We start from the raw sequence: 72089 nt of genomic DNA, 5'->3' as shown, positions 1-72089 counted from the left end.
TATGAATGAAATATTTTTGTTCTGTTATTATAAGTCAATATATTTCAAGATTCCATGTTTCAAGTCTTTTAAAAAGTGACTTAAAAAAAATACGTTTTAATTGCTCTATTTTTCTGTATATGTACTTACAAGCTTACATGTATGTATACAATTAATTTACTACTCTCTGCACTGCTCTTAGACTTGCTTCAGTGTTCTAGGCATTATATTGCCATTCATCTACAAAACTCAAGCCAAGGTCTACAAAGAGAAGACATGAAATCTTAGCGAGTTGGGTAATTGATCTGGCAACCATGTGAAAAATGCTACTATATTTAGTTGATATTTTTTGTAAAAATACTTGGCCAAGAACAGGAAACAAGTATAAACGTAAGTCCTGGTTTAAAGAGCTTACAGTTTAAAGCCCTTCAGAAAATTACTTATATACATATGAAAAATCTAACGAACATTAAAGTTATGCATTATGAAATCCAAGGAATCATTGTTTTCTAACACAGGATTAGTATTAATGTATGATATTGGCAGCATATGTTTGACAGGCTGTCTGGAACATGTGCTGTTACTCCAGGGTTTCTTTAATAATTGGCTTCAAAGACATATTTTGGTATTTGAAAGAGAGGACAGTTCTTTATTCTGAAAGTGCCAGCAGTAGAACTTAAATATCTACCAGATCAGGTGTACACAGTCTTAGATAGTGAAAAGACAGATAAATTATAAAAGCAATAGTGCAGACCTTAAAAACAGGCTGGAGAAATGAACAACTGCAAAGTTCATTACCTGCTAATCCTGCAGAATTCACATTTCATTAAAGAGGGGATCATTTCAGGCATTGAGGCAGAGCACTGAATTTATAAGCCTCTAAGATGTTTCTAATTTCCCTATCAAATACAGGAATGCTGCAAAAGGGTAGGCAGCTCATGTGAAATGAAATGCCTCTTTAAACAAAAATATTATCATAACCAATTAGCAATTGCTAATTTAGTGGTAAATACTGTGCCAAATACAGCATTTGACTGGAAGAGGGTGTCTTTGCACAGCAACATGACAGTTTTATAAATTCTCTACTACAGGAAATACTTTTGCATGTTGAATTGTTAACACTGCATTGCATTCACAAGGTTATACAAAACCTGCCAGACATTACTCAGAACAAATGAGAGCCAAAGAACAGCCAGCTTTCGAATTCATATTGCTAATAGAATTGTACTGGGGAAATGGCTGTTGAAGCAGAAAGCTAGGGATGTATTTATTATTTCTATTATTATTTATATTACAACAGTATGTAGGCATTCTAGACAAATTTAGGCCTCCTTAGGCACATTGCAGACACAGGAAGAGATATTGTCTTAGGTTAAATCAAAACAAGATAGACAAGATGAGGAAAAGAGAGATGCATTGACTTACTTCTGGCCAGGCAACAAGTGAGTGATAGGAGGACAGGTCAGGTCCATTCCCCTTGTGTTCCCTGACCTTCACCTGCTCCTGCTTTGGCTGCTTGCCCAGCTGGCCTGAACTAAAACAGTAACAGTAGCATCAAACACCCATTTTTTGAAAGTGCCCAAGATGGTCTAAGACACCCAAGAAGACAATTTTGGATGGATCTGACACTTGTCCTCTTCCCTTGTACTGCAGACAATGACATTCCCTTCTTGGGTCCACTGCTCCTGTTAGGTCTATAAGACAGGATACTTAAGAGGCATGTAGCTTAAATTGTCATTTATTATTTTATTGTTAAAAGCAAAAATATAAGCTGAACGTTGGAAGTTATGTGCTTAGCTAGTTTGTATGCATGTTTGCCCTTGTCCTGCCATTTTATCCCTTAAAGGTTTATGTATATTCTCTTCTTTGGGTGTATGTGAGTAACTCTGCAGCAGGGACAATGTCTCCCTACATATTTGTGTTGTTCTTGAGCACAGTGAAACTGCAGCCATTTGGCCTTTGCAATAATTGTAAAAATCAACATAAAAGTATAAGGAGAAAATATATAAACTATAGAAATGAGACAAAACCACTAGAACAATAGTCTAGTGCAAAACTTCATTATGGTAGAACAAATAAATATATGTTATCCAAACCCTTTCACTATCTCCTGTCCTTAGTGACAGCTTGGCAGGACAAAGATGGGATAGAGGCTCTGTGAGGACTTGAAAGAAGCCGTATGCTTCCATTCATTATTCCCTCCTTGCTCAAAGTCTCCAGATATATATTGTTTCATAAGGCACAGTATTTCTATTTGCTCTTGATACAAGCATTTGTTAACCTACAATGTTCTTCAGGACTGAAAACCACCCCAGACCATGCATTTCAAATGGGTTGGTAAACCAGATGTTCTGCGTTAACATCTGTCACAAGGGCTCATTGTGTGATTGATAAGAATCTGTTAATAATGTGACTTTTATTTTTGAATATTCAATTACAGTTTTTACCTGTTTAATTGCATCCCCACTATTTGTTTTTGGGACTACTCTGGCATACAGTGACAGCAGAGTCAGGACCATTAACCTTCATTACTAAACTGAGTAATGGAAACACTCAGCATTGTCCTGATATTGCCATTCAGCATCATATTGCCAAATGCCTATTTTCTCTGACATCTCTGCTCATAACTGCAGATACTGTAATTGCTATGAGACCTCTGCATTTTTTGGTGCTATTTTTAAATGACAATGTTGTGAAATAAATCTGTTTACTGACAGTTTCTCTAGTCTCATTAAAAACCTTTTCAGTATTCCTTGGGTTGTTGGAAAGCAACATAAATCTACAGGAGATGACATGTTGAGAGGGAAATGGGTGAGCGGTGTAACTGTAAATGCTTTACTAGCTTAGGTAAATGGGAATGACATAAGAAATCCCTCAGACAAAGCCTTTCTTTCTGAACATGTGGGCTACAAGACTTACCTCATTTTTGGTTTTGCCTTGCCAATGGTGCATCTATTTTTCTCATAGTGTATCTGAATAGAAACTGCTTTGAATGAAAGCTAGTTATAAAAAGGCAGTGCCAAATATCCCAAGTTTTGATGCAAGCATTCATGTGAGATGAGTTAAGCATACATTGTAGTCAGTTCACTGGGCATAGGACTGAACTGTTTGTACAGCACAGATTTTCTTAAGTTTGTATTTCTGCTTTGAAGTATCTTAAGCAGATTTAGTATTCAAGGAGCTAATGTTCAACTCTTTTTAAAAATGACTTGCCCTTAAAATGTTAACATTGAAATCCTGTGAGAGGTCCTGTTCAGGAATGAAGACTCCATCTTTCCTTTTTAGCAGGGAAATAAGCTCATTATGAAAATATATCTTATTTATTTTCTTATTCAAATATTATGTTATGCTGCTAAAAAGAAATTTCCATTATGTTATCAACTATTTTGATCAAGAGAAATCCTTGAGGACACTTCACAAAAAGTAGTACAATGGATTTTAGACAGATGGAAAATATAAAGTAGTTTTTTGAACCTAAAATTGGGTAACTGTGCTTGCTCTTCAATGTGGACTCATTACATGGATAGCTGCTGTAGTGAATGCATAAACAAATATCAAACACTGTGCAAATATCATACTGATTTATGCAGTAGAGGAATACCAATCAGCCTTTGGCAGTAACCACTACATCATCTCTGGATGACTAGAGTTTTAATTTGTTGGGTCCAAATCTTTCTCTCCTTGTCTCCTGACATGAGTGTTTCTACAACTTCTGCCTCCACATGCACAGCTGATGCTGCTCGCCAGCATGTTTCACATGTGTGATACCAGTAAGGATGTTCATGTTCTCTTGGCTACAATCCAGAGGCTGTATAAGATGGCTTTCCAGACATTTGTATTTTTATTGGCAGTTATTTGAAGTAAAAACATCTCCCATCTGAACTAGGATTTGTTGTTATTTTTCTTTCTGTTACCATAAGCCAGAATCTGGTGTTCTGTGTAGCTTTATACAGATGGAAGAATTCATTTTAATAGCCTACCTTAAAACTTAAGGAATAGAAGTTGTCCTGTTTAGGTTGGCTGTCTTACATTGAGTTACTGAAGTTTATCACTAATCTGCAATTAGTATATGGTTTTGAGAGTATAATTAAAGCATACATTCCACAATATGCTGCAGACCAGATAACTGATATGAAAGAACATAATCTCTTCAAATATTACTTTCCTGATGGGCGGGAAACAAGAATGAAGCAGAAGAATTTATTGGTTCATTGCTTTGCTGGAACATATTATTTTTTCGCAATAACACAGAGTAATAAAGTTTACATAGCTCTCTGGTATACTAGCCCTGAACAATTATATTACCTTTGGTATTCAGTTTACTTCTCTGTCATATTTCTGTCACGTCATCTTTGTGTGTAAGAAACAAACTGTAGAGGCTAGTAATCTTCTTTATTGTTAACTACTTACATTCTTCTTACATGCTGAGCAACTAGGCTTGCACTTTGTGTGATGGCAACAGTAGTTGTTGCTCATTACTGGAGCGGGAAAACCTCACTGTGGAGGAAGGCAAATTGAGACACTCTGGATTTCAGAGGTGCTCATATATAGGACAGAAAAATGTTTAAAATTTGTTAAAAGGATAGCTTCTGGAGCTGCTCAGTATAGCATGCAATTAAACCAAGCAGAACTTTGCTGCTTTTTTTGTGATTCTGTGGGATGATATGATCTTTTAAAGATGGCTCTCTCGCATTAGTGACTGACTGTTGGTATGTAGGCTATATGCAAGTTCATAGCCAGACAACCCACTGTGGTGCTGGGGGCAGACTTAATCACTATGCTTGACCATAGACCAGAACAACACAAGCATCAAAGAAGGGAGAGACAGAGGCAAGACCTAGAGGCTGGTGGGCAGCAGGCATCTTTTAACTCCTTTCACCATGGCCATGCTCCTGCCCAACCTCAAAGGAGGACAAGCCTTTCACAGTCATGTCTCTGCAGTGGTTATTGGCATAGCTAACATAAAGTGGGTATCTTTGTCATCAAAATATCATCCATAAAAGATAATCTTACCCAATTATGTTGAAATCATGAGAAGCCAGATAACTGGATCTGCCCCAATCCTTGAATGGCATGCTCCCAGTGACCCATCATTTTTGGGACCATCTTTCCCTTTAAGTCCTTCTGAAAATTGTGTCCAATGCTTTGATGGATGTGAATGGCTGACTAACACAAAGTGCAGTGCAGCACTCTAATCTCTGTTATTAATAAGCAGATAATAATTATATTCCATTAGTGAATTGGCAGGATATATTTAATTCCTTTTGCTTGAAGTGAAATACATTAGTAGCTCAGCAAAAAAATGGCCTTGACCATTTCCAAATAAGTAAATGAATTTTAGTGCTTCAGTCATAACCATGGAAAACTCTTAGTTGGAAGAATTAACAAGAATTGATTTATTACTGCCATTTTACATTGAAGGATGTCACTTAAAGTTACTTCAAGTGTGCTTAGACTCCTAGGATCATGTATATTAGGATCAGGAGCAACATGGGATGTAGGAGTATGACATACCCAGGACCTGACCATCGTTGCTATTTCATTCACAGGATCTATTTTAGCACTACTTCTGCTTTTTGTCTACAATATTTCAACTATTTCTGAAATTCAATCGTGTGATGAGGAATTTGCTTCTAATACTTATTTCAAATCTCTTCTATGGTATCGTATACTCATTGGTCTTTGAATTAATTTTCAGTTCAAATATCTCCTCTCACTGCTCTTTGTATATGAAAATTATCTAATCACTCTTAGTTTTCAATACAAGATTATTTTCTGTCACTAGGTACTTTCTAATGCTGTATTACGCGCTAAGCTCAAAGTTGAAATAGCACCCTTTCTTGCCTGTGCATTGACTGAGAAAGTAATCTATTACCTATAAGACTAAACTACATGTTTTCTGCTAATACAACAGCCTTTTTTTCCCAGTCTTTACCAGATTTCAATTTATTCAATGGTCATAATATTAAAAGTGTGTCAGTCCACATTCAAGTTACATTCTTTAGGCCTATATAACCCAGTATATAACCTCATCAAATGCTCTTTTCAAACCCTTTTTCACTGAGAGCTATTCTATCATCTTTCCCCTATTCTGTACTAGAGTTTTTCACATCTTGCTTTGGTAGTACTAGTTCTTCCACGTTATTACTCAGGTTTCCTGCATTAGTCCACAGCTTCATTGTTTACTTCTGACCTCACAGTGTTTCCTAAATCAATTAAATATAGCCAAACTGACCAATTTTTTCATCCACAGAAGTACTTTCTTTTTTTTTCCACCACTACCTTATTCTCTAGCATAGCCTTATTCCTGACTACAGCCTCATTCGCATTGTTTTTCACCTGTTACTTATTAATATTTATGGAGATAGCATATGTCTCCCCCAGTCACAACACATCTCTTGCAACCTAGATTGATGTTTTCCTTTACCTGTCTTTGTAGTCTTGGTTGCAGAAGGTCAGTGCTCCAGACAGCCAGGTGCAAACTTTCCCCTGAGAACTATGCTCCTTTTGCGAATGCTTCTCTAATTCCCCCTCCTAGGATGAATTTATCAGCTATCTGTTTGGTAGGGTCATATTCATGGCTTCAACCTTCTTCTCAAGGAGGAAGAGAAAGAAGTGAGCCATATCTTGCTGATTTTTAAACATCTGTATGGGCATTTCTATGGTGTGACCCATCTCACGGTAATGTGTGCATTAGGATGAGATTAGTCATGTTTGATAAGTGTCAGCTTCTCTCCTTGGACCCCAAAGGCAACCCAAAAGGCCAGGTCAGGAGTGGAGAACTGCTTTGTTTATCTTTGAGACTGTATCCTTACCACTAAATTGAAGATTCTCAGGCATGTTTCTGGGCACTGAACACATCTGGTGGGAGGCTACGCTTGCAATCTCTGTCAGCCTTGCAAAGGGGAGGCTGCTTGCAGAACTCCTCTTGGGAAAGGCCTTCTGCAGCCCTTGGAGCAGTCCAGCCCCCAAGCTGTGCCTGGGTGCCTGTTTGGAAGAGTCACATTTGGCTCAAGCCAAAAGCAGGCTGGAGACCACCCTAATGGCCTGGGAACAATTCTGTGCATTCTGTCCTGCATTAAAATTGGCTTCTTTAAAACTTCTTGAAGTGTCTCCCAAAGCCTCGTGTAATTGTTCTCCAATCTTTCTGGGGCAGTCTGATACTGTTGCAGCTGGGGAGATGTCATAGCATTTGGGTCTACCCAGGTTCACTCTTTTCAAGTGGAAAACTACTCAGTATTTGTGGTCTTTTCAGTCCTTTTTGTGGATTTTAAACTGTGCTTGGCAACTAAATGTAATTTAAAGAGAGGGAGGCTTCATACATTTCATGTAATTGCTTGGTATTCACCTGCCATCAGTCCTTGTGTGGCTGTGGTGGAAAGCGATTTGTTCAAAATTCAATATTGATTAAAAATGCTTGCATCAAAGACCTTAACTTCTTTCTCTACCCATTTAATTCTCCACTGTTTGTTTTTATACCCACTGTTCCTTTTGTGAATTTGACAGGAAAATATGGGAAAAATTTCCCTAAATTATTCTTTAGCAGAAATAAGCTATTATTGTTAAAAAAAAACCCACAAGAGTTTCAAGTGATTCCTAAATAGAGTCTCCTAAGTAGGATTTTGTTGTGGTTTTGTCCACATCTGGCCTGCATATGGCATTTTACTTATGATGTCACGTGGCAAAACAGTTCATTAATGCTTTCACAGCAGTCATCAGCACACCTTTACCTTTGGCTTTTTCTTGACTTTTTAAATCTGCCGGATTATGGACTTGCTTTCATTCTGAGATACAAGTTACAAGATATCAGGGCTCTTGTCTTAAAACATGCTTCAGTTTTTCAAAGGTGCAGATGGGGATCAAACTCCCAAATTGCAAGAGAGACCAGAACGTTACAGCCTCAAGGAAATGTCTACACAATTTGACATTGTTTGAAAATCCTGGCCTGTGCTTCACTCCATGAGTGAGCACCTCAGTGCCCAGGAAAACAAGTCAGTGTGCCTTATTTTCCCCATCCATGAGTGGACAGTATTGTCCACATACTTTTGCAAAGCATCTGGGGGATAAATACACTGTATATTTGGCATGTGTCATTATAGTAGAACTTGGATAGCCACCCATTTATATCTTTCCTTTGACTTCAGTGCACATTAGATCAAACCCAGGAGAATAAAAGCACAGATTTAGTTTTCAGTCATCTAAAATTTTGATTTCTAAATAATTGTATTTTTAACACACATGCAACGCCCAGAATGACTTTATGTCCCACAACAAAGGGCTCTTCCACTATATGAAAAATTACCAAACCCTTGTCCCAGTCCTCACACACAAAAGGTGGAACCCAGCTGCAGTCTCTAGGCACGTGCATTCCTGCTCCTGTAGCACATTTTCTGCTCCTTGCCAACTCTGCAGCCCAAAGTACAGCCCCTGTTCAGTCCCATCCTCCCAGTACAACACCTGCAAGAGAAAGGTCCCTGGCAAGGGCTCTGCAGGAGGGAGTCCTACTGGATGTAGATCTCCTTGGAGCTCAGGGGCTTCTGCTCTTCTTGGTGGCTGTAAGGACAAGGAAGAGACGACTGAAATGAGAGCTTTGTTTCCAACATGGGAGCCAGGTTTTGGGGCAGGTCTGTAGCCATGGGGTGGCCCCACTGATCCCCTGGGCAAGGGTCAGCTCCTGCTCTGCTGAGGCCACCTCGCCTCTGCAGGGCTATGCCCATGACACAAAACCTCACGTGATGCTTGAGAGATAATAAAATAAACGTCTTTATTTTTAATAGATGGACAAAACAGACCCAAAACCAGACAGTATTTTCCTGAATTGCATGGGCACTATAGAATACAATACAAATGAAGTTAAAACATATATATCTATATTATGCTTCCTATCTGCTTCGTTAGGTATAGTCTTAATATAACATTTCTGACACAGACAAAAATATACTTTTTTTCTTTAACAACAACCACAAATATTGCCCTGATTAATAGCAGACTTATAATAACTTACTGTCTAACTGCACATGGTACTTGATCAAATACGCTTGAAGGGCAGAAGGAAAAATGAATAACAGTTTTTTTTCCTATGATACTTACATTTGAAATCCTAAGTTGTTGTACTATATGAAAATAAAAGACTAAATCTTTTGCTTTACTTTATTTGATCCACTTAATGTTTACATTCAGTTCAGGTTCACAAAAGTATGTTTTATTTATAATACATACACCATCCCATATGGACAAATATAGATGAAATTGTAACTTTTTTTGACATCTTAGCTATGTTATTAACCTTGATTTTATGAACACATCTCATGCAAAGGAGGTAAAAAACCCTGTCAAATAAATGTTATTCACAAATGTTAAGAATATGAAAGTAAAATGTGTGATTGTGATATGAATATTTTATCTGGAAATCATAGGCTCAGAAACAATAACCTTAGTGTCTGAAAATGAGCTGTTTGCTTCACTGATTATAGATCCAATCTAGTGCACAGTATTACTGTCTACAAATTGCAAAAGTGGAGGAAGAGCATCTGATGATCAGATGATGAAAATAAAGTCTACTTCAAGAATAACATCCTGTTGGCATTTTGCTTGTGGAAGTAAGTTGATGGTATTTTGTTATCTTTTTTTTTTTTCCCCCCAGTCATCAATCAGAGATACGGCCTTTGGTTATATGACCAGCTCTGTATAAATTTAATGGTAGTATAGCTGAACTAAGGCAATAATCTTGTAAACAGATTTTACATGGGACTGTTTGGCTTGATTTTTGGCGTTGTCCTGTCCAATACTCAGCCCACCACCGCAACCACTGCAGCCATTGTTGGACTCAAGCAGACATGCACAGAGGCTTGGTACGTGGAAAGCAGAGTTACGGTTGCACAATGAACAGTCTTCAGTGCCACTTCTCTCCTTTGCATATAAAGCTTCCATGGTGTGCAACTTGTAAAAGTGTAATAACCTTACAGTCTCTGCAGAGAGGACTGGAAAACTTTGTTAGAACCATTTTCCTACAGAGAATGCATAGTTCCATCTAAACAGGAATACTCTGTGAAATCACAGTGATTTCACAAAAATATTTGATGGGATAAACAGTATAAAATATTCTGATAATGTTGAGAGCATCTGGCTTGAAATTTTTTTAACTAATGTATTTTAATTTTTCACCTAACTTTTTCATTTTGAGCATTTTAAAAGCCTTTATGTTTTTATGGCAACAAGAGAATACAAGGGAAAAGGAAAGATTTTTATTTTTCAATCAAAATTTCTTAAACAATTCCAGATTAATCCCTTTCTCCTTTCCTTCTCCTCCCAGTATTGGGAATTTTGAAATAAATAATATAGAAATGCTGCTGTATTCAAAGCATCTGGCCACTATGCAGCTTCTCATAGTGAAATTCTAGCAATTCCTAGACAAAACTGAAGCGAAAATTTTCAGAAGTCCTACAGGTGGCTGTAAAATGGGATCCCGTAACTTAGCTTGGAACTGCAGCGTAAGGTGTTGGTTATGTAAGCGGGCAAAACCGTGCCTTGATATTTTCTCATAAGAAAGGATTCAGGCTATTGGATTTGGGCCAGAACTGTATAACAATTCAGCAGTGGCTCTGTTCTCCCCTCTCTTTCTTCCATATCTCTTTCCTCTTCTCTTTTCCATGGATCATGAGGGAATGAATACCGCTGGGCTCGCATCCAGTTTGTGAGATCCTCGGCACTCTGAATTTCATTGGTGGCTCGTTCACTCACCCCACAGGAATTTTTAATTTCTTTGCTATATTGGCTTTTCTGGGTTTTTAGTGCAGATCCTGATTTTGATTCCCTTCACCCAGAGCACATTCAATATTTGTTAGCACAGTAGTATCGTAGTTCACAATGCATATTAAGAACTGAGATGCAGTGTTATTTTTAAACACAGTGTATGGAGAAAAAACCCAAACATCTCTAAAATTAATTTTCTCTATGTATAAAATAGATATATGCCGTTAGAACTCCACAAAAGGAGCAAAAACATATCTAAGGATTCAACCTTGTGAAAGTTTCTATCAACATTGAATGCTCAAGTTGATGGCTTCTTCCTTTAGCAGCAAAACCTATTCTTACATCTCCTACCCTCCAGTATAGCTCCTCATGCTGTGAATGTTAAAGAAGAAATTTCACCAGTGACCAGCAACAGGAGGATATCTGGATTTCAGTTGAAAGTTTTGTGTCACGCGTAGATATTAAAAAGAATTATTGGAGCATAACTCTTAATTGTACAGAAATCTAGCTATTAGATCTCCCACTGTGAAAGGCACGTACCAATGGGGACAGACACAATCGTCTCGGCCATGGGCAAATGGAAACAACATTGCGTGTTCCCTGCTGGCCAGGGCAAAGTCAGAAGAGGCCTCATCTCCCTGCTTAGGTTCTTCTGGCCAGCATTGCCATTCATGAGTGAAGTCTTGTCTGTGCCTGGCCACTGCTGGTGCTCTGCAGAGTCACCGTGACGACCCAGGAGTATGGCTGTTAATGACAGAGTGCAGCATGTAGTGGAAGACACTGCTGCGCCTTTCACTAAGCATGTGAGTTCAGCTTTCCTTTCATTTCCCCTCCAAGCTGCTGCTGCTTTTGGAGGTAGACCGTTACAGATTTGGAAAGCTGTCCAGCAAGCCTGTTTTTCCCATGGGAGATCCAATTTTTGAGAAAATGTGATTTTCCATGGAAAATCTACACTTTCCATAGTAATCCCAGCAAGACCAACCCAAAAGACTTTTTGATGTCTTTGAGAATGCTTTTGTTTTAAGTGAAAAATGGGAATTTTCCTCATGGAAAACCCTCTCGTCTGTTTTTTCAAGCCTTCTTGACTCTCCTTATTTTTCAGTATTTGTTCCATTGCTGCAGTTGCTTTGTGTGAGACTTCTTTGCTCAGTGTTCATTTTGATGTTAAGTCAAGATAAGGTTTCTTTTCTCAACGTTGAAAAGTTCTATTTAGAAGAGTTTATCATTTTTCACAATCTGAGTTTCAACTCCAATTATTGCTTTAAAAATTTTGTTATCCTCCATTGGTGACAGCCACTAACCACAGGAAAAAAAGAACACCTATAGTAACATACTTTGTCTAAGGTTGTCTTGCATTAGGTATAACATAATTTTAAACTGGTGACTTCATTTTAACTTTTTAAATTAGTATATGATGTTTAGCACTCCTATAAGGAATTTGTTACTATTTGTGCATTTTGCTGTCTTATACAAATAATAAAATACTAGATTTGTATTATTTGAATTTCTTTATGAGGAAAAAAATGATGAGATCAAAACCCCAGGGAAGTTATCTATCTGTCTTTGCTCAAGCAACTAGCTCTTTAGTAATAAATCACTTTTAGCTGTGACAATATATTTTCACTTAATGCCAATAAAATGTTGACTGATAGTATTTCAGAATGACTGTATTATAATCTCTTCATGTGATGTCCTAGCTAAATAACTGCTGCACTTTTCCTGCTACATATATTTTCAATTGTAAATACTTTTTAATTACACAGTATAGTCCTGGGTGGAAAGAATGGGATCTGAGTGTATCTTTTGGTAAACACTCTATGATCTAATCCAACATGTTAGATAATAACAGAAGAGAGTTCCTCCCATGGGATGCTCCTGCTCCTAGAAACAAATTAAAGAATTGTGCAGTGGCATTTTATTTCCAGTTCTTGCTTTTCTTCTGATAAAATTCCTCTTACTGTTCTTTGTAGAATATCCTGCTTCACATTGCTTTGCCTGTGGCTACCAGATTTTTTAATTATCTTCAGTGTTGGACAGCTCTGGACTCGAATCAACATAATTGAAGGCTTCCTTGTTTGTGAAAGTTGAGCTCAAAGTTAGACTGTGTCGTGGATTCACAGGTGCAAGTTCGTTTAATACAATATTGTCACTTTTTACAAGAGTTGCTTTGTCCATGTGTTCTCTACTGTACCTGGCAACAACAGCATCAAGAAAATCCAGCTTTGGTGGCAAAATCCCACTCTCAAATAAGTATTTGGCTAAGTAGGATACTATAATGTTAGTAAAGAAGGAGGTAAGCATAGCAAGTGTTTTAAATGGGAATCGCTGGATATAGATATTATTTTCATCTGGATAGCAGCCAGGATAGTAGATCAAGGGCTGAAGGTAGAGGTATGGTTCTCCTCCAGTTATTCTGAGAACAAGGCCAAATAAGTATCCTGCAATGGCACCGTAGGTGTTGGTTCCTTTAACAAATAACACACACAGGAGCTGGGGGAATATGATGATATAAACAAGGTCAGAGCTGAGGTACCACAGGCCATACACTGATGAAGCTAGCAGTGCCATTGCTGTTGCTGATGCTCCAAACAGAAAAACAGTAATTCTCATAACCCACACGATTTCCCTGTCTGAAGCCTGCAAAAAAAGGGCAGAGTTAGGTGTTTTTTTCATGGCAATATATGTATGCCTACATTTATGCACATAGTCAATATAAAATACTGCATTGTAAAAGGAAATTTTGCATGACATTTAATAATATTTACAAACAAACAAATCTCTGTCTCTATCTCCATCTCAAGCACAGAGAAAAAAAACCCCAAGAGTCATGGTTGCCATTCCCAAAGTTGTTAATCTTTGAGCATAAGGAAAAATTTGATAACATGTCAAAGAAGAAAACAACGGCAGTGTTACAAATAACTTTTAGGTATAAGCACAATATGGCTCAACCAGAAAAAACTGTCAGCATCAGAATTTCTTCTTTGTCATTTCCTAAGAAAAACTCTGACTCACTAGCTGATTCTGTTGTCAAATGATTTCATAATAAATCAATAATTCAGAAAGATGCCTCATTTTGTAAAGATTCAAGTAAAAATTATTGTTGCAACCATAATTAGGAGCTGTTTGGATAAACTGCAGTGTCATGAAAACTCCTGAAAGCTGCCTCCCATGAGCTAGCTTTTTCACCTCTGCTGTCAGTCACAACCATAAATATTTTTATGACTTTCAGTTTATTCAATATACTGTTAGGAATGAAATGCTATACTTTTTCTAGTCATAGACAGGAATGTGAAAGAGGTGTTTCATTATGAAATTACAGTCTATGCATTACCTAGTTAAGGTTTCCTCTAAAATTTTCTCTAAAAGTAAAAATGAAAATGTAATCTCACATTTTGTCGGAAGGAAAGCTGGTAAATGTTCCGAGCAAACATAGAGCTTGCTGATAAAATTGATGAGTCAGCTGATGACATCACAGCAGCAGAAACAGCGCCGAGGCCAAAGAACGAGATATAGACTGGGCAAAGGTATTGGAGCACAATCGGTAAAATCATATCTGCTTCTTTATTAGACATAGGGTCAGGGACACCATACCCAGTCTCATTCCAGGCTGCAATATGGACACCGGTATGTTATTAGTAACATTAGTAGTCATCAGCTACAGCATCTCTTGACTTCATGTGTAGTGAGCTATTCATATTGCCACATTTTCATTCACATTCAATGACCAAACTGTTACTAGGGCCAGACTGATGGCGCTTCAGAGAGGCAGTGTCCCACTGGTTTCTGTTAGGCAGATTTAATTCTGCTCAGCATTTTTCCTTATCTCTAAGCTAAGTCTGACCACACCCTCTGATTATCCAGTAGTAAGTTTAATATTAAAACTTTGCATTGCTCATAAATGTAATTTTCCTCAATAAAACAAGTCTGAGATCCATATTTGTTTGTGATGTATTTAATTATTCTCTTGGATTAGAGACTCAGAGCTTAAAGCCATGCGTTAAACATTTTGAACAGAACATTTCTAACAGTTTAGCTACATGGTCACTGTGATGGGGATCACTCTCACTATGACAAAGACCTTGACAAGGATATTTTGATTAAGATAATAAATTCCTGATAAGTCACAGAATCATTTAGAAACATTTAGGTTGGAAAAGACCTTTAAGATCATTGAGTCCAACCGTTAATACTGCCAAGTCCACCACTAAACCATGTCCCTAAGCACCTCATCTACACATCTTTTAAATACCTCCAGGGATGGTGACTCAACCACTTCCCTGGGCAGCCTGGTCCAGGGCTTGACAACCCTTTCAGTGAAGAAATATTTCCCAATATCCAATCTAAACCTCCCCTGGTGCAACTTGAGGCCATTTCCTCTTGTCCTATCACTTGTTACCTGGGAGAAGAGACCGACAGCCACCTCACTACAACGTCTTTTCCGGTAGTTGTAGAGAGCACTAAGGTCTCCCCTTAGCCTCCTTTTCTGCAGGCTAAACAACCCCAGTTCCCTCAGCCACTCCTCATTATTACTGTTAGAACCAAACAAAAGTACTAGAATCTAACTCAAATATTAAATAGAAATATTACATCTGTAGATACCTAGAATGTGCATAATGAGTTAATCTCAACCACTGGGGTAGGAGTAATTTCCCCTGGGAGAAATATTCTATAATATTATTTTTCAGTGTAGTCTTCTGTTGAAGAAGTCATGAGCTGCTTAATGATGTCACCTGGCTAGATTATATCTAACAGAAGCTTTGTAGGGTTTTCACATGTCTATTGTACTATTCATTTTGCATTTATTGCACTATTAATTTTTAATCACTTACCTGTGGATGCTCCAATTGCACCAATGAGAACTGCAGGAAGAGCCATCACAAGACAGCCAAAAGCAGCTAGAAATGACAGAACTTGAGCATATGTGGCAGAAGATGAGGAAAGAACTCGCTGGAAATACGCTTGCCATGGGATTCCTCCTAATGTCTGCAAACACAATGGGCAGCATCCTGTCATTGGGGGCTAACTGGATTTTTGTGCTATTGCCATATAGAGAGCAAATAGAATCATCACTTGAATGCTGAATGCTGTGTCGCCGCTCTTTCATTTATTTATTGAATATCAGTCAGTCAGTAATAGCTGTAACTTTCATTCTCACAAGTATGTCAAACCTTTGTAAATCCACCTAAATCCCATTCTTTTAGATAAGTTATTCCTTTATACAATTAGCAACACTTTGCACTTGCATAGTTTCTGTAATCCCCAGGTATTGTAAGCTCTATAAATACTTGATAAAGTCTTAGGAAAGGTTATAAAATACTATTGTCATGTCTCATATTTGAAGAATTTGGCCTCCAGTACCCTCCCCCTGGCAAAATTAGATTAGACACTGATAGGATTTTATCTTCCCTTATGAATGCATGTGGCCATCTAACCAAGGCAACATGTTCTGTATACACTGAACACAAGAATCTGAAAAATTATTCTCCCCCTGTCTTAAACAAACATGATACTAACAGAAATTAAAGACAAAGCAGTAAAAGAAAGTTTTATTTTATGATAGCAACCCTTCTCTTGTTTAAGGTATATAACAGTGAAGATCTTGATTGTACTTAAAATTATGTCTGCAAAATATCACACAAAGTGGTATTATCAAAGTCTAAAAACCCAAGTGCTAACAATTCTGTCCTGAGAGCAGGATTTGAATAGTTTCCACTAAGTAATTAAGTGCCTATGACTAAACAGCATGGAAAGAAAATAAAGCAAACTGCTCACTAAACATGCACAGTCCAGTTCTGCTCACTAAATGAGGCAGGAGGCATTTGGACCAAATAGTGTGTATACAGGTGTTTCATACATGTTTCATGCACACACAGGGACCAAATGAATGTTTCACAGGCAACTCTGATTTTGACTTGCTATTTATGACTGTTTTCCTTTTTAGCCTTAATAATGTTCCTTTAACAAAGCTTTCCAAGCATGTGTAAACTTCTTAAGCTATAGTGAAACAAACAAGATGAAAAGAAAATGTGTCACAATATGGCAACTTCAGAGCTTTCCTTTGTTTATCAGCAAAGATGAAACCTTCAGGCTTACCAGACAGAATACAGCCTCCTGAGCTAATGTCATGCTTTAGGTCTCTGAGAATCCCTAAAAAATTTAATCTGGATAAACAATATTTTAATAGCCCAATTATCAGAAAGCTCTGAAGATTTTTGGTTAAGATTATTAAAAAAAAACAGTGAAAGGAATCCCAAAGTACAACATGATTATAAAAACAGCATAGAGTTGCTCAGGGACAACGAGAATGGAAAATGTTAGCATGTGTTGCTAGATCTTTTAATGGAAAGTACTTAATAACCACCAATCCCATGTGTAATACATAGGTATTAAATAACGAAAGCCCTCAGTTCATTCTGGCGTGCATGCACTTATGAATCCATCCATCCATCCATCCATCCATCCATCCATCCATCCATCCATCCATCTCTGTAAAGCTTTTTTTACACCTATACCTAAGGCATATTTAAACATTTGTATAACATATTTATTGCCTTCTGCAATATATAAATTCCTCTGCCAACAATGACATCAGTTAAATACTAGCTGCACACTTTTAATTAATTTTAGCATAAGTCGACTCTTTCATACTGATGATATTTAAATTGCATTCCTGGCAATGTTTACTTTGACAGCTGTTCTACAATATTCTACTGATATTTCACTGAAATCATTCAGATGTGCAGAAATATTGAGCAGAAGTCAGGAGGGTAAAAGTTTTCAGTTTTCTGGAAACTCTTAACTAGACTCTATTATTTTCAGCTGTCACAGTAACACAGTGTGAGTCCTTAAATACTTCATTCCTTCGTACAAGCCATCACTTACCAGTAAAAGGAAATTGTCCAGCCATGTGTAAATGTCAAGTGAGTTGATAGATCCAAGCCAAGGTTCTTGGTGCACCTGGTGCACGGCCGTGAACCCAATGTCTGTCACTGCAGGATGGGACATTGCAAAGGGTACGCTGATCCACTGTAACCAAAGAGAAACACTTTGTACAGGTCTAAAGAAGGCACTCTAAAGCTGTGATTTCATTTCATTTCATTTCATCTTGCATGCTACAGATCTAATGCCAAATTGCTGAGCTGACTTGCAGGAAAGTCAGGTTATGTGCAGGTGGAATATCTCCGAAGTCTAGAGAGCTTGGTTTGTAACACTTGTTAAGAGATAGCTTACCTCTGCCCCGGAGAGTGTGAGTATGAGAAGAGAATTAATCAGTGTAAATCACAAAATCAACAGGAAAGACACATTTATACATCTTCATTTTATTTTCCCTAAACTTCACATATATTCTTTACACACTTTCCTGGATCACACTGTAGACACACATCTACATATAAACTTGCATGCAGTAGCATCATAATTTGCCAGTATACAGGCATGAGACATTGCAAACACACTGAAGACTTGGGAATTTGTTTGTAATTCAACACAAAACTATATCGTGACAAGAGAACCCCCATCTCTCTTGCTCCAGAACACCCAGTATCCCAGCATTACAGCACTTTTCTGCCTTGAAGGGCTCTTGACTATTTTCAGTTTGTTTTTGATCTAGGCCAAAAAATCAGTTGAGAAACCGTTCCCAGAGACAGTTTCTGCCAGAAGGTTCGTTTCCCTCACCAACTCACTTTTTGTGCGTTTACTTGCCAACACATTTTGCAGTGGTGTAACTCACTAACTTTCTATGAGGAAAACCTCAGCAGCTCCTACTGAGATGAGAAACAGGCTTTGTGCTATATGGAATAGACCATCACAACCATGGCATCCTTAAGGATTCAATGATGTCCAAAACCACGCAGATTACCACAATCCCACTGATCACATTTAAGTGTATGGGGTAACAGGAGCAAGGAGGGGAGAAATCAAACATCTTCCTCTACTTTGTTGAACAATTATTGCAATAATCTGTGAAGATTATTTTGCAGAGCCGCTTGTTATTCAGGCTGTTTATCACGTACCATAGTATTCTGTTCTCAGTCACATCTTAAACTTTGTCAATTTAAGCACTTGGGCAGAAAGATTCCCTTCTCACTGTCTGCTTGGGCTTTTCTGGGAAAGATTACCAAAAGTTTCAACTGCCTCCAAGATAATTTGAGGGAAAAATAAACATATTGTCAAAATTAATGGATGTTAATACTCTTCTTGTGGAGAAATTCACTGGGATCAGGTATGTCAAACGGATTTTTTTTTTCTTGTTTGTGAACCTCAATTCTCAAACATGTCTAAGTGATCAACTTCTGAAGAGCTGTAGTTTGCCCCTACTCCACTGAGATTTTCAGTATGGTAAATTTCTAGAGGTCCATCTGCAGCCTGCATGCCACAGCCCCGGATTTAACAGGTAATGTATTGCAAATGCATTATGAGCTTTTATAATCCATTCCAGTTCCTGACAGTAACCTAGATCTTTGTGGTCTCAAGGCCTACCTCTACATTAGTAAATAAAACAAATCAAGACACATTTCTCTGGCCCTGCAGTTCACTGACATGTCATTGTTTACATTCATACATCTAGACTCCTTTCTCTGCCAAAAAGGACTGACCTAAACTGTTCTTGGGAATTATCTGGGAAAATACTAGTTGGTGTGGGCCAAAATAGTGCCAGGACTGTGTCAGCAATTAAGCACTACAGATGATCCTGTATTTTCACCTTGGCACTGTTTAACTTGCTTAATATAGACATATTATAGACTCTTTGTTGAGCTTTTTCTACTGGGAGTAGAAAATTCACTGGTTTGAATGGAAAACAAATAAAATGAAGGCTCATGTAAGTGAAGCGGAAACTGGGACTTTATGCTGGGACTTGAAGCTTAAGGGTAGAAGTAGCAAGTAGCTAGAAGGACCTGAACTTCATGGGGTTGGAAACCAGAAAAAAAAAAGGACTTCTACATGCTGGCAAAGAGTTTAGAATGGGAAATTAATAACACAACTGAGATGAAGAGTCAGTAAATAGTGGGGGTACAGTATAGGATCAGGGAAAGACTCAGTGGGCAAGATAAAGACAAAGAGCTGAGAACTGCAGATGTGGGTACTGGAGAGTGAGGAGGAAAGGACAGAGACTACATGGGATTGTAATGAGAAAACCAGGGAATTATGTGGAGTTGCTAGAGTAGAGGTTATGGAAGCCTAAAGACGAAGCTGTGGCTGAATTGAGGAGCCACAGTAGTGAACAGAAGTGATTAGAACAAGCATCTCCTCTTGGGTGAGGAACAGGAGGGGAACATACATTAGAGGAATGAGCAGTAAAGCTCAGTGCCAGTGGGAATGCGAACTGCTCCTGAGCCTGGAGGAAAAGCTGGGATACCTGAGCCTGTGACATCTTCTGTTATGACACCTACTGTGAAAGTGTCCCATCTCATCTAAAACCGCCTCACCTAGAGCGTGACCATTTAGAAGCTACCTGAGGCTTCCAGCCCCACTGATGACTCTCGAGGTTATGAATATGGTTCCTTCTACATGACATTATTGCTGTTTATTTTAAATGGAAAATTACATAAAGAGCCCAATCTGAATTAAAAAACCACTATTAGAGCTACAGATCCAACCATTTAGAACACTGCTATGCAACCTTCATTTGCTTTCCTCTCCCTGTCAGACACATGCTGCCTTTAATACAGGCTCACATGTTGTTATTCCCATGGGATCAGGGTCTTTAGCAGTGCATGAGTTGCTCTCATTGGAAAAGCATTTCTGTATTTTGATTTATCTACAATTTTGGGAATTTCTGTAATGCACACCATCTGTAAAAACTGAATTGTTCACAAATAGTGAACATGTATGTTAGGGAAGGAGACAGTATTTTCCCCTCTGTGCAGGTGAAGAACAAAGGTATGAGACAAGAAGATCTGGAATAACTTCTCATTTGAGGTGGCCAGCTGGAACTTGGATTTGTTTTTTCAGGGCATTTAGCACCATTCCCATGAAGTCAGTTACAACAGGGAATGCTTAGCACTTCTGCAAATAAGGTTATAGGCCTCACAGTAGGATGCCCCAGAGTGAGGACACACACAGGGTTGTTAGTGACCACCTGTGTGAGCTCTGGCTGAAGCAATTTCCCTAGAGCTGCACAAGAACTCCAGTGAAAGCAGAGAAACAACTCTGGGTCCCCAAGGTGCCATTCAGTTTCTTCACCTTGAGCCACACCATTTATTTCAGCTTGTTTTAGATCTCTGCACACCTGTGACCATCTATTACTGCCACTAGCAAACAAAGACAGCAGCTTCTTTCTTCGATTGCACCCCTGTGATCTGAATCCTGTTGCATTGATGTTTTTCAGAGTAGGGCTTAAAGAACAGCAGTAAATAAGAGAAAAGGCTACCCACTATCATATCTTTGATAGCTGATGAGGGGATATTCATACCATCATATTCAAACAGCAGGGTCATCTGGTGAGACTTCCTATACTATGGTCTCCAAGGATGGTGGAAGGAAATTGAGGGAAAAATCAAGAAGGTGATTTAAAGCAGGAAGTTAACTAAGCTGTGTGAATAAGTGACAGCTAGAGGAAAGAGAAGCAGGAGAGTATCAGCTCTGCAGGTCCAATGCCAGTGTTTCTGGACTGGTCTACTGACTGCTTCCTACGTCTGATGCCTCCTTCCAGCACCTGTGCCACAGTCCTATGAACAGATAGGGAAAGTCCTCCAGCCCTGTCCCGAGTTAGATATATACTCAGTAGGAAAGTTAAAAGAGTGTTTGCACTATCAGACTGGTTGGAAAAAAGCCAAAGAATTGGGCCTCCCAGTCAGTGTTACTGTCAAAGCACAGGCTGTACACTGGTGTAAATGCAGACTCTTTAAAGTCAGGGTTCTGTAAGTGGAGATATTGCTTCTCCATGCTTTCAGTGAAGACAGTGGTTCCAAAACCAACGCTGAGCAATAGGTCTCAGCAGTCATCATAATGCTCAGAGCAAAATCCTCAACAAAGAAGAGAAAAAAAGTCAAACTTACCAGTCCCAGGAAGATGCAGAAGAGCTGAACTACATCGGTATAGGCCACAGAATAAAGCCCACCCACAAGTGTGTACATAGTTGCAATCAGGGCAGAAATAATGACTGAAATGTTGACATTAAGGTCAATGATCACACTTATAGTGGCACCTAAGGGAAAAACAAAGCACTGTGTTTTAGTGTATGTCACAGTACATCTGACAAGACGGCTCACCTTTGTTAAGTTGCATATACAGGTGCTACTCTGACACTTAACCACAGCATGAAGATATTCCCCCCTCTATTTTCTGCACACCCCTTCTGCACCTTTGAAGGTAGTGGGAAAAGGAAGGATCCTGTTTGTCTAAGTCTAGCATCTCTCACTTCACAGATTCTTATGAAATGGAGGAGGGAAGTGTCCCAACAGCCATTCCTTACATTGCTCAAGCTGTGTAAGGACTACACTCTCCCTTTCTGCCTGGAGAAAAGCAGCCACACACAGACAGATGAAGCTTCCCTGGATGAGTTGCAGCCACATGGGAACAAGGGTATCATTGCAGTAAAGGCTGTGTTTAGGAGAGGTCTGCTGCAACATACCACACTTACGCTCTGAGCAAGCCCCTTTTGACCAAGGAAGGAATGGTAGAGGAGGCATCAGCTATAGGGACAATTGACCACTGACCCTTCTAAAGTGCCCTTGAATTGTTTACATGCGACAAAGGTGGGTTTCTTTGCAAACTGGAGAATCCATCTTTCATTGTGGACCTAGAAACCAAGAACTTTCCCAAGCACCATCAAGCAGATTTCATTTGTAGAAAACAAACCACAATGTTGAGCTGACCAGTCAGTCTCCACAAAATAGCTCATAGAATCAAAGAGTTGCTGACACTGAAAGGCATCTCTAGAGATTGTCTAGTCCAAGCCCCCATTCAAGCAGTGTCAGCTGGAGCAGGTTGCTCAGGATCATGTTCAGTTGGGTCTTGACTAGATGCAAGGATTGAGCCTCCACAACCTCTCTGGGCAACCTGTGCTAGTGTCTGACCTCTCCCACTGTAAAAAAAAAGCTTTTTCTTAAGTTCACCTGAAATTTCCTTTAGTTCTGTTTGTGCCCATTGCCTCTTGTTCTGTCACTGAGCAGCCCAGATATCAGCCTGGCTCTGTCTTCTTTATTCTGCTCACCCCACTGCCAAATCAAGTATTTATGCAGATGGATAAGATCCCCCTGAGCCTTCTCCAGGCTGAACAGTCCCAGCTGTCTCAGCCTCTCCCTATATGCCAGATAATCTTTGTGACTCTTCACTGGACTTTCTCCAGTATGTCCACGTCTCTTGCATTAGGGAACACTGGATCCAGCACTCCACATGTATCTCGCCAGTGCTGAGTAGAGGAGAAGGATCCCCTCCCTCAACCTGCTGACAATGGTCCTTCTAATGCAGTCCGGGATCCCATTGGTTTTCTTTGCCACAGGGACACATTGCTGGATCATGGTCAACTTCATTGCTTTCTAAGGCTCCCAGGTCCTTTTCTGCAAACCTGCTTTCCAGCTAGTCAGCCCCCAGCCTGTACCGGGACATCAGGCCAGGATTTAGTATTTCCTTTGTTGAACTTCATGAGCTTCCTGTTGGCCCATTTCTGCAGCTTGTTGAAGTCCGTCTGAATGGCAGTACAAACATCTGGTCTATCAGCAACTCCTCACAGTTTTTACTTTCTGCAAACTGGCTGAAGGTCCACTTGGTCCGGTCAGCCAGGTCATTAATGAAACTGTTACACAATAGAGGATTCAGTATTGACCTCTGGGGTGCACAACTGGTGACTGGCCACCCGGTGGCGTCCATGCTGCTGGACACAGCCCTGTGAGCCCAGAAGTTCAGCCAGTTTTCAATTTCCTCCTCAATGTCCATTTATCTAGCCTGTACTTCATCTGTTTGTCTATGAGACTGTTATTTGAAATGGTATAAAAAGCCCGTTTTGAAATCCACAGCATGCCCTGCTCTCCCTTCACGAACCAAACCAGTCAGCTTAACATGGAAGATGTCAGGTTGGTCAGGAATTATTTCCTTTCCATAAATCCATGCTGACTCCTCCCAGTCCCCTTTGTGACCTTCATTTCTTTGGAAGTAGTTTCCAGGAATATTTGCTCCATCATTTTCCAGGGGATTGAGGTCAGGCTGATCAGGCTTTAGTTTCTGGTATCATCCTTCTTGCCCTTCTTAAAGACGAGAATGACATTTTTTTTTTCTTCCAGTCTTCAGGAACATCCCTGATCACCACAGTCCAGAAAAATTACTGTGAATGTCCTTGCAATGCTATCAGTCAGCTCCCACAGCACTTGCAGGATGCACCATGAGGTCCCATGGAATCCTGTCTGTTCAGTCTATTTAAATGTTTCCTAACCCAATCCTCCTCCAACAAGCCTTCCTTGCTCTGGACTTTCCTAGCGTTCTCAGGGTCCTCGGGTTCCTGAAAGCTGGTCTTACCAACCAAGATGAAGCAGAGAAGGCTCTGAGTACCTCAGCCTTTTCCACATCCTTTGTCACTTTGCCCTGTCCCATTCAACAGTAGTCCACATTTTCCCTAGTTTATGCACTCATAGGAACCTTTCTTGCTGCCCTTCATGGCCAGATTCAAATCCAGGTGGACACTGGCTTTTCTAAACCTATCTCTGCATGCTTGAACAGTGTCTCTGTATTCCTTCCAGGTCCCCTGTCCCTGCTTCCACCTCTTGAATGCTTCTTTTTAATGTCTGAATCAGGAGCTCCTTTTCATCCATGCAGGTCTCCTGCCAGCTTTGTTTGTTTTCCAGGTGGAGGAGGTGATCCCTGAATATCAACCAGCTCTCCTGGACTCCTCTTCTCTCCAGGGCTGTCCCCTAGGGGATTCCTCCAAGCAGATCCCTTGAGAGGCTGAGCTCTACTCTTGAAGTCCATTGTTGTGGTCCTGATTTTTGTCTTGTTCCCTCCTCTCAGGACCCTGAACTCCACCATCTCATGAACGCTGCAGCCAAGTCTGCCTCCAACCTCTACACCCCTAACTAATTCTTCCTTGTTTGTAAGTAACAGGTTCAACAGAGCACCTCCATCAGCTCCCCGATCATTTGTGTCAGGAAGTTGTTGCCAGTGCGCTGAAGAAAGCTCCTGAATTGCTTGTGCCCTCCTGCACTGCCCTTCTGGCGAGGATGGTTATACATTTCCCTTAGATGTATTAGCTATTTCACATGATTGCAGTGTTCTAAACCCATGTTTTAAAAAGTCCTCTTCTCTAATTAGGATGATTTAAATGAAGCATGTTGCAATAACTTCTAGTCCTTGCAGGTATTGTAGATGGATACTCTTGACCACGTAGGTGGAAGAGTTCTGGCAGTAGAACACAACATGATGTGTGATATATAAGAGCTGCTGGAAGCTGCCAGGTGTTTTTTCGCTGTATAGTGAGACTTCAGTGTTCATGTGCTTGAGGTTTACAAGGACAGACCTCTTTCACAAGTTGGAAGCCCTGTCTTTCCCCTCTACAACCCTGCCAAGCAAGGAGTCACGAGGAAGATCAAGTAGTGAAGAGTACTGGGATTAAATATTCATCAGTGAGGATAGGTGTGCAAATTAGGAGGTATAATATAACTAAATTATTCACATAATAGTTAAAATCAAAACCTGCAATGACCTTTATAAATCACTGACAGTCTTTAGCTGTCAGCTGTTAATATAAACCTACTAGAAAGGTATTCATACAACTTGCTTTGAAATATCACAGATTACCTTGTTCTCAATCAAAAAGAAAGTATATTCCAAATACTTAGAGTGTTCTTCAAGTTATTCAACTCCTATCACCTCAGCATGTAATTTGTTCTTAGTCCTTTAAGGGTTTTGTGATGAAATTGTGGTAAACAAGCTCCCCATTGCTTTGCAGTTCATCAGAGCACAGTTGGAGAGTACCTTCAAAGTTTATTTTCTGTTTAAAATAGCTTGTGCTAGAAAGCATTACCACATGCATGTGCACTATGAGTATGATTAGCTGGTAAAAGTCAACTACTGGTGCTTCAACTCAAGGGCTTTCTCAGTTCTTGAAGGGATTGCTAAATTCAGGCCTGAAATATAATTAAAAACCCTGGAAACTGATTTTTTTCCAGGACTGGATGAGTAGTTGGGTATTTTCTATTGAGTCACAGTTCCACTAATTCTCTGAATCCTTTCTTGAATCCTAAGTATTTTCTTCATTTTGTCAAGTAGAAAGCCATTTAGAATTGAATAATACTTAAATTTATTGATCAGCATCTGTTTTACTTCTATTATTTGTGCTATGGAAAGTTCTGTATATGTAGGTCTCCTATATGCAAAGGATTATTTTGTTTAGATGCATTGGCAATAACGTTTCACATCTTTAAGGGACATTTTGATTGGCTTCTGTGATCTCAGTAGTGTAAAAGAGAAGCTGGGCCAGCCTTGACACAAAAGGGACGCTTGCAATCACTCATGTCACCATCACAATTAAAAGAAACTTGTTGCTAAATCTTTTAATGCTCTTTGAAAAGGGACAACTTAAAGGTACTTGAAAACTAATAGATACTGTGCATGTCTTTCCATTACCAAAATAATTAATGGGGTACCATTACCAGCTTTAAGTACTAGTTAGCATGGGTCTGAGAACTGTCACACTCTGAATAATTTTGCTAAGATAGCATTTGAAGCCAGAATTTTAATTGATTTCTGATTTTCTTAATCCCTTACACCTGTGATAAATTAATAATTATACTGCTTATTCCTTACCTAAGGCAGAGAAGATGGCAGCAGCCCAAAACATTTCTCCCATTAAAGCTGGAATAAACAGTAGTCCTCCCATCCTTTTCCCATAAAGCTGCTGAAAAGGGTCTAACATTGTCACATAGCCTTTGGATCGCATGGGTTTTGCAAAAAAAAGGCCACCTACAAAGAAAAGTAGCATAAGACACCAGCTGCAGTGAAATATGCATTGCCATTAAGGGGTAAAACACTGGTTGTCAGTTAAGGGTACAAAAATATCAGTATTATTGTTTGGGTTTTTTAAAATATATAAGTACACTTAAAATATCCTCTAAGAACTCTTACGTTTATATCTGTCTACAGAGTTACATAAATACATTGACACCATTAATATCTATGATCTGATAATGAAAAATAAGTTTGTCTTGTTTTATCTGGTTCAGTTTACTTAATCTGCCATTATGGATGCTATCAGAGTTTTGTCTAATTTTGGATTAGCCTAAGGGAATTTTCCTGTTTAGAATCCATCATGAATTTTCACATGGTCCTACTCTAAAAATAAAATTCTCTAGGATTCCTGGATCAGAAATATGAGTTCACACATGGTTTAGTATACATACAACAAATCTGATTCTTTCAGGACAATTCAGATTTGTTATGTATGCTTAAATCAACCTTAATACACCAGGGTAGGTCAGATGCCTTCTGGGCTCTTCAGGTGTTAGAGGCTCCCTGAGCATTTGTCCTAATGTATTTCACTTATGAATGTTCAGGAATTTTGATGTATCACAGTTCTGCTCTGCCTGGCTGGCATATGGGCTGGATATGTACATAAATGTGCAGAGGCCTCACCTTTCTAATGTACAGTCCTCAAATTCTTTCTGGTTGGGGAAAAAAAAGAACATATCTCAGGAAAGCTGAAAGAGCCCTTATATGGAAACCTGTGTAGTTGAGATCTGCACATGACTATAACTAAGTAAACTTCTACCACAGTAAAACTGCTGAAATGCAATATATACAGTACAATAAAAAAACATGGAAAATGAGTCAGTTCCCAATAAAATATACTGTGCAGTATTTGGTGACACTTATTAGGTTCTTCATCACAAGATATGTAATGTATTAATTGTATTGTACTGTACAGAAGATATCCCACATATCTATGTATTGCCTTATATGACTCATATTTCTTCATTTCATTAAGTTCCCTGAAGGGAAGGTACTGGCTTAACAATCACAATTTATTTATACTGCTTATGTTAATGCTGTCTTTAGGCAGGTTGTTTGGATGCAGAAACTACAGCATTTTTAAACTATTCTTGGACTGGTCATGGATCCTGTTCCTATTCTACTTGCTATGTCATCATTACAAAAGACAACTAAAAGAAGAAAAAAAGCATCAGTGGTATTGTAATCTATTAGTACGTTCATGCATCTGTCAAAGGAGATCGGAGATATTCTAACCGTTAAAACTAAATTGCTTGAAAAATTAGGAAAAGTGGTTTGCAGCACAACATTGAACTAACAAAGAGATTACATCAGTCTTAAATCCTTCCAGTCTGAAGCAGTTATATGTCCTCTAGCCTTTTACTTATAATTTTGGTTATTTTTTTTTTAAAGAAGGATAAACAAGTCCTCCCCCCAAATGTCCATGTACAGATCATGCTGCAAAAATGCTTTCCTCTCTGTGCTCTGCAGAGAGATATATGGTCACATGATGCAGACTTCTTTTTCCTGCAGTGGCCATTATAATTTCCAGGAAAAAAGTCTGGATATCTTTAAAAACAGCTGGAAATGAGGGGAGAGGCTAACTCAACCCATTCTGGGTTATTATTAATTTGTGTCAATTCTACAGAGGCTAAGAGTCAGGAACGTGCTTGTGGCTACGATCCTAATGACCGCTTAATGACATCAATGAATGATGACCTTCATGACCTCATAATGACATCAACTGATCTTCAGGCAGACATCTACTGTTATTATTTTCCTTACAGGAAATAGAGCTGCTCTCAGGGACAGGAACTACTACTGGAACTGGAGCTGGCCTGCACGTGCCAGAGAGGAACATCTACAATGGGGAAGGTTTCCACCTGGGAAGAGAGGAGAACCAGGACATGCCACAGGAAAGCATTTTTTGAGTGGAAAAAAGAGTCAGGAGGGCAACCGAGCTGCGCAGGAAGAAATAAAAGTGGCAAGAAAAGCTGGATAAGCAACCAAAGGAAACAAAGGGACAGACTAGGTGGGAGGACCATGAGAAAAGACTCAAAATAGACCGAGAGGTCAAGTATTATTAAAAAGGCCAAGCAGTCTCGTTAATGAAGGATGAAGAACACAGGATCTTTTTTGTAAAAACATTCTTTTTAAACAGTTTCATCAGCAGTTGCCTTAGAGACATGATCTGTTCACAAACTGAGAGATGTAGCTGACAACTTTGTGGCATATTCATCATGGCTCACAAGGCCATACTTTTGTTGCAAGCTGTTCCATGTGCTTGAGACATGGTTAGAAATTTTTTATTGCTATTAAGAAAAGTAAGGAAGTTCTGAGACTACATTTCAGGAATTAGAGGCCACAGCATTAAAAATTATAATACTGCCTGTATTTTTCAGTCTGACCTGCATATAGTAGGATTGTGTATTTGAATATTGACATGTGATTTGGAGTTTTGTACCACACTTAAGAAGATGCTTGGTCCAGTTTTAAGGAAATAGACCAGTTCTATGACAGACTTCCTACACAAAATTAAACAAGTTACTTAGATGCTTGCTGAAGATCTGTAAGGTATGAGCACTTCTGCTTATACCTGAAAGGATATTTGCCATTCTTGAATTTCAAAATTTATAGGTATCCTGATACTACCATATTCCAGATCATATAAGCACTTAAAGAAAACCAGAATGTATAAAACAGTATACATAATTAAAAAAAATTTAAAATTTAAAAAAATCCCACAACAAAACCTTTCTTATTGTGACCTCCATAGATCACTATGGTTGTAATAATTAAATGGGTCTTGCCAGGGCATTCAGGAGACTTAAGATATCAAACTATTTATAGTAATTTTCTGTTTTTCTTTTTAATAGCCAAACCTATTAGCAGAAGGGATCCAGTTTACCTCAGTATCCTTTTATCAGATCCTAGTTGTTTCATTTCAAATGAAGGACTTGTCATCAGAACTGTTTAAAATGAGAGACTATTAGCTTTAGTTCTTTGCTTACCTAAAACCAGACTAAGGGAATATCCGATAGGTGCCTGAGCCCAGGCTAGACCGTAGCCTGGGACATACACAGCTTCTGCTGTCCCATTGATGTAACCTCCTCCAACCCATGTGGCTGAAAAAGAAGTGGAAAAGTCTTTAATGAGCACAAAGAAAGAAAATATTCCACCTCGTAGAATGAAATTGTCATGGCTTATAATATTGCTATTTTTTATTATATGTACTGTACAAGTGTCAGACATGGCATCCTTCTATAAAAGATAGTCCTAATTCAAAAAATTTACAACCTAAGCATATGAAAAAAGAAGTCAGATGGACTGAGACAATCATCAACGTGCCTAAGTGGCTGTGTAGTCAGTGAAGATATGAGGGCTGAGTCCCTCACTACTTGTTTACAATGAATGAAGCACATCATTACCATTTTCTTTGTGTTAGTCCAAATGAAGGAGAGATGTAAGGGGATCTGAAGAAGAACAATAAACATACAGTGACAAACTCATCCCAGCTGGGAAAACTCAACACACTTAAATTAGAGAAGAGTTTAATGAATGGATCATTTACTAGGGCCTTCATGAAAAAAATTGCCCTTAAAACCTTGATAAATTTTAAATTTTGGCTACACAAAGCACATTTGGCAAACTGACTTTCCTAAATGCTATATTTCCATATAGGGCTGTGATGGTTTTGTGTTGCTATCTAAGTTCTAAACTTTGACTTGTTTATTTTTGTGCTTCCTGAAGACTTACTCCAGAAGTAAACTGCACTATCTGTAATATTTTTGATTTTATCTCTCTAAAAAAACAGTAGTATTTTTATTATACAAACCTCAGACCCTAAATGAATTGATTCTCTGCCTTGAAGGGAAGTTTTTACACTTGAGAATTTAGGATGTATGAAAGAATATCTCCAACACAGAAATGTATTGTGATTACATCTGCAAAAATAATTAATACTAAATAATGTAATAAAGTTTATCTCTTCCTGTTTTCAGATTCCATGCAAAAAGTTCTTGATTTTCTCTAATGTACAATGAGTACATTTTATGATTCTGGGTCTGTAGTTTGAACAAGGGCAGGCAGATCATTACAAGTACTAGATTTTTTTAACACTGTTTTGATTTGCCTCAGAAGCCTTTGCCTTCTCATATAAGAGTAGTTCAGGCTTTCTGTGTAAAAATTCACAATTGTAAGATATTTATTTTCCTTAAGCATTCTTCAGAATTTTCCCCGCATCCACCATCATACAATCAAACTTGATTTTGTGTTTAAGACAAACAATTGGAGATAAGCACAAATGAAGAAAATTTAATTAAAATTTAATTAAAATTTCCTAAAGAAATTTCATGAAAATCTAATTGATTACTTTTTTCTGCTTGACTGTGATATCTCTCAAATACTACCAGAGGGTACTTTTTTTAACTCAATGATAGAAGATGTCCAGCAACTGGAGCATTACAATTGTGCCCCTTTCATATTTTGAAGCATAGGAATGGAGTATTGTGTCGTTGGAAATAGTATAATGGGTTTGTATAAGGGATGTGCATGCAGAGAAAGTCTGCAACAAAAAAAGTGACCCAAGGAACCCTGTTATTGATAGATTTCTCGGTATTGAGATCTATTATGCACTACAGAGACAAGACAAGAGGTGAGTGATGTCTGTGTGGGACCACAGGGAGAAGATGGGTGAACACTGATCCTTGAATGGAAGAGCAGGAATACAAAATCTACATAAAAAGTTGTCAGACATTTGGGATTTTGTGCCTCTTGACAGTGTGAATTAAGCTAGGTGGGAATATGATACTTTGATTACCAGAGTCCTAGAATCATAGAATCATAGGATCATAGAACGGTTTGGGTTGGAAGGGACCTTAAAGATCATCTAGTTCCAACCCCCCTGCCATGGGCAGGGACACCTTCCACTAGACCAGGTTGCTCAAAGCCTTGTCCAACCTGGCCTTGAACACTTCCAGGGAGGGGGCAGCCACAACTTCTCTGAGCAACATGTTGCAATGTCTCACCACCCTCACAGTAAAGAGTTTCTTCCTTATATCTAATCTAGATCTACCCTCTTTCAGTTTAAAACCATTACTCCTCATCCTATCACTACATTCCCTGATGCAGAGTCCCTCCCCATCTTTCCTGTAGGCCCCCTTTAATTACTGGAAGGCCGCTATAAAGTCTCCCAGGAGCCTTCTCTTCTCCAGGTTGAACAACTCCAACTGTCTCAGCCTGTCCTCATAAGGGAGGTGCTCCGGCCCCCTGATCATCTTTGTGGCCCTTCTCTGGACCCACTCAAGCAGGTCCATGCACTTCTTATACTGGGGGCCCCAAAGCTGCATGCAGTACTCCAGGTGGGGTCTCATGAGAGCGGAGTAGAGGGGGAGAATCACCTCCCTCAACGTGTTGGTCACACTTCTCTTGATGCAGTCCAGCATATGGTGGGCTTTCTGGGTTGTGAGCACACGTAGCTGGCTCATATTCAGTTTTTCATTCACCAATACCCCTTCTCTGCAGGACTGCTCTCAATTCACTTATTGCCTGTCCTATATCCATGTTTGCGATTGCCCTGACCCAGGTGCAGGTCTTTGCCCTTGGCCTTGTTGAACTTCATGAGGTTTGCACAGGCCCAATTCTCCAGCCTGTCAAGGGCCCCCTGGATGGCATCCCTTCCTTCCAGCATGTTGACTGCATCACACAGCTTGGTGTCATCCACAAACTTGCTGAGGGTGCACTCAATCCCACTATCCATGTCCCTGACAAAAATGCTAAATAATACTAGTCCCAATATGGACCCCTCAGGGACACCACTCGTTACTGATCTCCACTTGGACATTGAGCCATTGACTGTTGAGTCCATGACTACCTGGAATGCATGTTGTCTATTGTGTCTCAAGCAGCACAGACTTATGGAATAAGTTGTAAACACCTGCATACAATAAAAAAGTAAATATTTAGAAAGGGAATTGTATTTGTTTCCTTCTCTGGATAAAGCATGAGCATGAATTCTACATGAACTATACCCACTTCCAGATGGGGAACAATATCCCATAGTCAAGTCCAGCACTGCTGCAGCTGTGGTGCAAGAATGCTTCGTCTAGCATTGATTTGCCTGGGGTTGCTACTAAGGTGGTGGGTGTTCTCCAAGGGACACTTTGATGCTGTGCCTAACTCCCTTACTTTTTTCTGGAGGGGCCCAGGTCACCTCACTTCCGCGTGACACTGCAGGGACCACTGCCCTCCCCTAGCTGAAGGGGAACAATGCCCTATGGACCAGTATTGCTGGGTAAGGTGGCATGGAGGATTTAGCACTTTTTTTGAATTTAAGTTCTTGATTTCTGTATTGGGGGTTGAAAAACAGCTGCTGATTAATTTTTGTGTGCACATGACTGTACTGGAACATCTGCCAAGGACCCCAGATCTCTAGGAAGGTGCTATATGGCTATTTCTGAGGGGGTGAATGGGTAGTCAGCATGTACATTGACATCAATAAAACCAATAGAAAAGAAATAATGGCATATAATAGCATGGGATTTCAACCTTATATATTAGTTTTCTGATCCTCAGTTTGCTAAGCCACAATTTAAAGTTAGTTTAATACCTTTTTTGGCAAAATTCTTTTTTTTCCTAAATCAGACAAAAGTAATATAAAATCTAATAATCTATTGAAACACTCATGTGGTAATCTATTTTAATCTTCTCTTTGCCTGCTGTCTGAAGGACCAAAAAATGCAGCAAATACCAACATCCATTTAAAACATGCACCCTAAAAAATGATCAGACAAATAACTGAGGATATGGAGAGCAATTCTGCTCCTAGTTCATATGAGGAACACAGAAATTAGTCTCGATTCTTTTCTATATAGATAGATATTAGAAAATCAGGTTTTTTAGCACTTCTTTGTGAATGATCCCTTGTCTAACCACTCGAATTATTGAATCAACTCATCGAGTTCTGTAAAATGAAAATCCTGACCTAAGGATTACAAAAAGATAGAATTTTGTATTATTTCTTTTTTTCTTGTGGAATAACATGTAGCTCCATCCAACTAAAATGAAAAAATGACATTTTTGTATATGTGACGTTTTTGTATACGTGAGCTTTTTGGTCACGTTTGTAAGCATTCGATTATGTAATTTCAAATATTTCCTTTGGGGTTTAAATTCAATCACCAAAACCAGAATAGACTCAAGTTTGGTGCAGATACCACTTCTTAAGAATTTCAATCACAAATTAAGGAACACTAATATTTAATGCAACATTTTAACTATATAAAAATGATACACAAATTAAAGATGTATCTACCATGGTGCTATATTAGCTCATTTTAATACGAGCTGCTGTGATCCATCCCCAGTTCAAGCTTCTCACTCTTTCTATTTTGATAATTGCAGACACATTCAGGATTCAACAGGCTTTGTGTTTAGGCGTTTCAGTAGCTAGTTGATACAGCTGCTTCTTCAGGATCATAGTATACACCCAAATATGTCCACAGCCATTATTCAAAGGGACTGCACTTGTTTTAAAGCTTTTCAATGCCATTTAGAAAATCAACTATAATTACTCAAGAATCTTGAGTCTATCCCTATGAAGTCACAATGCTTATGCTCTGAATTTTATTTTAAATTTATTGCTGAGTTCTGTCATCCTCCCCACCAAGTAGTCCTAGAAATTGCTGCCATTTTGGAGCCAATACCCATAGAACATGGTAGTGTTTGTCTTGGATAAGAAAGACAGAATTAGGCCTTATCTCATAACCCAAAGTACTTCATGTCCATACTAATAATATCCTTTCTGGAGATCTTTAAAAATTTCTTGGTTTACTTTATGGGGTAGACTTTGTTTTTTAATTCATATTTAGACAATTAAAGCTGCAAAATATAAAGACTATGTTGGAATAGCCATATATCTCTGGAGGCATGGTTATGAGGTGCAAAATCTACATCTATCATTTTTAAAGCAGCAACTATACCCTTGAATAATGTGACAATTTATTAAAAATTATTGCAGATTTTGATCAGCTTACATTCGGAGTTATTTTGTTATGGCTTTGCAAACTTAGTATGCCAATCACCCTCACCGAGACAAAACTTGGACTAACCCCTGCTTCAGTAGACGTGCCCACACCGAACTGTGTGTGCCAGGCGTGGTTCCCTAAAACTGAAAGTGTGATTTACTTGCCATCTCAAGCTTTAATTGCCATATTTATGGAAGGCAGAGGTGAGAAGGTATGTGAATCCTGACAGTGTAAAATCTATGAATGTTTTAGCTGCACAAAGGCTTTAGGATCAGTTTGATATTCTACCACAGAGATGATATATTACGCCATCTCTAGAGCTTGCATGAAATGGGATGAGCATGTGTGGGTGTGAATTGTGGTGGTTATAGAAATTGTCTGAAATATAGAAGCCCCAGTTCAAGTCTCATCTCTACTTCAGCTGTTATGAAAAATATTCCTGTAAACTAGGATTAAGGAGATCAGAATTTGTGTCTTCTTCCACAGGCAAAGCTGTTAGTTGTAACCACTCGTGCAGGGATTGTCTTGTTTTGTCTCCACTCCCCCGATCTAATGATTACAGTTTTGTGGCAGGCAATATCTCTGCAAAATATTCTGGTTTCAGTGCTCTTGAAAACATTTCATTCAGCAGAAAGCAGTCAAGCCAGCTCTTGCCTATGAGCAGAGTCTCATCATATCTGATGCCTCAGTAGTCAATGGATACGTGATACAGTAAATTATAGCAAAGTGTGAAAAGTAGAACATCTGCTTGTATTCAAACTTTATTGACTTTTACAAACATTCGTTACTCAATATCCAAATATTCAGTCTTTGAATGAGCAAAATGCGCCTGCAAGGGGATGGGAATTTCTCTTCATTAAAGAACACAGAATTTTGGCCCAAATTTCTATGTGTCTCTTCCTTAATAGATGATTGTGAAACCAGAACAGGGCAAAATAACAAAACATAAATATAACTTGATAAATCTAACTTGGCAATTGAAAGGGCTTTGCCTGACTAGGACTTAGAATAAGTAAAAAAACCCAAATGAAGCATGCTTAAAGGTTAAATTGCTTAATTAAAAATGGTAGGCCAATTCACTCTTCTTATATTGCATTTTTGTTCTGATACCATATGTTAGCTTGAGATTTTAGCCCATATTGTAAATATCTTGTTTACCCAGTTAAGACACCTGGTTTGAATGGCTCTGGGAGTCAGACAGCACTGCTTACAAAATTAATGAAGGACTCTTCCTTCATGCAGGCTTTTCCTACTGGTACTACTATTGACAGTAATTTTGTCAAACTGCTGCAAAAGAAGCTAAAAGAATTCACAAAGTAAGTTTGCTGAATTCAGTGGAATTACAAGTTTGAATTTATGCCAATTTTCTTTTAGAAACTTAATTGATGCCTCACACTTCTTCCCCCCCCCCGCCCCCCCCCCCCCCCCCCATCCTTTTCCACATAAACTTTGTTTTAGTCTGGTTAAACAAAAGTAACTCACCAATTTGGATGGCTTTAACAATAATAACAGTTATTTTAAAACTGGATTTCTTATTAATCTATATAAATTCCATGCTTCTGTCCCAATCTACAGATGAATATGAAAGAAATGAATAAGAAATATAATGTATTCTTCCTGTGTGAGTCTAAATTATTTGTTCTTTTATATAGAGGTTACATCTGGCTGTTCACTAAACAATGTTAGCAGCAATTGGAAAAAAAGTATATATATTTTCTCCATTTGTATTATTCAACATGCAGATTGCACTTCTTCATTCAGATCAAAAACTGACAGGTTATACGCTGGTTAGGAAAAAAAATAAAAGGTGTTTTTTTACATACCGGTCATTGTAAATCCACCAACTAGCAAGCCAATGTCTCTTCCACCGACTATAATAGCTTCGCTGCGATCTCCTTCGCTGCCAGTGTTCTTGGTTTTCCAAGCAGCCCATATCCCAACTGCCAGGATAGCCAGGTAAAACACAACTATGGCCACCAGCCCCTCCACATGGAAAGCCATTGCTGAAGTTCTGACTGTTTCTTTGATTGCTATTTCATTAAGACCTCTGGAGAGAATGCAATAATACGTCTGCTTTTAACAAACCTGGTAAGATGCTTTTGAGAATCAGTGTACAAAGAAAACTCAGGTGGTTATTAAAGAGACTATTTAGGAAATGAGTATTTCAGATGTAATTGAAATTAAAATGTCCATGGAGCAACAACCAACAACTGTAACCTGCAATTACAATGGGAAATGAATGATGTGGCTGAAAGCTACTCAATTCATAGAAATCAGTTACTGAGCACAGATTTATTTCAGTGTCACCAAGTCCCCAGTGCTGTGGAACTCTTTGATCAAGAAGTACTTTGGTACATGGAACAGGGTAGAAGCTCTTGGCCATATGGGCTATTAAAGTCTCTATTTAGTTAGAATACAACCCACAAAACTGTTTTAAGTTATATGAGAACTACGGATAAGTAACAGCTACAACAGCAAAACACATATTTCGAGCCTTTGTGTCGGAATGCCGTCTCTTCCTCTTTCTATCACCTCCCGTATTTCAAATCTGCTCTTTTTCGCAACATTTAATTGTCCAGCACTGAAAGTACTGATCTATTCCCGCTCGCAATTTGAGAAGTAAAGGGAAAGCTTCAAAAGCTGTCGAAGGGCAGAAATTTTGAGGCAGAGGAACTACCGCGAGGGAAAAGCTCCCGGGCGAGAGGCGCAGCGGCTGCCCCGCACCCAGCCTTTCCCGCAGCCCCCCCGGCCCTCGCCCCGCCGCGCCGCCAGCGCCCGTCCGCGCTCCCGACGGCGCCGCGGGAGCCCTGCGCGGAGCCCCCCCGCGGGAGAGCCCCCCGGCGGAGCCAGCCCTTACCTGCCGGGGAGGCTCCGCACGCCGCGCTCCGCGGAGGCTCCGCGCCGCCCTGCGCGGCCGCGCACACCCCGCGCCCACGGACGGGCTCCCCCTCCCACCGCCCGCACCCCGCCGTGCCCGCCGCTCCGCGCCCCACCTGCGCTCCGCCGCCGCGCTGCCCCGCAGCCCGCGGGGCGCGGCCGCCCATCCCGCGGGGCGGTGGCCGGGCTGAGCCGCGGGGGCTTTGCCCCCGTCAGGGGTTGTCCCGCCTCGGGGTGCGGGGGGGGCTGTGGGGCGGGCGAAGGCGCAAAGGCAGGATCGTCTCTCCCCCCGCGGTGGCGGCGGTGCGCCGAGTGCTGAGGCTGCGACGGGGGGCTCGTGGATTAAAAAGAGGGAAATCCCTTTATAAAGGGGGAGGGTTGAGTGGGGTGAGAGGACCGTGTCCGTCAGAGCTGGGGGGAGGAAGGGGGAAAGACGTCAGAGTGCTAGGGGACGTCGGGGGGAAGTAAGGATGACTCAAGGGAGAGTGATTGTCGTGTCATGGCAGGGAAAGAGGGTTGGGAAGTGAAGTTGGGGTGAGAAAACAGAAGGGAACGAGGGGGGGACAGGAAGGAACAGGATCATGCCAAACCGACGGGAAAGAGAAAGGAAGGAAAGAGCGAGCTGATCAGAAGAGACACGCTGAAAGGAGGGCTGGAGGGAGAGGAGAGAGCTCAGGTGGGGAGAGGGGAGGTCAGCTCTGTGCTCTGGTTGCCCTCCCTGGCACCCTTCCCGCACCACCCTTGGGCCTGACACTGGGCAAGCACCAAGCCAAGGCACGGCTGTGTGGGGCTGGGCAGGACCATCTTTCCCCACAGCTCCCTTCCAAACCTGGCTGAACGTGCAGCCGTGTTTCCCAGCTGCAGGGTAGCCAGTTCTTGGGGGTCTTCCTTTTTGCCATGCCTCTTACAAACCTCACCTGCAGAGCTATGGTAGTATCAGCTTTCCCATGAAAGGACTCTTTCTTGCTCTCTGTCTCCAAAGGATCCTCGACAATGAGCATCTACGTGCTGAGAATAAGGGTACACTTGCAAAGAGGACCCACACGTGCCCTTGTCCCAGTTTTTACAAAGGGAAGATCATGCTGAGCTGTAGCAGTCAGTTCTTGGGAGGCAGGTGACATGGGCCATTGGCTCATGAGGGACAGAAAAGTAGAAATAAAAAGCCAACAGGAGTACAGAACTGAGACTGGTAAAAGAACCGATTTAAAGCAGAAACTATAAAATCACCCTAGACTCAAGAGGAAAATGCAATGTGGGAAGATGTGAAAACCAGGGAGGAAGAAGGTGGCAAATCAGCAAAGATCAGCTCACTGCAAGGAATGACCCAAGGGCTGGCACTTTCCTGCTTGTTTGCCAACAGCCTGGCCAGCAGAGCGGCTTCGGCTGCTGCGCACGGACTGCTGAGCGTATCACGCCAAGTAGCATGTTAGCCCCAGCCATTTATTATGTACGTTATGTGCAATAAATTACAATTGCATACTCATAAATTGTGTGCATAATACTGCTTTCAAGTCCCTGGGCTCAGTTGAAGAAGCCCAAATAAAGGTGGCCAAAGAATTAAAGGTTAGAAATGTTACTATTTTTGTCAGCCAATCTCATGGGTTGTTGAGTGATGCAACTTTCGCTTTGGGAGTCTGCAGTAAAAACCTCCTCCCAGTAAAAGGCAAGAGAGACACATTTTACACACTGGGGAGCATCAAGGCACCTTCTAAACAGAAATCTGTCATAAGTAAACACAATATAAATAATAAGTAGAGGTCAGACACCTTGGAAACAATGTTGAGGGTGTTTCAATTAGGAATAAACAAGTTTCAGCAATTAAAATGTGATAGAAAATGCTTGGATGCTAAAATGGATGTTAAATTAAATTCACAGAAAGTTTTAATTACATTTTAGTCTGTTTTTCTCCAGCTTAATACAGAGAAAGAAGTCACAACAACACAAAGTATGGAAAATTCTGGGAAAAAGTGTTAGGCAAAGAATGTCTTAGGCAAATTCAAAAAACGCTAACCAATGGGAAAAAAAATCCTTTCTTAGATTAAATCCCAACTTCAGTCTTCACTGAAGACTATAACAAATTCCTGTTGTCCTCAGTGGGCCTAATTATCACCTGGCACTGTGGTGGGGAAAATATTTTTTCACTTTTAGAAATTAATTAATTCTAAATTGATTATATTTTAATGAAATGCATTAAAATGTATCCTGAAAATTTATTATTTTGGATTTGTGTAGCCTCTTTTGACAAGTTTTGTCTGTTTGATACTCAGGAGTGGTTTGCAACCTTCCACCCAATGAATCAACTGTGCTGGCCAAGTTTTACCTTACTGCTCTTTCCTTTTAGGTTGCTAGCTGAATCAGTATGAAGCACTAAGGAGTAATTTGATCAATACTGGTACCTTGGTAAAGAAAATTTTGCAAATAACCCTGCATCCTCACTCCTGCCTGCTGCAAGCTTCCAAGTATCTACTCCTGTAGTTACTTAACCACAAGTTAAATCATACATTCTCTCATGAGATGTTCACTTAAGCTATAGGTTCCTTGAGCTAATATGGGTTTGTGTTTTGAAGCTGCCTTCACCTGGATGTATCTGGGAAAGACCAAGACGGTAATTTTAGTAAGGGGTGAACATTAGTTGATTTAATAATTTACTATCCTTTCTTTGCTCATCCACTATTATTATTTCAGGCAGATTTCTGGTGCTTTCTCTCCGGAAAGGACCCTGCTACACTGGATCTGTGTGTGTATTCTTCCAGCTGCATCCCAACAGCATCCATCAACCACAGCCATACACAAAGCTCATTTCTCATGGTATCTGAGGGTGTGCACAAATGAGTACCAGTAAATTTTATGGCTCTTGGGAAAAGATGCACTATGGTGCCAGAGATACTAACTGCAACTGCAAGGCAGATTCCACAGTAGACGTGACCACATTTCCAAAGAGAATTACTTCTGCTATCAGAACGCTCAGAACTGAGGTCATCTTTTCCAGGAAAGAGGCAGTCCATTGGCAGTTTGTGGCTTCTAAAACAATTATTCTTCCTTTGAACATAATTTTCTTTTTTCTTTTTTATTTTTTTTTTTAAAGAACATAACTTGGAAACACACTGTTCAAAAAAGAAATCTTAAAACTTAGTTTTCATATTTAAAGAAAATTGGCATAGAAGCCTGCACTTATTCACCTTGAGTCATGTTCAAATTTCTCTATCCTTGTTGGTTCATGGCTGCCCATCACCATGGGCTGCCTCAGTCCCTTGTAAAAGTCTTGCTCTGAACAGTGAGAGTAGTAGACTTAAAAACCTCATAGTGGGGCAGTCCAAAGTTGACAGATAGGGTGGGTCAACAGAAGATCCCTTCCTGCTCTTTCCTTTTAGGTTAAGTGAGCTGATTCAGTATGAAGCACTAAAGAGTGATCCGATGAATACTGGCACCTTGGTAAAGACAGTTTTGCAAATAACCCTGCATCCTCACTCCTGCCTGCTGCAAGCTTCCAAGGGCCTATCCTGCACTGGGCTATCTGGCTCTCAATTTTACTTTATAGGCTTTATGAAACACTGATGAAGGGCAGGTTTTACTTTAATTAGCCACAGTGCAAACCTGGGGAACAATTCAAACTAAGTTGCTGAATGCACCTGAGATTTAGTCTACTAACAGAAGCTGACCTCAAGTCCTCTTTCTTTTTTTGTTGTGATTTTTCAAATACTAAAATGAATGTTTATCTCAGTGACAGTCAAATCCCTTGAATATTTTTGTGGAGTGTTTGTGCAGAGAAAGAATACCTATAAAGGAGCAGAAGGCTAAAGGTACAGGTGTCTACTCAGATTGTTTCAGAACACAGTTTTTCATCCCAAATTAGATGGCTTAACTTGAGCTTTTACTTTTCTGACCAGACCTTGCAATGCAGCTATATCTGGTACTCTTTCCTGCTTAATTTCTTTACACAGCTATTGAGGAATGTTTTGTGGAAACAATGGAAGTTAGTTTTCATGTACAATATCTGTATTTTTTTTAAGCAAAGATGTTACAATGTTTCCAAATATACATATAGTTATTTGAACTCCCTCTTGGTAACAATAAAGATTTTTGCATTTTAAACTTATATCCATCACTGAGACTTTGCTTAAAAAAAAGGTCACCCTGGATACAACTCATGGAGGTGATCAAAAGTAAAACATTTGTTTAGGGCCAGTTAGGCTAAACTGCTACTCAGTTTCTTTTTCTTAATGCTTCCTGCTAGTTGGTCTTTCAGAGGAGTCTGATCAATCGGAAATGTGAAGGGCAGAATCTGAAGTCTAACCCCAGCGAACATCTATGTTAAGGACTGTAATTCACAGTACTCGAGAAGTCACAGGTTTAAGTCACGATGTGAAACATCTAACGAATAAATATCTATCATCTGGCTAAATATACCTTTGAGGTAAAATTCAATTTTCTGATAGATGTCTATGCTTTAAAAATTACGTGGTGTAATTATGCATTTTATAAGATTGGATTACAGGGCTACTTACAAAAACACTTGTTTCCTTTAAAAAAAAAAACCCAAACAAAAGAGTTTTGATGAGTGTTCCCTTAGTAAGAAAGCTTTCACTACAACTTAGTTTAAGACCTGTAATAAAAGCTTTCCTGAGACAGATGATACAGAAAAGTTTATGCTAGAATTATTCTAAAAAAGGGCCTCTCAATCAGTTTGTGGTTTTTGGGATAGTATCCATCTTAAATTCCCTCTGCAATTTCTTTATTAACCATGGAGCCCCCAAAGAAATTATCCATCCATTTGCTCAACAGCTCAGAAAAAACACCTGGATGAGAACTCTTTTGGAAGATATATTTGATAGGTATTAGCAGTCCCCAGTTACCTTGCGGGAAGATACAGCTGCAGTACTGAGCTTTCAGGATTCCAAACAGCATAGATCACTCATGTGACTCTTTTGATACTAAACTGGATAAAATGTCAAAGAAACAACTTTTTTTTTTCCTACTGTGGCAAATACTACATGTGACATTGTTTAATACTGTGTGTCATAATTTCTGTCAGTCTATAGTATTAAAAAAAAACCAGTAAAGAATGATAAGACTGTAAAGTTTAGTACTTTAAAACATAAGAAAAGCAGAGTTAAGACTGTGTGTGAAATCTTAACACGGTCTTCTTGTCCATGTACTTTTTATAATAATGTTTAATGTCATGATCACATACTACATACTACACTCACATACCCTGAGATGCCTGTCTCTTTCAATAAGAGTAAATCTTCACTATTTCTATTTATCTTCCTTATTAATCATGTGGCCTTACACATTACACTTTCTTCAGACTTTGCAATGAAAATGAAACTGGTGGTTTTCTCCAGGTTTTTCTGCACTGCAGAGTATTAGTGTTTCACAAACATGGATAATTTTATCTACAGACCACACTAAAGGAATAAGTGACAATTTTTGTACAGATTTATATATTTAAAATATAGCTCCAGATAATTTCTGTTGCTACGTTATTCAATGTTTACGCAAATCTCAGAAGCAACTAATATTGTTTTTGCTGAAATGCTGTAGAAAAGAAAATCAATATTCAATCTAAGTCAGACATCTGGTGTGAAAAATTTCAGCTGGTAACCTGATGCCTGGCAAAGTTGTATGCAATTAAAAGTAAGGCTTTTATTGTGAGAAATTTCAGGCAACCTGAACTGAACTAGCTTTTTAACACCTGTTGTAAGAAAGCTGTCATAAAAAAATTGAAATTAAGGATTGAAAGAGAAAATAGAATGTATTCAATCTTTTAATTCTCTGACACCAGCTGTATTGTAGTATTCCTGTTTTACTTTAGTGTAAATAAGAGTGAATCAAATTCAAGATACACAGTTTTATGATGAACTGTATATTTGAACTACACTGAGTGTACGATTAAAATGAAACAAGTGAGGAAGTTGTGTATTAATATCATTATTTAACATAGATATTGCCAGTTGTTCCCAGAAGGGAGTCACACCAAAGCTCCATTGCAATATGTGCTATATAAACATATTGTAAAGTGAAGAACCTGACATAGAAACTACGTATTTTCCATTAGGCTTTTCTGCATTGTTGGTCAACATCACTGAACAACATGATTAGTAAGCAAAATAAAATAACTGTAATAAAATAAAACTATAATGCAAATTAGTGATTCTTAATATAGTACATAATGTGAAATAGCTATTCGGCAAGCTATTCAGAACTAATGCTTGTCATTATTTTGATTTTTGAAAAAGACAATGAGCTAGGACCAACAAAGGGGAATGGACAAACCAAGGATCCACCTTTCTTTGGTGTGCCTTGAACTAAAAGAGATCAAGCTGATTGAAATGCTTAATGGATATCTGGGGAAATCTATCCCTGAGCAATATATCTGTCTGAATGGAGACCCACCGTTTATCAAGCTTACAGCAAAATGCCTTTGAACTGGTGGGCAGTTGGCACAGGAACACCCTCAGCTAGGCTAGCATTTCTGCCATTTATAATTTGCATTGTGTGATGACTTAGAGTGTGTCAGTGACCAATCACATACCCAAGAAGGCAAGGAACATGCCTACATGGACATTATGATTTTGAAACCACATTAGTGCTTCACATCCACACAGGAAGCAGAAATCCAAACAAAACCCAAAGCTGAAAAGAGGAGTGCGGTGAACAGAGGGTGCCAAAGCTTTAACACAGCAAATAAAGTCACAAAGTCATGAGTGAACTGATGCAGAAGTGGGCCACAGATCTGTTTGCAAACCTTGAAGACAATTAAGTGCCGTATCACAGCAAAGAGAGAGCCTGGAGCAAAGAGAGAGAGCAAAGGAGGGAGAGCAGTTTCTGAAACACTTTTGGAGCTATTAGTGACTATCTGAATATTCTTAACCCATGCTGAAGATGACTTCTAGTCCTAAATTTGGCTTTGAAGTGAAATGGATGTAAGAAAAAACAAGGACTAGCAGATGAGTTTAAGCTACTCTCAGTTGTTTACATTCTGCTACTTTGCCCTGCAGTGCCAGTCATGAGGGCTTTATGTTAATCTGTCTGAATTCAAGTTGTCCATTTTTTACTAGTCAATTTCCTGTTGCTGTCTTGGAAAAAAAAGTAGGAATTGAGAAAATATTTCAAGAATATTAATTTCAAATTTACTTTAGGAAGGATTTGCGGAGGGGGGGATAACATGGAGGAGAGCTTTATAATGGCAGTTTTAGGAGAATTTAGAAAAAAAGTGCTTCTGTACCTTGACCAAAATAGCCCAACCACCCAGCTTCATGACATTTCAATCTTTGCTCTAATAGGACTGCAATCTTTAGAGGAAATTTATGAAAAGTTTTGGTAAAGACTCTGATGACTGATTCCTTCTCATTATGAACTTCATATGAGCAATATATTTTTTATAGATCCATGGATGCCACCTTCTACTAAGAAATCAGAAAACAAACTGTATTAAAAGCAAAAATGTAATAAATATGTTAAACACTAAATGAAACCACACAGAAATTGTATTTTAACTATGATCTGAAGATACTGTATAAACTTTATTTTAAATGTTACCTGAAAATATTGATAGGATTGTGTGAGGATTTTAGGATTAGATAAATCAAAGCTTTTTTTTTTTTTTTTCCTAATACCAGTAGCTTTTGAGTAGTATAGCTGAAATATCCACACAGCGTCAGATGACCCCATCTAGACAATGATTTCATCTGTTGCTATGTGCATAGTCTGTAATAATAAAAAAGCTGAAACTCATGTCAGCCAATTTCAAAATATTGAGAGAGAAAAAACATGTATCAGCTTTAAATCAGTTTTCAATGGAACCCTCGCCAGAACGATTTATGGATCTCCTGTGTAATAGTTACAGAAATCTAAAGAAGTCTATACCTGCTTACCTTGTTGTGAAAGTCACACAAAATGTGATTTAAGCTATCATGTTTTGTTTCACAATGAAAGTAAGGCAATGAAAGTGAGGCATATGTAAATAGTCAGTCACTGACAGGCAGTAACTGATTTAAACCATGATATCTCCATGCTTGTTCACACTTCTAAAACTTTCAGAGTAAACATGAAACCTGTCTTCTGCAGAGGTTTGAAAATGATTCTGTCTTTAAAGTTACCCGGTATCTCTTCAAACACCCATATTGGTTCACTCGTTCCACCGCCCCATTCCTTCAGCAAAATTAAAGTATATACTTACTAATGTCTTAAAAAGCACACACAAGACAAAGTACATGTGCAAACAGAGGAGAATCAAAATAGTAATCCTTACTGTAAAAGCCACTTATACTACAAAAAAAGTGTCAGCTTCTCAGCAGCCAACAAGCTGCATACAGCCATCAGGGCACAATTCAGAGCTGTTTTCTGAATTCTGTGATCTAATTTATAAGAGATCTGTGAGAAATGAAATTCGGTCTTTTCAAATTAAATCATCTGTCTAAATAAAAATGGAAAATGTATCATTTCACTGTTGTTAAGCCAGAGAATTTAAAATAATATTTGCAGCCAAAATGAAAAGAAACAGTAAAATGATTCTGATTTTATCCCCTTTGAAGTCATTCTTCTCATCAACTTCAACTGATAGGTGATGATTTTATAAGTACATCTACTTCTACCAGGAATTTGTAAACAGGGTTTTTAATTAGTGTGGGAAAATAATATCACAGTAGATATACCCTTAGAGGAATGTGAAGGAAAAGTGGGGATTTTGGGGAAGTTATTCATAATCTTAGATAAAGTTTAGTAGGAGTTTATAAAGATGCTGTTTAGCTGCAAGCTCTACAGTAGTTAAATTTAATTAAATATGTAAAATTGGAAAACCTGCACATTTAATTACAAGGTTCACAAAGACAATACCTCTGGCCTGAAATACTGTCCAGTTACACCAGGACAGTCATTTTCAGTCACAAGTTATTATTTTATGACTGCTGAGTGACCTTACACTTCACAGGAGAAGTACATTGTTTGTATTTTTTTCATTTACTAATGCAGATTCATAAATGTAGACTAACATAGTACCATAACACTTGGTCAAAGCTGACTGGAGTATTCTGGTTGTTTTAGAACAAGTTTGTTGAAATTGATGGGATTAAAAAAGCACCTCTAACTGCAAGAAAAATTCTTCCTTTTGAAACCACACAGTAATTTCAAAAGATTTGGAACAGAATGGGAAGACTACTGGATTAACATGACAACCTTGGCATTTTTAAAGATACAATATAAAAATATTTAACTCAGTTCAAGGGCTTCAGTAAGACTTAGACACTGTCTGGCTATTGTAGGCCCTTGTACACAAATGTATTTGACACAAGACATAGTTCTTCCTTTTGTGTTTATCACTTTCTCATTTGTTTCAGTCATTGCTGCTTACATGCAAATATCTTGTTTACCATATCTGTAATGAAATATCTTTAAAACAAATATTATTTCTGTGTTTTGAGGTCCATTGTCAGTATTTAGTGACTGGGATCTGCTTTCAGTAATTCAGGTCCTCCTATGGATAACTAATTGCTAATCAGGCTAATCCTGTGAATTTCAGTGCTTCCACTAACAGGTTTACAAACTTCTTTAAATCAGAACCTCAGTACTTACAGGATCTTGAAACTGATAAATCAAAGCTAAAAAATACTTTCAGTGAAATGTTCAGGATGCCAGACCTTTTGGCATCAGATGGGACGTACCTGTCCCAGAGGGGGGAAAGGATCTTGGGGCAGGAGTTAGCTGGACTCATTGAGAGAGCTTTAAACTAGATTTGAAGGGGGAAGGGGACAAAACTGGAACTCCCAGACATAAGCCTCAGGGTAGATTACCACAGCTTGTGGGCTGTTGTGCTAGCGGTGACCCTCACCCTGCCATCTCAGTGAAGGCAAGGGATGGAGACAAGCAGCACAACAAAGATGCAGGGGATATTGATGGATCAGTAACTGTGGTAACACTTGTGAAAGGTCAGGCTGGACTTAGGACCTCTAAATCCAAAAAGGTGCTGAGGACATCAGCCCAGCTGAAGTGCATATATACCAATGCACAGCATGGGTAACAAACAGGAGGAGCTTGAAGCCATGATGAAACAGGAAAACTATGATGTCGTGGCTATTACAGAAACATGGTGGGATGTCTCCCATGACTGGAGTGCGCCTGTTGATGGCTGCAAGCTCTTTAGGAGGGATAGACAAGGGAGGAGAGGTGGTGGGGTGGCACTGTATGTTAGGGATTGTTATGATTGCTTTGAGCACAAGTGTAGTGAAGACAGGGTAGAGTGTCTTTGTGTTAGAATCAGGGGGAAGCCCAACAGGGCTGATGTTGTAGTAGGAGTCTACTATAGGTCACCCAACCAGGACAGAGAGGTGGATGAAATATTCTATAGGCACTCAGGAGAAATCTCACAATTGCTTGCCCTTGTTCTTGTGGGAGACTTTAACTTCCCAGACATCTGCTGGAAATACAACACAGCAGAGCGGGACCAGTACCAGAGATTTCTGGAATGTGTGGGAGATAACTTCCTGAAACAGCTGGTGAGTGAACCGACCAGAGAAGGTGCCCTGCTGGATCTCATCTTTGTGAACAGAGAAGGACTGGTGGATGATGTGGTGGTTGGAGGGCGACTAGGGCACAGCAATCATGAAATTATTATTTGGACACACTCAAGTGATTCAATGTCCTTTTTGTAGTGAATTACTTGAGCATGTCCAGAGAAGGGCAACGAAGCTGGTGCAGGGTCTGGAGGACATGTCGTATGAGGAGCGGCTGAGGGAACTGGGGTTGTTTAGTCTGGAGAAGAGGAGGTTGAGGGGAGACCGCATTGCCCTCTACATCTACCTGAAAGGAGGTTGCAGAGAGCTGGGGACAAGTCTCTTTAACCAAGTAACAAGTGATAGGACAAGAGGTAATGGCCTCAAATTGCACCAGGGAAGGTTTAGACTGGATATTAGGAAGCATCTCTTTACAGAACGGGTGGCTAGGCATTGGAATGGGCTGCCCAGGGAGGTGGTGGTGTCCCCATCCCTGGAGGTGTTTGTTGGGTTGACATAGCGCTTAGGTATATGGTGTAGTTGGGAACTGTCAATGTTAGGTTAATGGTTGGACTGGATGATCTTCAAGGTCTTTTCCAACCTAGATGATTCTGTGATTCTGTGATTCTGTTCTTGGCTGTGGACTAAAATGTTTTAGCTCTTCTTTCGTGTAAGAAAGCTTTCATCCAAAAAGCACATTTTTTGTTTCTGTGTTTCTCTGATCTAAATGTTTGTACTTTAAATGCAGTCAGAAAGCATTTGGCACACAAAGCTGTTTCGATAAAATTCTGAATGATGTCTCTTGTAGCCTATATGTATCAGTAAGTGCATAATCCCAGTTCAGGGGGACTGCTCCAGTGCCTGGCAGAGTTACTGTAACTGACTTAAGTGAAATTTGGATCAGGATGTAAAAATAGTTCAATTAGAAAAATAAAATTGAGTCCCAAAATGCCATAGATTTATTACAGGAGTCTTGGTCTCCAAAGCAGAGTGTAAATGATAAAAAATATTCTATGTTGTGAGACAGAGAAATGTGATAAAAGAGCATCTGATCACAGAAGGAAGAATTTTGAAAGAAGACTTTGGGACTGGAATGGGCAGTGCTAGCCAGACAATGTTGTACCTACAACTACTTATCTTCTTGGGCTATTGGTGCTGTTGCAAGGCATTCTGGGTTCTCTGTGTGTCAAAAAATCACATTTCATAGTCATAATTTCTGTCAGTTGCTAATCTTGATGTACTCAAGGAAAGGAACAGATGACCTTTTAAGATCTATGATTCCTGCAGACCTGGGCCATAGCAGACCAAGAAAGAAGGAAGCTTGCACAGCCTTGCTAAACTTGTTTGTGGATCTGTAAGAAGCTTAAGTATCTAGTTTAAAGTATGTAATTGTTAGTAAAGCAGTGGTGCAACTGGCACTGTCAGAACAAAGTTGTTCTGATTAATTCTGTTTTTTATTACAATAATTACTTCTATTGCTTTATTTATGAAAAAAATATAAATAACTGAGCTCATATTTGTGAACTAATCCTTAAGGTATTAGTGCTTTGACACATTTGGGAAGCAAATGCAAATAGCGTGAAAGCTGGTATTTTTCTATGATTTGTTGTTCATTGAAGTTGAAGCTGGGAAAAACTGATATTAAAAATTGAAGTGAACTTGGTGACAATTCCATAGATGCATTTCACTTGGGGAATTTGCTAAAAATGTGCTTTGGAACATGATTTTGGAAAGGGCTCATAAATTAACTGAGGTGAAAAATTAAAAAATAAGGAAAGAAAAGGAGCTAGGCTCCATTACCCAGTACTCTAGCAGATTTATTGAGAAGTCACCCTTTCAGCTACTGTTTTTATAACTTAAACAAATTGCAAGTAAACATCATATTTGTATGTGACTTTTCATGAAAGCAATGTTTCAAAGTGATTCATTATCTATTACATGTTCTGTGGTATACAGGCTATCCATCCTACAGCTGTTAGACATAATGAGAACAAGAAAAAGACCTTGTGTGCTTTAGCAGGAGATAGCAAACCTGAAGTAACTTTCAAACAATATAAAAAGAAGGCTTTTACATACAAAACTCATTAAACTTATCTCAACAAATGAAAGGCTCTTTTGTACCTCAGTAGTCCTTCCCACTTGCCTCCTGACTCTGACCAAGTGCTTCAATATATGTGCTTTATGGTTATATACTGGTTTAAAAAAGCATTTGCAAGTCAGTATTCAAAATGCACTCTCTCCCTCTCTGCTTAGAATAATCAAAAATATCAGCATATGGATGAAAACTGAAAGCCACATATTCACCTTTGTTTATGAACTTTCCTGATTTTTTTAAACTTCTTTTTGTAATTTGTAGGTGGGTTTTATGCTGTAATTCCAAGACATAAATTGGCACAAGGAATATTGTTAGTATTTATACTACCGTATTAATTATTAAGCATCATAGTAGTTATTGGTCCTTATATTTCTAATATAATAATCAATATATATTATTTAAATTAATGTATACATTTTTAACCCCATACTTTTATTGACTTTCCAGTGAAACTAGTCTTTTTACTTTTTTCCCCATCTGTTGCCGCTGACGGTAGCAGGAACCCGGCAGGCGGCCGAGGTGATCAGCACCATGGACAGAGACCGCGGGGACGGGCGGCTCTCGGCCGCCACCGGAGGCACCTGCCCCTGCACCTGTCCGAAGTCCCCCAAAAGACTAATTGCCCGGCACATATCTTAGCCTGCAGCAGAGCCTATCACCGGCATCATAGATCAGCTTCAGTCACCCAAATAACCCATGTGTTGGGAGCAAGGAGAGAAAGATTGCTGGGTATGAAGCTCTCATGAATTCCAAGATGTCAGAATATACACTGCAATGAAAAATGAAGTAAATCATGCTTTACCAGCTAAATAAACTACTTTGACACTGTTAACTCTTTGAAGTAAGGACTCTATTTTCCTTTGGTTTTTAGACAATGTCTGGCATATTGCCGGTACTCTTGAAATATGATAGGGAGCCATCTTTGAAAATAATGGTCTGAGCAAGTAATATTAGTCATGACCCTCCCACTTGTTAGGTAACAACCATTAAATTATTAAGAACTACTGAGCAACATCAGACAACATTAGTCAAATTAACAAACTATTTTGTTCTCTTCCTCCCTTCCTGTGGAGAACAAAACCACTGGACAGTCTCACTGGGAGGTGGACTAGACTTCCACTCAACAGAATGTCAAAGCATATGTGGCATGTGACACTGCATTGATTTAAAGAAAAACAAAACCAAACCCAATACCAGAATCCTGTCAATGACAATAATTTCTCATGATTCTCATCCAAGAATGACTTAGGAAATTATTAAATTTTCCATTAAGTGAGTTGAAAGCCTGTATCAAAACCAGTTACTGTGGTGGCAGTAGATAGTGTCTGTGGTTCATCAGTGACAGTCTTATAACAAAAAAAGAAGCCTTCTTAACTAACTTCAGACACCAACATCATAGACATCTTCCTGTGACCTAGTCACTCCAGACTCCCTTCAAGGTCAGTGAAGTGTATGCTCACCTGAAGTGAAGGCTGCAGGTCACCTGAATCTTTGAAGATATCTGCTAAGGACAAGACAAACTGCACTCCGCTTCTTTCCATTGGCTAAAATGTGACTCTGGGGTAACAGCTTCAGAAGTAGACACATCCACTGCAGATGCCTGCTTTTATCCAGACAGACCCCTTGAACACTGACATTAAGCAGTATGCAAGCAACTGGGCAAGCATCTAGAAGTGCCAATGTTTCTGGGAGGATTAAGGATATAGGGGTGGGGAGGCTGCTGAGAAGCCCCACAGAACCCCACGCTTGCCTAGAGGATATGACATCAGATGACAGATAGTATCTGACTTGTTCAAATACTTCCACTCATATTGAAATACAACCAAAAGTCCACCCATTAAACTTCCTCTGTATGCATTTTATACGTCAAATATAAGTCTCTGACAAGTATTATATATGAGACCATAACTAATTTAGCTTCACATTCTCCTCACTATCTTGGATGCTGGCTATACGTCACTAGTTTATTTGATTTTTCGACATCCCTCCCACTAAAAATTTCAATCAAAACAAATGAAATGAATCAAGAGACAGTGAAAGCTGAGAAATATGTATCAATTCAACTACCTTTTTTTTTTTTTTTTTTTTTTTAGGTATCTACTGTTGATACAGAAAAAAGGAGTGAAAAGATAGAGATAAAATTTACATTATAGGATAGAAGTGATTAAAGAAAAAGTATTTAAAACTCCCTCTTTTGGGTTTGCTTTGAATGAAACCTCTTTTTCCTGTTAGTCCAATGAAAATAAAATGCAGAAAAAATGATTGCCCTCTTGAGTCTGCAGACAACCTGAAGCAACAGTTCTGCTTCAGGAAATAGGGAGGATGCTCTAAACTCACCCAATGAAGCAGATGAATGATAAAGGCTAGAGGTGAAGGCTGAAAATACAGTACCAATTTTAGGCCCTCTCCTCTCCTCTCCTCTCCTCTCCTCTCCTCTCCTCTCCTCTCCTCTCCTCTCCTCTCCTCTCCTCTCCTCTCCTCTCCTCTCCTCTCCTCTCCTCTCCTCTCCTCTCCTCTCCTCTCCTCTCCTCTCCTCTCCTCTCCTCTCCTCTCCTCTCCTCTCCTCTCCTCTCCTCTCCTCTCCTCTCCTCTCCTCTCCTCTCCTCTCCTCTCCTCTCCTCTCCTCTCCTCTCCTCCCCTCCCCTCCCCTCCCCTCCCCTCCCCTCCCCTCTCCCTCTCCCTCTCCTTCTCCCTCTCCCTCTCCTCTCCCTCTCCTCTCCCTCTCTTCTCCTCCTCTCCCTCTCCTCTCCCTCTCCTCTCCTCCTCTCCCTCTCCTGTCCCTCTCCTGTCCCTCTCCTCTCCCTCTCCTCCCCTCCTATCCCCCTCCCCTCCCCTCCCCTATGTGATTCTCCTCCTAACAATATTATTTCCTCTCATTGCAGAGTAGGATATAGCTCTGCTGTAATAATGGCTGATCAAGAAAAAGCAATGGCCACATTTTGGTTCCCTGGTTCTACACTGCTTCAGGGGAAATTGTGACAATCTTATTTTATGTCTAGACTGCATCCCACTCTTTAATAACCAGACTATGCTGAGGGGCCATTCCCCCTCCTGCTTTGTTCCTCACTCTATTTTTTCCTAGTTCACTTGCACAGAGGGAAGAGTCACAGACCACAGAAATATTCTTATTTCATGTGTAAGGGCCTGCAGTACTGGAAGCTGATTTAATGAAATCAAATGGTATTATACTACCCTATAGCAGTGTACTATGTAGGTGACAGATGTATTAAAAAAAATCAGCTGTTTATTTATATTTTTCCTAAATACTACCCACAGCACAATGTACTGTTCAATTATCATTTACAGTTCTGTGTCACAGACAATTTAGACTAATGTTACTACTCAGGGAACTGAATACTAATTATTTGTTTAAGTCTGTGGAACTCATGCCTCACATGTGTCAGACTAAGCATGCAAGGTGCCTTGGGTCAGGACAGATGCACAGGAATCCCTCCTCAGACAGGCATCCTTCCAGTTTGGCTTTGACTTTGCTCCCATATGCTATCAAGCTTGACAGAAAGCAGAAATAACATTCCTGGATAGTTGGTGTCAGGTACATGCCAATCCCTTACCCATTCTCTTGGTCAGTATCAGGGGTAATCAGCAACCACTGGCCTCAGCATCCAAACCTGTGGTATATGGAGGGGATGCCAAACTGTGACTGTCCCCGGGACAGGCGTGTGGTCTGGGATACAATCCAGCACAGACCCAGTAACAGAGTTCAAGAAGGCCCTCTCTGCAGTCTATTGCACACAGTTTTGGTTATTCAGGAATGAGGTGGCAATATTATTGCAAATCATATTTAAAAAAAAAAAAAAAAGTCAAAGAAATGGGAGTTGCATGATTTAATCTCTTTTTGTAATTTTCAGTGCATTTTAATGGTAACTACAATAAAAATACCTTTTTGGTTTATCTTAATTTTTATTTTTTTCCAAAGAGAAATACAATCTCAGCATTTCTAGTTTGAAATAAAGCTAAATTGTGGTAATGAATCACTGAAGTATGACCCCATATAGACAATGAAATTCATGTAACAATAAACAGAAAGATTTTTTGAAAGACCGAGCAAAATCACTGTCAGCAAGGAAATTACTTCATACGGATCTGACAGTGGCTTTTCAGTTTTCTGCCCCTCCCCCCAAACTTTTCCCCTTTTTCATTTCTTTTGAAAGGGCTACATGGAAAGTGTAGCTCATTGTTAAATGGTCTGAGAAAACAGACAGAAAAGAGAAAAGGGCAAGATAATTTCACTTGTATAGATGAGCAGTCAGAAAAACAATAACAAGGCAATCAATTGAGCAAACAGAGGCTGTGGCAGTAACACAAATGATTGTGTACACACCATTCTCAAAATCTGAGATGCAAATAAATTCATAGGGGAGATATTAATCAAGAGATTATTCTTATCAAATAAGTTTTCTTATAGAAGGACTTCTATCTGTGCCAATAAAACACTAAAATACTAAAAAAATAGTAATCCTATTCCTCTGTGCAAGATTTGTAAATCTGAGCAGAGCCCTTTTTTCCCATTCAGCTACAGTTTCAGACTGGATCTTCTGCTGCTCTGAATTACCATGCTTCCATGGCATTCATGGTACTTTGTTGACGTACATGACCTGAAGTTTGTGTTCTTTGTACACAGTTTAGTGATGGTGAAGATATCAAAATAAAGATTGGAGACAAAGCCTTATCTCTTTTCAAGATATGAACACAGCCTGGGAAATGCAAACTTTCCTGCAGCACTTGGAGCAAGCAGCCAGCAGTAGAAGCAAGGATATAAAGTTTACAGTGTATTCTTATTTGTAAAGGTTATACAAGAAGGCACTCCAAGAGGCCAGTTAGTCTGTTTTCTATTCTGGTTTAGTCTTTAGCTTCAGAATTGGCAGGAATTTCTCTTAAGAAAAAATCTTCAGATGTGTTTAAGTACCTCTTAGATCTGGTTTGTTCAGAGGATGCTCAATACACAGATTTGGTTGAGTTTAGTAGCAGCTGGTCACCTAATTTTTTTAGTACCACCTGAAAACTGGATTGATTAGGAGATCTTCAAAAATGCTCTTTGATATTGAATGCCTGGCATCCATAAATTTAAAAACTAATTTACTTTTCCAAGGTTTGTCTCAGTTCAGGAAACCATTTTAGTAAAAACTGAAGACCTACTGAAGCTAGCAAGTGTTAAGATTGTGTTTAAAATTAAGAACATAGAATCATAGAAAAAATGTGACCAAAATTCAAAAAAACTCCATGACTTTCTTCTAGGTAGGATTAATTATACCTAGATCTCCTCTGAAAAATATTTGGGCAATGTCTGCCCAAAGATCTGCCAATGATTTGACAATGTCTTGAGGCAATCTATTCCAGGACTTGTCTTTACTATTAGAATCTATTATCTAATGTCTAACCATAATCTTAATTTTTGTTATTTAAGCACATTGCTGCCCACCAGTGAAGAGGAGGTTCTTCCTTCCTAAGATAACTTTTTATATACTGTAATGTGGTCATCTCATTCTTCTTTTATAATTATTTTAATTTATGCTTGTTTTCTTCATAAATAAAGTCATACGGTCTTCGGTCATTCTCTGCTTTTGTCTCTTGAATGAGTTCTTATTTTCCTTAAAATTTTGTGCCTAAAGCAAAAGGCAGTACTCTAGTAAGGTTACTGTTATCAGAGCCGAGTCTGATCAGGTGGATTATTTCAATATCTCAGTCTGTAATCTTGTTTTAATATTTGTCAGAATGATGTTTTTCCCTTTGCAGCTGTATTGAATATATGACTTGCAGTTGTTAATTTTTTTTCTCCCTTTTTTGTTTGTATTTTGTGTATCTCAGTATATACAGCTAAAAATTAAAGACTGATATATTTTCTCTACTGAATTCAGTGTCAATTTTGCCATGGTTTTCAGTGGAGCCTAGAATTTATTGCAAGATAGCTCAACAGAGAAATTAATCATAAGGACATTACCCTGAAACTTGACAAATTTTAAGCTCTTTTCTAATTAAAATTCTTTGTTAGCAGCCATAAAATACTATACATATATATTTACTGCACTTTCTACTAAATGCTTGAGAATGACGGTTTTTAGTAGAATATATATACATTTCAAAGAAAGCCACTAATTTATATTTAGTAGCTAGATATTTTTATTCTAGATATACATTCTAAGTCTTGAAAGTATTACAGATCTCAAAAGAAGTAGGAGTAGCCTCACTTCTCTAGAAGAAAAAACATGGAAGGGGAATTTAGTGGGCTGAGAGCAAGAGCAGGGATGTGTGTCCTTTAGATTAAATTCTGTGATAAAAGCAGAGTTGTGAAACACAAGAGAAGCAGTCTGCATGTTGATAACACATATGACAAAATACAAAGGCGGCAGCTGGTAAAGATAAGCTTGTTGACGATGGTCAGTAAAGGTGTGTTAATAATAGCAATTGCCAACTGTGTTGAAAATAGCTCTTTAGCACATAATACCATAAGCATTTCTCAGTCAAGAAAACTACCTTGGTGATTGTGACAGGAAGGCTCAGGTGACTGTGGATTGCAAAAAAATTGACAACTTATAATTGTTCTATCACATAGAAATGTGAAAGCAGCCAATTTCTAAAACAAACTGTCAAGAAAGCATTTTCTCTGAAGTGGTTAAGATATACTTGGTGATTCTCAAATTCTTTGAGATATCTTATTCTTCACAATGAAATATGCTTCCTTCATTTCAGTGAGACTGAGAATCAATAGGAACATACATCAGGTTATATATCCAGGAATTGATTGTGGTAATCTGTTTAATTCCAATTTAAAGAAAGCATTATAAGGACATGCATTTCACAACAAATGGTCTGACTTCCTGGCATCTATTAACACTTCTCAGTAAACAAGCTGTACAACTGGAAACAGCCTGACAGACATTTAAAGAGGATGCTTATATAATCTTTGAAATAAATAGAGCAAAGTTTTCATCCAACACCTGTGTGTTAGAACTTGTGGTGTTTAATATTTGACTCAGCTTCCAGCCCATTAGTGGGGCTTATATTCAGGCGTTAGCATACAAGATGCCTGCTCACATGGTCTGTCATTGCTTGCTTTCCATTGCTGTGCTGAACCTACATAGCTAATATGACCCATCTCCTCTGGGTAATGCCATGTTTAAGAAGAAAGAGCTAATGAGCAATATTGTAATGTAGATTTTAGAGCAGTTGTGAAAAGAAAGAGTCACAGATGCAGTTGAAAGCTTCTTTTACTTTTTAAAAATCACCTTTGATTCTTGAGCTTTTTAGTATTTTCTGTCTTTCCATAGGCATTTTATTCTGGAAAGCTGAACACACTCCCATTAGCATGTTCAGTCAAGAGCATCTGGGGAAATATATTTGTTGTATTAAAAAAACATATAAATATTCCTACATTTGCTTTGTGGGATAACACATAGCAGCTGTATTGTAAAACCTCATGCTTTGCAGAACACAGTCCATCAGAAGAGACATGTGTTTTGGTTCATCTGAGAGAGAGATGACTATAAATCACCAGGTGGTAATAGAAATTGTCTGGGAAACCTCTGTGCAGCAGCAGAGGGATGGAGGCGCAGAGGAGAGCTCAGTGGGAGAGTGGCTTCCCTGTCCGCCTGTGGCTCCAGGCACTGTTACTCCTTCCCTGTGTCTCTATGGCCATTTGCTCCCTATTTTATTTTCCTGCCCCAGGTGGGACAGCTTCCCCCTGCCCTTGGCATGGCTCCCACCTCCCCAGGCAGAGATGCCTTTGCCTCATTTCACTCATCTTTGCCTCAAGCAGAAGAGTTTCCCATCCCTTTCCTACCATTTGCTTCCCTGAGTAGGCTGCAAAATTACTTTATTTACTGACACCCCATTAGAGAGCTGCCTGCCTGTTAATAGGTGTGATCTCATCAGCAGAGTACCCCTGAAAATCCTTGCTGCTTTTCTGTTAGGGACATGCAATGCTCAACACAGGTGAGAATGAGTGCCTCGGTATCGTAAAATTATTTCCTAATGGAGGTTCAGACCTTGGAGGTGGTGAGAAGCATAAGTGGTTAGTGTGTGACACCAGATCTGATTGTATATCTGCTTTATGTTGATGGAGGTGGGAAGCTGCTAAGAGAGCTGTGATTAGCTCCCAGCCAGCTAAATGTAGGTACCTTCCAAACTTCACAGGGATAATTCAGCTGCTTTGACAATTCCCAAAATTTCTGGAAAATTAAGGTTTTTTGTAACCATCTGGTGATTTTTTCAGCTTTTATTTGGCACAGAAAGACAAACCTAGTTTAGAATGTTTATTTTTTTTTCCCCAGGTAGATATCTTGTCTATCTAACCAGTCAATGGTATCTAGCCTTGCAAAATGTTTCACTTGTTCATGTTTCTTAGAAAAATTTCTTTCTGAACAAATACCCCATTGTCCAGTATATTTTGTCTTCTATTCATGCTAAAGAGCCAAATTTTGGTCGAAAAATTCCAATGTTGTGGTGTTTTTTAAGGGTGTTACATGTTTTTAGATATGCCACTCTCCTGCAGTAACTACTGTGTAATAAGAATCATTTGATGTTTGCTTTGAGGCACTGAAATTTAATTAAAACAGAGGATGGGTAAAAGGATTGTGCTGACATGATTACTTTTATGTTTGTCCGTTTTATTTAAGAATATTTCTGGGTTTCAAGCATACTTTTGGGGAGTTATACTGTGGTTGTGAAATACTATATTTCCATATAGTCCCTGAGATAATTCCATTGGATTTGCCACAAATACTTGCAGGTAAGGCCACGTGTGGTGCAGCAATGAGGTACTAGAGGCACTAGAAGCAAGCAAATGCAACTGGAGATGCTGTCACAGATCCTTTCATCCTGCTGATGGCTTGCATTTTGGATCCCAAAGAAGATTTCTGTGAGTCTGACAGGCTGGAGGGGCTTTTGTATGCTATATCATTTGAAAGTGATGTTGCAGGATGATGTCTGCAGAGGTCAGCTATGCATCTACAGTGTTGAGTCCGGGGTCAAAGTGCGTCCCTTACCGAGGAAAACAAGGCACCGCTGTGTCTGGCTTCTTCTCAAGCTCCTCCAGGAATAGAAAAAGAAAGAAGCAGTTTAAAGGTACTGTGATTTTAGACTTTTTGTGTGAGAAGAGCCACTTGAGACTAGTAAAGATTACAGCCAGGAGTATGATATCTGGTGGAGTGTGAAAAGCCCGGAATTAGCAAAGGCAATTACTCACCAAGCAGCACCCGCAGCTCAGGGAAGGGGAGCTGCTCCTGCAGTGTCACAGAGTGATGACCTGCAACAGAGCCGGTGTGGAAGCAAAACACTTGTCACCTCTCCTCAGCATTTGGTGGAAACAGGGCTTCCTTCCCCTGAATGCGTGCAAGGGGGCACAGATGGGAAGTTCACTCTTTAATTCTCTTACCAGAGATAACCTGACACAGCTTCTATTCCTTGGCTCCTTCAAGGAGAGTGAAGAGCAGAGTGGTATAGTTTTCACTCCTTCCTCAGGCCTTTTACTTAGAAGAAGCACTGTGAAAAATAGGACCAGGTTTTTAAGCCCTCTATCCCATCTGGTACTGGAATAGCAAGGTCATGCAGATGTGCTGTATTTTGTCTTTCTTGTGGGAAAACAGAGGAGACTATTGGAAAAATCAAGATTGTGATATATAAAGATTGTAGGGGTTTACTCATAGGCACTTCTTGTTGACTTTTACTATTGTAATTTTTAAATGCAACAAATTGGTGGCTCCTTTTTGTAAAATGTTATGAAGCTTAGGACGTAGTTACCTTTATGGATAGTGCACACAACCAAGTTAGTGAAGGGAAAATTTATACTCAATTACAAACATCCTTCTATTAATCTGCATTGGAGAGGATAGAAAACTATACTTGGCTGGACAGAAATAAGAGGCACAACCAGTCTGGTGACTTAAAGAGGTTACCCCTCAAGGTCATCAGCACAACCCTTTTATTTATTCAGCTTTAGTCATTGGGCAAGGGTCATGGCAGCAACAGCTCTGTATAAGCTCAACAAGACTGTCCACACCTGAAACTTTACAATCCAGGGAGGTTGCTGTCTCCCTCAGACCTGTATTTCCTTCACTCATTGTGTTAAATGTGCTTCCAAGTTGGAAAACACCGACATCTTAAGGGAGCGGCACACCAGCTATTCCCAACAGTCCCGCATGTCACTGCGGCTGGGTCCAGCAGTTTGTGGGTCTAAACCTGCTTAGGTCTCCCCTTCTGGGAGTGGGAATTTTCTGGAATGGCTGCAGTTGGAATGAACACTGTTTCTGAGGCATGTTTCTCTCTAGCACACGGAGCAAAATCTTTGGTGGTGAGGTCATTAATATGTGTGCAAACACAGCAGGAAAAGTAGATGAGCTTCCTCCCAAGTCTGAGCAGAAGCCATCAGTACTGCTATTGTTTCTGTGGCGTTACAAAGGTGCCCAGACCTCTTGGATGCTGTGCACAAGTGCCTCGAGTGAGATCTCTAACTTTACTCAGCACACAAACCCAGCTTTTCACTGCCTCCATGAATAATGGCTTTGGATCTCACCAAATGTATTCTATATCCACAGGTAGAAAGGCAAAAAGGACAGAAGAACACCATTTACTTTATCCCCTGCCTCCAAACCAAATCACAGAAAACAATTACAGCAAAACAGGCTAGGAAAGAGAAAGGGATAATCTGGGAAAATGGTTTTGCTTCCAAATCGCAATTCAGACCTAATGTAGGCAGAAGGATTGCAGACATCGTGTGACTGCTATGAATGAGCCAATGGTCTCAGTGTAAATCTTCACTGACCTCAGAACAAAACTGTATCTAGAACTGGTTATTGAAGATGGACACTTGCTTCCAGTTCAGGTTAGACTCTCATACAGCCTAATCATCAAGTATTTTGTACACATCTCAGAAGATCTCTGCAGGCATGGACACCACATTCAGGAGGGAGTGGATTTACTATTAGTTATTCCACTGCTATTGCTTATTGGCATATCCTGCCTCACTGGTAAACATGGGGCAGCTTTATCTGGGATAAGCTGCCTCCCAGTTATCTTGTGGTAACACAAGCTGTTACCACAGTGGAGCTGATGTGTTACAAATCAATATTTTACTTTATGCAGAGGTATCTTATTCATGTGCCCATAATCAAAGTGATGCATCTGTCATGTCATGTGTGGCTCTCCCTTTCCCTGGCAAGTGACTTCAGCTTCAGGAGAGATACCATTACTTTAATGACATATTCTAAGGATATATTTAGCTTTCATGATAGTGGGCTCTGCTTTTTTTTTTTTTTGCTTATATGGTGCATCTCCCTCTGGAGTTGAGATGATTTATACGTTGGCATAGAAGGGGGGGACTGGACCCATTCTTTCTGTAGCAGAGCCAGCATCAGAGAAGCACTGGTGCTGCTACTCGTGCTAGTCTTGTTATGTGAATAAATACAGATGTCTCATTTCTGATGCTGCCAGCTAGAGACCTTGTACGAGTTCAAAACTCACAGAAATGCCAAAAGAAAAATATAGATGAAAGGTCAGAGTTGGCTTCAGCAACGAACAGCTGGAAGCCAAGTGGGCAGGAGACATGGCTACAGTCATGCTCAGAGACCTGTGATCATTTGGAGTAGAGGATAGTGGAGGCTTTCTAGCTCCCCAGAATTTAGTAATTTCAGATGAACGATGATACAACTCTTCCATGTCTAGAATATACTCTTTTTATTTTTTTTTAACCCCATGAAATACATGCTGTATTTCACTGAATATACAAATGTGAATATACATTTTTCACACTTTTTCACAAAAAAATACCTTTGCACTTGAGTAATATTGGTAACATGAGAGTCTCTCTTGGAATACAGTGGGAATTTAGGTCCAGCCATTAGTCAGTCAGAAAAGATCGGAGATTGGAAGTGAGAAGTCTTAGCTGTAACCCCTTCCTCACCAAATGATGAACATGTAGCACTACTATTTCAGGTTTTAAAGTTTAAAAAAAAATAATTGGGAAATGCAAAAAGGAAGATCATCAGAGCAGTATGAAGTTAGGTGTGCTGCCTACCCTGTTTATTTTATGAGAAAATATAAATATCTTTGTAACAAAATATAAACAATAACCTACTGTAATAAAACATAAAATAATCTGCAGTGATGAAGGAAAGAAAAATCACAGTAAACTAAACATTTAAAAATAAAAGACTTTTGATATAAGGCTATATAAATAATACTTCTTTATGGTATGTAGTTAAGTGTAGTTGTGGAGGCAATCTGAACTTTAATAACTAAAAATAAAGTGTTAGCTCATGAAGAACAATGAATAATGAAGTAAAAATTCCAAAGTAGCTTAAAACTTATGTCCCTCATTCTTTACATTACCTGTTCTTTTGAGGCAGGCCAGGAAATGACAGATCTGTCCCAGAGAAGAAGGTTAAACAGAAAAAGACGAGTAGGAGTGTTAAACAGTGAAGCCCTTAGGAGTGATAGAGCTTCACAGAAAGGAAATTAGGGAGCAGTTGCAAGTACTCTTGGGGAAGGAGTGATGCTGAACTTGGAAACATGCAGCTAATTCATCTGGAGAAAAATTAAGCTGACACACATGTATGCAATGGGAAGGAAAAACCTCTGGAGTACTAATGCTAAAAGCAAAGAGGATGTACAGGTAAGTATTTGCAATGCAATATAGCTTAAAAAGAAAAGGCTGGTAGAACATGCAGCTGGATGGAGAGGAAAGGGGGGATGTGAGAGCAGCAGCTCTCTTCCCACATGTCTCTGTTGGCTCTAGGCCTTGCTGGTTACACATGGCTAAAATGACTCTAGAGGTAAGAGGGACTGATTTATATTAAAAGATTTCAAAAAAGAAAAAAAATCCACCCTGACTGAAGAAAGGGCTCAGCAGAGGTACCAATTAGCAATTGATAGGTGAAAACATCAAGTGAAAGAATTGATTATTATTTTATATTAAACAATCAAATAATTTTATAGTGACAAGCAGAATGAGTATTCTGATAATGTGATGTGTTTGAAGGGAGAAAAGTGAGTCAATCTCTGTGTAGAACATGGAAAAAGAGAGTGAGAAAGCAAAGTAGTAATAGAAAAACAATGTTGAAAAAACAGTTATCTAAAGCTGTGCTTAGATAAGCAGCTCTGTGTGAAAGGTGCTGAATGCTCAGGCTTTAAAGGCTAAAGCTCTAATCAGTGTCCTAATGCTCTTTGGCCAGATTTTCCTTGAATCACGATAAATTTGGGGGGGAACCCAACAGGGATGGCAACAAGGAAACAAGTTCACCCTCTGTTGGTGAAAGAAGAGGCTGCAGGAGAGGCGAGGTAGGCTGTCCCACTGCGGTTCCTACCTTTTGTTCCTCCTCAACCAGGCCTTAACTTCATGTATTTGGAGTGCAGAGCTGTCACCCCTCTTCCGAGGTGCAAGCCCCCATTGCAGAAACGCCCCCTCAGTCTCACCCTCTGGCTGTAACCAGCACTCGGTCTTGCAGAGCAGAAGACCCTGCACTTGTGGATGGAGCTGTGATGTTTGGTGGGGCCATGTGCCCAGAGGGCTTCCCAGCTGCTGCATACGCTTACGGTCCCTGCAGCGTCTCCTGGTTTGACAAGCCAAAGCAACCCCTGTCGTGGGATCTAAAGAGGCTCTGTCTTGCTTGTTGGAAAAGAAGATGCCCGAGAGACATATAGGTAAGCTGGCAAAACACTGACGTGAACAGTGTGAATCCTCCTTTCTGGCTAATAACATACAGCTTCATGAACGACCTCCTCACCCACAGACAGAAGGGAAAGCAAACACACATTTGTCAATAAGCTTAATAGCTAGTTATATTTTTACAGTATTTCAGAGTTTTATTTGTGGTCGGGCAATGAAACACAGTCCGCAAGAACCAACTTTATCTCCCTTTTTTTGAAAGGTCCTATAGAACTCCTAGAACAGTGGTAGTGGGAGCAGAGCTGAGGAGAGCAGGGTACTGGGGAGCCTGGGCTGCCCCACCGGCAAAGCTGAGCCCCCGAGGACGGTGACTGCCTTTCTTTGGCTTTCGAGTGACTCTGCAAGAGAAAAAGAAGTAGGAGGGTTCCACCTGCCGGACAAACAATTAAGCCAATTGCTCCTGAAAAAGGGATGGGAAAGGTTTCCATCTGCGATTCTGTGGTTTTACCTGTGCGAGGCAGAGAGAGACTAGCAGCACAGGTCTAACTGCTTTGCTATTCACACCCCAACAACAGTCCCAGTCGGGTATAGATTACTGTAATGTCTTCTCTTGCAGTGATTTTCTCTTGGGGCTAGTAGATCAGTATCAGAGGTTTCCAGATTTCCTAATTAACTACAGACCTAAAAGCAATCAGCTCAGATATATTTACATGCAAACCCCAAACTGTCCTCTCTATTCTACTGCTGGCTGCTGAAATAAGTAATATAACTCTTCAGGAGTCCTCTCCCTTGTGACTAATAGGTGCTGAGAGTGGCAGGGCACAATGTTCATTACCTAACAGGAGGATTTCTTTTCTTGTGAGTCAGAGCTAACCCAATGCCCCAGCATGGAAAACTGAGATACTGTTTATTATTCAAGTGTCACAGAAAACAGAAACTTGTCACTTTTAGAAACTGAAATTTGAAACACAGATAATAAATAACTGCTTTTCTGTCACCTTTCAAGCATTAACCAAAATATCACTACAGCTGGTTGCACTTCTTGCAGACCTCATCTGATCTGACTTGGACCTTGTCTGTTGACACAGTTTGGAAATCCAAGGAGCACCATTTTGCCCCTTCGTGATTTTTATCTCAAGTTGTGACCTTTAGCTTTAGAAATCATGGGGCAGGTGCTGCCTTATACTGGGGATCTGAGTTGCTCCAAGCACCACTACAACACTGGCAAAACCAGTTGCAGGAGTTTGCCACCATGCTGGGATTCTCCTGGAAGAAAGAGGAGCTAAGTATATACATACATAAAACTCTATATACATATTATGTGCACATAATATATGTAACATACAGTATTGCAGTTAGTAAAATTATTTCCGCTAATTTTTCACCCAGCTCTTGCCTCCTCTAGGATATTGAATTCAATGTGGTCTACAGACTTCTAGAAGGTCATTGATTTTCTTTTTGTCTCTAAAATGTACATTCTCACAGTACACCCTGCAGCAGAGCAAACCAGTAACACCAATTAGTGAGCACGTTTCTAGCAAATCTTGTGCATGTCAGGAATATACAAAGCAGAGAACAACAGTAAAAGAAAAAAATAATAAAAAGATCACTAATGCTGGCAGATGAATCTTCTGCTTCTATAATACCATAACAGTATCAGAAGAAAAAAGCAACAGAGATCTGTGGAATGCAAATCTGCCACAGTCAAGGATGCCTGCAGTTATAGTATGTAAACAGTATCTAGTTTTGTGGTGGAACTGATTAGAAGCACCACTTGTCCTCAGAAGAGCCAGCTAACATATTTTAAAATTAATCTGTAGCTGAATAAATGTACAATTGAAAAGGCTCATCAAATCTCCAGGCTTAAATGGATTCTTGTTACAGGTTAACCATGATGTAAAGGCAGCATTAGTCTTCCCTCATCACCCTCTTGGGACTCACTTTCTCACCTGCTATATATTAATCACACATTTGATTGGGGAGAGAGATACCACCTTGTGGAACTGGTTAAGTGTTCCCTCTTGATTTCAAATTTATTGTCTTAGAAAAATACTGCACTTCTGTAGGATGTAAAGATAAAACAAAATACCCTCTGTGTAGGACTGTTGAAATGTGACTGCTCATTAGAGTGAACAACTGGCAACTCAGTGCATGAAGGAAGGACCAGTCCAAAACAGAGATCTGGACCTCGCAGCAGCTGGGGAGTTTGCAAGTTGGCTTCTTTCTGTCCTGCTCCAGCAAGAACATTCACCAAATGCAAGAAGTCAGATTCTGCCTTTGGCTTTGTAGTAAGAAAAGAACAGGGACTGGGAGATTATAATGAGTGTTTTATTGGTGGAGGATGGAGAATGTCTCATGTGCTGTACTTGCTGGTCAGATATGAAGCTTTAAATTAGTTTTAAAGTAACCTTGGCTTTAAACCAGTAGGATAGCAGTAGTCTGGTTTTGGGTGCTGCATGGCCATATAGACATACTGTCTGCGTTTTAAAGGAAGACATATGACTCACCTAATGAGAATTTACTATTTTTGACATGCTGTTGCACCAGAAGTTCTTGCTGGGAGGATGTAAATAATTGCATTGGCTGCCAGTCTCCATACTACTACTTTCTATAATACAAAATTAATTGAGATGCAGCTGACAGAGAGACCTGGTCCAAACATCCTCCGAGATACTCTTTAAAGTAGAATAGCCATATCCCATTGACTAGTCAGACTTAATATAGGACTGACAACTGCTGCCTAAACCCTGTCATCAGAATTTATTAATTCATTCATCTTGCTTATGTTTTGTTAGAAGAACTAACTGTGGAGTGATTTTTCTTTTTCAAACACCTGGAGTTTTGCAATTGCCAGGGAAGGCTTCATCACCCCTACTTCTGTGAGCTGAAAGAAAAGAGTACGAGAAGAACTACAGAGCAAAACCCACGTACGGAGGTTCTGTGTCCTGTGCGGGTCCTGCTTCTTTGGAGGAAGAGTACGGCAGTCTGTGTAGCAAAGCTAAAAAGAGAAAACCAGCTGTGTCCGGCGGCTTCATTCCTGAAGCTGCAGCCGACGGGGGCAGGGGGTGGCAGCGGGCGCTGCCCGCCGGGCGCTGCCTGCGCGGCCGCTTCGCTAGAGGGAGGCAGAGGAGCGGCGTTGCGGGGCGAGGCGAGGCCGAGTTTGGGTTCAGCTTGGTTTTAGCCCCTGGAAAGGTTTTCCCCTGCGGGAAGGCTGCTTGTTAACCGGCCTTCGCAATCCTCCCCTTCGCTTTTGCAAGGGCCCGCGGCGGATTCCAGAGACCCGGTGGAGGCTGCTGCAGAAATGTTTGGGAGGCAAAATATACAAAACGCAGTGCCGCTACCTATAGCACATGAATCCTTGTGGTACGCTGGCGATGTGCCAGATGCCGGGATAATTTCTCCCTTATTACTGCTAGGGAATGGATGACTGGGCATTTGTGCGGTGCTTGTGAAAGGAGAAAGATTCTCTTCAGGCTGGGCAAGGAGCTGGCATCTGCAGTTCACCTTTCCTTGTGTTGTTTTGCCAATGCCATCAATCTACACCACCCTTTATAAGAGCGAAAGGCAATCTGAGAACAGTAGAGTAGCTACCTTAAATCAAAATAAACCCACAATGACAGATGAAGCTCACAGCACAAACCCCACTTGTTCCAGCTACAGGGTAACAATTGCCTCTTTAGACTGCCCTGCCCAAAGGAGACCGGGCAAAGAAGGGCACATGGATTTATGGAGGGGGGTCCTGATTTCTGGATAACACCCCTGTTCAGGGAGTGTGGAGGTGTCCAGCACAGATGGCTGAGACAAGTGTTGATATGGAAAAATCTGTCCACCATCCCTGGATGTGGAGGCAACACTCCGCTGGGAAGTGCTGTGGGCACCTCTGGGCAGGAGAGGGGGAAGGAACAATAGTCCTGGGATGGTACCTGTGGAAAAGGGGTCGGCAGAGGGGGGAGCAAGAGGGAGGAGGAGGGAAAAATGAGGGGGTGCACAGTGCTCTTTGGGGAAGGTAGGAAATGAGGCAATAGAACTGACCTACATGGAAAATGAGCAATCAAGTGTGTCATTGCAGCCAGGAGCAGTGAGAAATTTCTTTTTTCTTTTTCTTTTTTTTTTTATTTTTTAAATTACAGAACAATCAGTATTTCATTCCATTTTGAAATGGAAAGCCATTTCTTATTCATTAAAAATGTACGTTCCATAAAATATGGATCAGCAGCAGGCCCCTCTGGTGAACAGTGAGTTACAGTCCTCCCAGTTTGAACTAAATTATTTGTGTTGGTTTTACGATCTGGAATGCAAAGGCCTGTGCTCCAGTGCTTCTTTCCAATGATTTTTAAGCAATTTTATTATAATACTTGCAGCTTTTTAATGTCTGAACAAAGTAATACATTCAGGGGTTATGAGAGGAAAAAGGGAAAGGAGACCAGAAAAGCACCACTTAAAATGGAAAATAATAATAAAAATGTTGTAAAGCACTCCTGTGTAGGGGAAAGGGGAGAGAGAAATGGGATTGAGTAATGGAACCTCAATGTATAATCTCTTCAAATTTTTAAGTACTTCATACTGAATCATTTGACTTGAATATGAACCTACAGTTACAATTACAGGTCAGCTCTGGAACATGAAGGGCCTTGTTGCCTTGCACAGATACTGACGATTTTGCTTAAGGATCCTCCTTTCAAACCCAGTCTCAGTTCAGCACAGTCTTGTATTGAAATTCAACTAATCTTACATGACATACATCATTGGTTGTAGCCATGAAAGAACATCAGAACATGAAGAAATGGTATGTTTTGTCACTGCACAACAGAATCAAGGCCAATCTTGCCTTGATCTCAGATTTGAACTTACAACAGTTTTTCTATAAGTTTGCTCAAAACCAAAACTAATAAAGCTCTTGGGCTGTCCTGAATCGAAGGCAGCTATCACCTCTGAATCTTAAATTAGAGCCAGGATTCAAAATGTACATTTCTTTTTCTTTCTAAATAGTTTTGTTATATAGGAGCATGCGAAACCTGTGTTTCTTCATTGTAGGGGTTCTGGGAAAGAAATCTCACGTTTACTCTCTACCTAAAATGTGTAGTTTTTCTTTTCTCTTTCCTGCAAAAATTTAAAACCTGTTGAAGAGAACACCTTCTGTTCTGATTAATGAAGGCATAAGCTTGAAATCCAGCTGAAGATTAAGGGCACTGTCTTCTCTATGGAGTCACACTAAATTGAATGTTATTTATAATTTATATGAATGCCGAGTAGGAGGAGATTCCTGCAATATATAAGCTTTCATCCATTCATTTAAGGAATATAATTATTCCCTAAATCTTATACATAATTCTTGTCATGTTGAAAGAGTAGTCTGTACAGGTTTTTCAGAGTATTACCACTAAACCTCCTTAAACTTCTCTCAACTTACTTTGAGATGCACTGAAAATTACCTCATTCTTCTGGGTACTGCATTACTATACACTTTGTAGGTTCCTACCACAAATATTTATAAATATCGTAGTGCAAAATAGACATTATGTAGAATTATTTATCAACTAGATGTAAATGCATCCTAATGCCTGAGCTGTGTCCTGCTGAGCACCCCTTCTCTAGCTGAAAATTGATAAAATGTCTTTGAACTTTAGAGCTGGTCATTGGTGTCTGATGCAGATCCCACTGAAGTCAGTGTGGGTGTCTCTATTCATTCCAGGGAGAGCTGGTTTTGCTTTTCGAAGCAAATACTGCATCTCCTACCGAAGGAGAGCTCCCGCTGGGCACCTGTCAGAGCTATTCCTGAGCAATGACGCTGGGCTCAGACCCATTGCCATTCCACCAACACTTTGATTTGACTTTGATGTAAATTTTTTTCGTATCGTGACACGAGGATGTAATATATCCTGAAGAGACAGATTCTCAGCTGGTGGAAGTCAGCGTAACAGTGTTGTTTCTATTAATGAAGCTGTCTCCAAAATTCAGGGCCAAAAGCTGCCTATTTCAATAAGCATGGTATAATTCAAAGCCTCTAGCATATCCCTGAAGATATTAAGGACAGCAAAACTTCTGTGAGGCTCTTCCCTTTGAATGTCACAGATATCTGAGAACAAAGTGTTCCATAATTTCATTGTAAATTGTATGTCCAACCATTACTATGTGCTCTCCAACATGCAGTTAAAATTCTGTCTTCTAATATCTGAGCCACTGACTCTGTGATCATTAGAGTTTCATAAACATAATATTCTTAGTACAAACCAGTTTTTATAAACAATGTACTTCCAATAGGCAAAATTGTTAGTCTGTCAGCAATACTAATTATGGTTTAAACTTTGCTCCATTCACAGGAACCTGTAAGTTCCCTTAACACCTTTTATGTAGTATTCCTAATTTTTACTGTGCAGACTTCTGTTGCTGTCTCTTTGAAATGCCCCTCATTTACACATTTAATCTCCTTTTCAAGATTTTAACACTTGGCTGTGTGTACATACACAGCTGTGACAAATTTCACCCCTAAGTCTTAGAGCTTTTTTTTCCCACTAACAATTCACAGAAATCTACACTGTTGTCCTTAATTTGAAGGAGTGCAGAAGAAGTAGCTTACGAAATCCAGATACTTCCCTGCATTTCTTCAATCCACAACAGACACCTAGGTGATTACAGCTGGGACCTATTTCAAGAGGAGGCACAGAGAAATTTCAGTGGTAGCTCCCTGCCAGCACACAGAAATTTACTGGAGCTGAGCTGGTTTGGTACTTCTGAAGGTGGGGAATGGAACTTTCTACCATTTTTCCTACTTTTCCCACCAGAGAAAAAGAGCCACTGAACATCAGCAGTGTGTGCAATGATCGGCTGCTGAATACAGAGTTTGGAAACGACACAGCCTGTGAATCCCTTCGTTATGGTGAGTGGGAAGGTATGTAATTGGTACATCACTGTGACGGAAAATATTCCTTACTCCTCATAAGCATTTATGAGAGGTAGCAAGCCCAGTAAGAGCACCACGGACTTTTTGCTAACTCTGCTGTATGCTGCCAGGCCCCTCTCCTGTCCCACTAGGCTTGCTACCAGCTCGCTGTGGGAGTTTTCTGTCTGAACTGGAGTCTGGCACCAGGCATCCCTGGGTCTGACGTGTGATTTTTAAGTGTGGGATAATAGTGAAGGACTTGAAAGTTGGGGCATAGGTTGTAAGCGGAGGCTGCACAGCTATAAAGGACTCTGTGATGGACAGTTACTGGCTGTTGGAGAAGAGGAGCTTTGAGAGCTGAGAAGAAATCGCTGTATATCAAAATATATAAGTATAACAAAGAAGAGAAACAGTGGCAAAACATGGGAACACCCCAGCTGATCAGCTGGGTGCCATCCCTGCCGCAGCCTGGGAAAATAACACCCTCTGGTGTCACACAGTTCTTTGCCTGGCACGGAGGCCAAACCGTCCAGAAATGCAAACATCTTGCAAAATCTCCAGGTCCTGAATTTGAGGGGAGGAGTGGGATCACTGCCTGCTCCCCCTGTATGTCACTGAACTCATCAGGAACCACATGCTACAGAGCAAACTGGTGGAGATGTTTCTGGGTCTGCACAAATTACATATAAATGGTTAACATAAAATAATTACAGATCCAGAAGTAGGTTTAGGATTTTACCACTAAACACTGCTGCTCAAGCACCTATATGAGACTAACTGGTAGGTGGATGACAGTGTGTTCAAATGGAATTTCCTATTTATAATACCTATGTAATTGTCCTGTCAAGATTTCAATGGTAGAAAATTGAGACTGAGGTATGAGAGAACAGGGAGAAAGTGAAGTTTATGACTGAAAAGTAATTGGATAAAAAAAAGGGGGAAAGAACAGCTGTGATCAAAAGATCTAAACAGATTTTTTGATAGACAACTGAATCCAGTATATGCAACTACTCTGTGCATGTTGACTATACTTAAAACCCCTCCAAGTTATAAACAGTTGATAGAATGGATGTGGATATTCTATGGAGAAATTAGCTGTAGGGCTGGACACCCAAGGCATGCAAAGCAGATCCAGGCTAAATTGTCTGAAATCCAGGTGGTGAAGGGTCAGGTTCCAGCACATTCCTCCCATAGACTTGGCCCAATAATTCACACCTTTCATTATTTACTGCTTGGGGAAGGAAATCAGGCTGGGATGTTATGGGGAGAGGGATCTAGTGATCTACTTAACACCAGAACAGAGCAGCTGTGCACTTTGGTTCGGACCCTGCCCAGCCTAAATCCTGAGGGAGAGCTAGACTCACTCAGCTATATACACAGTTACTCAGTTTGCTGGGACGAATACTTTTAATTTGCTTGTCTAAAAAGATGGGAACCCACCGGAGCCAGGTCCATAGTC

General features: G+C 39.7%; 1 protein-coding gene across 1 annotated transcript; it reads right to left on the bottom strand.

The window, feature by feature from the left end:
* Nucleotides 1-12744: 12744 nt before the first annotated feature.
* Nucleotides 12745-37863, bottom strand: SLC5A7 (solute carrier family 5 member 7). The gene is made up of 9 exons (XM_074816918.1): nucleotides 37664-37863; nucleotides 36494-36717; nucleotides 29658-29771; nucleotides 26467-26622; nucleotides 21729-21877; nucleotides 17614-17757; nucleotides 15561-15714; nucleotides 14121-14338; nucleotides 12745-13368 (listed from the first exon to the last, which is right to left on the bottom strand). Exons 2-9 carry the CDS (start codon nucleotides 36669-36671, stop codon nucleotides 12745-12747), a joined length of 1737 nt encoding a protein of 578 aa, XP_074673019.1. The 5' UTR covers nucleotides 36672-36717; nucleotides 37664-37863.
* Nucleotides 37864-72089: the final 34226 nt, after the last annotated feature.

Source organism: Strix aluco, chromosome 2, assembly GCF_031877795.1.
Source record: "Strix aluco isolate bStrAlu1 chromosome 2, bStrAlu1.hap1, whole genome shotgun sequence".
Lineage (NCBI taxonomy): Eukaryota > Metazoa > Chordata > Aves > Strigiformes > Strigidae > Strix > Strix aluco.
Note: the sequence above shows the minus strand (reverse complement) of the source record. Positions and strands in the feature narration are given on the sequence as shown.

Coding starts and splice junctions, on each gene's coding strand:
- SLC5A7 (XM_074816918.1), bottom strand. CDS start 36,671: ATGGCTTTCCATGTGGAGGGGCTGGTGGCCATAGTTGTGTTTTACCTG. Junction 26,623..29,657: donor TTCCCTTAGTCTGGTTTTAG/GTAAGCAAAGAA, acceptor TTTTCTTTGTAG/GTGGCCTTTTTTTTGCAAAA. Junction 17,758..21,728: donor TCTGCATCTTCCTGGGACTG/GTAAGTTTGACT, acceptor CTTTGGTTACAG/TGGATCAGCGTACCCTTTGC.